Source organism: Euphorbia lathyris, chromosome 2 (assembly GCF_963576675.1).
Source record: "Euphorbia lathyris chromosome 2, ddEupLath1.1, whole genome shotgun sequence".
NCBI lineage: Eukaryota > Viridiplantae > Streptophyta > Magnoliopsida > Malpighiales > Euphorbiaceae > Euphorbia > Euphorbia lathyris.
Window position 1 is genome coordinate 123,772,018 of NC_088911.1, and position 70,014 is coordinate 123,842,031.

General features: G+C 33.5%; 7 protein-coding genes and 1 pseudogene across 11 annotated transcripts; 4 read left to right on the forward strand and 4 right to left on the reverse strand.

The window, feature by feature from the left end:
* Window positions 1-6,955: 6,955 nt before the first annotated feature.
* LOC136219780 (peroxisomal adenine nucleotide carrier 1-like) lies at window positions 6,956-9,526 on the forward strand. Its single transcript, XM_066007316.1, has 5 exons — window positions 6,956-7,261; window positions 7,329-7,560; window positions 8,473-8,619; window positions 8,845-9,011; window positions 9,105-9,526. The coding sequence occupies exons 1-5, from the start codon at window positions 7,119-7,121 to the stop codon at window positions 9,376-9,378; spliced, it is 963 nt and encodes a 320-aa protein (XP_065863388.1). The 5' UTR covers window positions 6,956-7,118; the 3' UTR covers window positions 9,379-9,526.
* A 302-nt stretch (window positions 9,527-9,828) lies between these two features.
* On the reverse strand, window positions 9,829-12,196 carry LOC136219781 (uncharacterized GPI-anchored protein At3g06035-like). Its single transcript, XM_066007317.1, has 2 exons — window positions 12,007-12,196; window positions 9,829-10,478 (listed from the first exon to the last, which is right to left on the reverse strand). The coding sequence occupies exons 1-2, from the start codon at window positions 12,086-12,088 to the stop codon at window positions 9,973-9,975; spliced, it is 588 nt and encodes a 195-aa protein (XP_065863389.1). The 5' UTR covers window positions 12,089-12,196; the 3' UTR covers window positions 9,829-9,972.
* Window positions 12,197-15,580: 3,384 nt separating this feature from the next.
* Window positions 15,581-21,073, forward strand: LOC136219782 (glucose-1-phosphate adenylyltransferase large subunit 3, chloroplastic/amyloplastic). The gene is made up of 15 exons (XM_066007318.1): window positions 15,581-15,915; window positions 16,772-16,885; window positions 16,983-17,156; window positions 17,248-17,340; window positions 18,680-18,763; window positions 18,854-18,909; window positions 19,197-19,290; window positions 19,359-19,471; window positions 19,679-19,751; window positions 19,829-19,909; window positions 20,014-20,100; window positions 20,200-20,304; window positions 20,426-20,532; window positions 20,614-20,674; window positions 20,779-21,073. Exons 1-15 carry the CDS (start codon window positions 15,685-15,687, stop codon window positions 20,878-20,880), a joined length of 1,575 nt encoding a protein of 524 aa, XP_065863390.1. The 5' UTR covers window positions 15,581-15,684; the 3' UTR covers window positions 20,881-21,073.
* Window positions 21,074-22,715: 1,642 nt separating this feature from the next.
* Window positions 22,716-25,950, reverse strand: LOC136219784 (DEAD-box ATP-dependent RNA helicase 58, chloroplastic). 2 transcript variants are annotated; one of them, XM_066007319.1, is made up of 10 exons: window positions 25,427-25,950; window positions 25,173-25,266; window positions 24,988-25,101; window positions 24,791-24,892; window positions 24,445-24,549; window positions 24,031-24,189; window positions 23,871-23,939; window positions 23,624-23,713; window positions 23,089-23,229; window positions 22,716-22,998 (listed from the first exon to the last, which is right to left on the reverse strand). In XM_066007319.1, the coding sequence occupies exons 1-10, from the start codon at window positions 25,702-25,704 to the stop codon at window positions 22,735-22,737; spliced, it is 1,416 nt and encodes a 471-aa protein (XP_065863391.1). In that variant the 5' UTR covers window positions 25,705-25,950; the 3' UTR covers window positions 22,716-22,734. The 2 variants fall into 2 exon arrangements, with proteins under 2 accessions (XP_065863391.1, XP_065863392.1); XM_066007320.1 differs by having other exon boundaries at window positions 24,988-25,097; window positions 25,427-25,465.
* Window positions 25,951-29,992: 4,042 nt separating this feature from the next.
* LOC136219785 (E3 ubiquitin-protein ligase RHF1A) lies at window positions 29,993-33,397 on the forward strand. 2 transcript variants are annotated; one of them, XM_066007322.1, is made up of 8 exons: window positions 29,993-30,343; window positions 30,838-30,884; window positions 30,981-31,043; window positions 31,206-31,317; window positions 31,465-31,745; window positions 32,092-32,181; window positions 32,268-32,628; window positions 32,918-33,397. In XM_066007322.1, the coding sequence occupies exons 1-8, from the start codon at window positions 30,176-30,178 to the stop codon at window positions 32,927-32,929; spliced, it is 1,134 nt and encodes a 377-aa protein (XP_065863394.1). In that variant the 5' UTR covers window positions 29,993-30,175; the 3' UTR covers window positions 32,930-33,397. The 2 variants fall into 2 exon arrangements, with proteins under 2 accessions (XP_065863394.1, XP_065863393.1); XM_066007321.1 differs by having other exon boundaries at window positions 29,994-30,343; window positions 31,420-31,745.
* A 4,187-nt stretch (window positions 33,398-37,584) lies between these two features.
* Window positions 37,585-40,112, reverse strand: LOC136216682 (NADPH-dependent aldehyde reductase 1, chloroplastic-like; annotated as a pseudogene).
* Window positions 40,113-42,291: 2,179 nt separating this feature from the next.
* LOC136219786 (phosphoribosylformylglycinamidine cyclo-ligase, chloroplastic/mitochondrial-like) lies at window positions 42,292-45,029 on the forward strand. Its single transcript, XM_066007324.1, has 8 exons — window positions 42,292-42,810; window positions 43,149-43,243; window positions 43,322-43,423; window positions 43,514-43,573; window positions 43,782-43,954; window positions 44,103-44,205; window positions 44,312-44,470; window positions 44,720-45,029. Exons 1-8 carry the CDS (start codon window positions 42,483-42,485, stop codon window positions 44,882-44,884), a joined length of 1,185 nt encoding a protein of 394 aa, XP_065863396.1. The 5' UTR covers window positions 42,292-42,482; the 3' UTR covers window positions 44,885-45,029.
* A 17,401-nt stretch (window positions 45,030-62,430) lies between these two features.
* LOC136219787 (uncharacterized) lies at window positions 62,431-66,571 on the reverse strand. Of its 3 annotated transcripts, none has more exons than XM_066007325.1 (7): window positions 66,443-66,571; window positions 66,134-66,295; window positions 64,154-64,217; window positions 63,561-63,811; window positions 63,019-63,164; window positions 62,805-62,923; window positions 62,431-62,728 (listed from the first exon to the last, which is right to left on the reverse strand). In XM_066007325.1, exons 4-7 carry the CDS (start codon window positions 63,773-63,775, stop codon window positions 62,627-62,629), a joined length of 582 nt encoding a protein of 193 aa, XP_065863397.1. In that variant the 5' UTR covers window positions 63,776-63,811; window positions 64,154-64,217; window positions 66,134-66,295; window positions 66,443-66,571; the 3' UTR covers window positions 62,431-62,626. The 3 variants fall into 3 exon arrangements, with proteins under 3 accessions (XP_065863397.1, XP_065863399.1, XP_065863398.1); XM_066007327.1 differs by lacking the exon at window positions 66,443-66,571 and adding an exon at window positions 64,313-64,366 and having other exon boundaries at window positions 66,134-66,404; XM_066007326.1 differs by lacking the exon at window positions 66,443-66,571 and having other exon boundaries at window positions 63,561-63,869; window positions 66,134-66,406.
* Between the last annotated feature and the right edge of the window lie 3,443 nt (window positions 66,572-70,014).

Sequence of the window (70,014 nt, forward strand, 5' to 3'; positions counted from 1 at the left end):
TCATCTTCCTGGTGAACATAGCCATCTCCTCATCATCTGTTGAGCTCCCATCAGTGGAGTCAGCTTTCATGACAAGAGATTTTTACTTCTTGTCTTCAGACTTTTCCTTCACCTCGAAATTCTTCATCGAGGTCTCATGGGTCAGCAGTGAGCCGATGAGTTCATCATATTTATAGGTGGATAAGTCTTGAGCTTCCTCAACAGCTGTCTTCTTTGCTTGCCAGTTTTTAGGAAGACTCCTAAGAATCTTCTTGACTTGTTCTTCCTCGGTGAAGATCTTACCAAGTCTCTTGAGCTCGTTGATGATGTTTGTAAACCTTGCATTCATGTCAGATATACCTTCATCATCGTTCATTTCGAACAGCTCGTATAATCTCATCTGCTGGTTCACCTTGGACTCCTTCACTTTGTTGGTTCCTTCGTAGGTGACTTCCAGCTTCTTCCAGATCTCTTGCGCCGACTCACAACCTGATATCTTATTATATTCTGCAGCATCAAGCGCACAGTGAAGCATATTTATAGCCGAAGCGTGATTTTGTAGCTTCTTGAGATCATCCTCTGTCCATTTGGCCTCAACTTTGACAACTGTTTGGCCAGCCACAACTTCAACAGGAACAAACGGGCCTTAGACTATTGAAAGCCATGCACTCATGTTTGTTGCCTGAATAAAGTTTTTCATCCAATTCTTCCAGAAGGTATAGTTAGACCCGAAGAATAGGGGAGGCCGAGTAATGGACAGCCCCTCAGGTAAGATCTGAGTTGTTTGGTTTCCTGAGAGAAACCGAGTGCTATTTTCAGCCATAGTGGGGATCAGCTCAAGGTAGTTAAACCTTTAACAGTGAGCTTTTAAGCTCTGATACCACTTGTTGGTCCCTTATAACGTAACAAGTTAGTTCCAAGGGGGGGGATAGGAACTATTTAAAATTTTAGTATGTTAAGGCTGACTTCTTTTTCTTTGAAAAAGGATTACACAGCGCGCTGAGTATATTAAGACACTAGCTTAGTCAACTTGTGACTAAGTCAGCTTCTTTGTTAAGTCAGGAGATAACACTTAAGTCTATTCCTGAACTTAGATACTCAATGTATACAACTCAGCGTGACCTCTTTACTTGGTCAGTTAAGCAATATATAAATAAAGGAGTTTAAGGTTAGAAAGATATTACTCAGCAGATTTATCCAGGTTCGGCCTCCAAGCCTACGTCCTGTCCCCGGAACACGTTCCGAGATTTCGAATTCTCTACTGAGCTCTTTAACGGTAGAGCATCAAACCTTTTACAATCTTAGAAACTGAGTATAACAAGAGTACCTTCCTCTATACCTCTACTCAATCCTAATCTCTCGCTGAGTACTATAACCGAATACTCAGCCTCTCCTTTCTAATTCTAGAAATGATAAGTGTTTGTCCTAAACAACGATTGCTAAGACACCTTAGATGATTGAATAATCACTCTAGACTTTTACACAAAAGATATGAAATTTAGTGTAAGATTGCTTTGCTTTTTCTTGCAGAACTTTGCGTAGAATTTTGGTCAGCGTAATGGCTTGATCAAGTTCTGTATCGAATGAAGCAACTGAAGGGCTCTATTTATAGAGACGTCTGAGGCATCGGTCATTTCGAATTTCGAAATAACCGTTGGAGGGAAACGGCTTCCTGTCGTTGTCACCCAGTCTTGCTCAGAGCTCTCGGCCAATCAGATTTGAGTATCTTCTGTCCTCGGTCAGCTTTTGGTCAGCTCGGCAGAATGTCTCTCCATTTATGGTAAGGTCAACTAGACAGCATTCTGTGTCTTCTGAACTTTACCCAAAGTGGAAACACTTTGTCTGGAAGTTGTTCTTGCTCAGCTGCTGTCTTGTACTCTTTCTCGAATCAACTCAGCAGATTCATCCCGAAGTTGTTCAACGAAGGTCTTCTAGATCCTTCTCCTGCTGAGCTGCGTTTTGTACATAACGACAGCGTTTTGACATACGCGGGCCGAGTTTCCTTAAACTGTTTGACTTGGGCTTTGACTTCCGTATTGGGCTTTGGGCCTTTTAATCTTTGTGTCTTATAAACAATTTAACTCAACATTGAACAAACACATTAGTAGAATAAATCAAAGCATTTAAACTTAGTGTGTTTAGAATATTTTTTAACTACACTTAAACAATTTTGTCAAATCAAAATTATGTGGAAAGGTGTTTCAACATTGAGCTTCTTCGACAGCGGTCTTCTTTGCTTGCCAACTCTTTGGAAGGCTTATGAGTATCTTCTTCACTTGTTCTTCTTCTGTGAAGGCCTTTTCGAGTCTTTTGAGCTCATTGATTATATTGGTGAATCGGGCATTCATCTCTAAGATGTCTTCCCCATCATTCATCTCAAACAGCTCGTACAGCCTCATATGCTGGTTCACCTTTGACTCTTTCACTTTGCTTGTGCCTTCATAGGTCACTTCCAGCTTCTTCCAGATTTCCTGTGCTGACTCACATCCTGAGATTTTGTTATATTCTGCAGCATCTAAAGCACAGTGAAGCATGTTTATACCCAAGGCATTATTTTGCAATTTTTTAAGGTCATCTTCTGACCATCAAACATTTCATATGGAATGAACGGACCTTTAACTATTGCTAGTCATGCACTCATATTTATAGCTTGGATGAAATTTTTCATTCTGTTCTTCTAGAAGGTACAATTTGATCCAAAGAATAAAGGTGGTCTGGTGATAGAAAGCCCTCAAGAAAGATCTGAGTTGTTTCATTTCCACGTAGGAAACAAGTGCAATTGACAGTCATTTTGGGATCACGCTCAAGATAGTGTTATCTTATGTGTTGAGCTTTTACGCTCTGATACAACTTGTTGGTCCCTTGTAATGTGAGAATTAGTTCCTAGGGGAGGTTAATGTAACTATTGAGAGTTTAAAAATTTAACTAACTAAAAGTGTTTCTCACAGTTCAATAACACGATCCAAATGATGTTGTTGAAACACCTTTCCACATGATTTTTATTTGACAAAATTATTTAAAGTATAGTTAATTTCCCATGATAAAATATTCTAACACATTAAATTTAAATGCTTTGATGTATTAATACTAATGTGTTTGTTCAATGTTGAGTTAATTGAATTATAAAAATCAAGACATTAAAAGTTCAAGGGCCAAAATCCCACAAGAGAAAGTCAAGCCCAAGTCAACAGTTGAAAGCCACATGGCTCAAGCAGAACAAAACGAGGCCCAGCAGAGAGAAGGATCAAGAAGCCTTCTTAATAGCTTCAAGACGAAGCTGCTGAGTCAAGCGACAAGGAAGTCAGGTCAGCAACTGGTCTGGACAACTTGGAGACAAAGTATTTCCACTCAAGGAAACGTTCAGATGAAGAAGAAAGCTGTCTGGAAGACTTTTCCCAAAATGTGGAGACAATCTGACCAGCCTACGCAAAAGCAACTAATCCTTGACGAAGATAGAAGATGCAACGTTCTTATTGGCCGAAGATGCTGAGCACTGACTGAGTGAAAGCGACAGGAAGCCGTTTCCCTCCAACGGTTATTTCAAAATTCGAAATAACCGGTGCCTCAGATGTCACTATAAATAGGCCTCTCAAATGCTTCATTCGATGCAGATTTTCATCAAGTCGAAACGCTGACCAAATACCAACTCAAAGTTCTGTCTTGAAAAGCAAAGCAAATTCTTACACCAATTCCCATTTTTGTGTAAAAGTCTAGAGTGATTCATTCATCTAAAGTGTTCTTAGCTTTTGTTAAAACAAACACTTTATCATTTCTAGAAGAATAGAAAGGAGAAGCTGAGTTGCTCGATTATAGCACTCAACAGTAGTTATAGTATTGAGTAGAAGAATAGAGGAATGTACTCTTATATACTCAGTAGCTATTTGTAAACGGTTTGTGCTCTACCTTTAAAGTTCTCAGTAGAGGATTCAAAAATCTCGGAAGGATTCCGGGGACTAGACGTAGGCAAGGAGGCCAAACCAGGATAAGTCTGATGAGTAACATATTTCTAACCCTTTACTCCTTAATATATTGCTTGATGTGTACTGCCTAGTAAAATGCTAAAAAGAACATACGCTTAGTTGAGTGATCTGAGAGTTGAGTTTAGGAATAGACTTAAGTGTTATCTCCTGACTCACTATAGAAACAGTTTTAGTCAGCAGTTGACTAAGCCTGCTTCTAACCTTACTCAGTATTACTGTGCTAGAAGACTTCATAAAAGTCTTAGTTTAAAATATAAGTCAGCCTTACGTGAAATTTTTTAAATAGTTCCTAACCCCCCCCCCTTGGAACTAACTTTGTCACGTTATACGTGACCAACAGATGTATATTAAAAGACCAGAAGCAACTTTAGTTGATCGACAACTAAGATTGATTCTGTCATTGGTTCGAAAAGTGACGCCTCAAAGGCGCTTCCCAGCTTATCACGGTTAAACACAACTCTGATTATTTTAGGTTTTATACTTCCGAAATAAAAGCAAGCAATAATAAAGAGTAAGAGTTAGAGAAAATGATACTCAACAGTTTTATCCTGGTTCGACCTCCTACCTACATCCAGTCCCCGGAATACCCTCTTCCGAGCTTTAATCCACTACTGGGCTCTTTAATGGTAGAGCACAGAACCTTACAGCAGATATTGAGATATTACAGAGTACATTCCTCTATAACCTACACTCAATTATCTATCTCTCTGTTTGCTTAATACCGAGCAAACAACAGAACTTCCGAAGTATTCTAAAAGATTGATAATTTTGTTCTAACTAAGAACACAATGAATGAACTTAGAAATTTGTTACACAGATGAATACAATGACTGTAAATGCTTTTGCTTTGCTTTGCTTGGGAACTTCAAGAATGATTCACTCATAATTTCAGCGTTGAAGATCAAGTTACAAAGTTGCAGATGATGGGGCTTTTATAGTGACACTTCAAGGCATGGACCATTTCGAATTTCCAAATATTCATTGGAGGGAAACAACTCTTCTATCGCTTTCACCCTCAAAGCCCAGCGTTAACAGCCAATAAGCTTCTTTCTATTTTCCGTTGATTTGTCTATCGCGCTGTGCTTCAGAGCTTGGTCAGAAGCAGACTGATTGTCTAACCAAATCAGGCAAAGTTCTCAGGTTGACTAGGGGACAGGCCGTCTGGAGCTTCTGAATCTTTCCTTATTTGGTGGGGCTTTGTCAGTTGCACAAAGTCAACTCTTGATCTTGTCTAACGTGCTTTGATCCCTGTCGTCCAAGTTTGTCTTATCTTTGAGACAGTTATGCTTGTGCTTCTGAATCCTTCTGGCTGTTGGGCTGAAGTTGATCCAAGAGCCTTTGACTCATGGGCTTTTGATTTAAGGCTTAAGGCCTTTTCTCATTTCTTTGAACTTATATTTAATTCATCAACACACTTCAACAAATACATTAGTATAAATAAATCAACATTTAAATTTAATGTGTTATTAATTATGGAGATATTAATTTTATTTAATATTTTTATCATAATCCAAATTAATGTGAAAATTGTGTTTCAACAGAATGGATGTAAACCATCTTGCTACAAAGTAAGTTCCACAATCACCACACTAAATGTTACCATATTTCTGAGTGACAGGTCTCTGACCAGGATTCCAATCACTTGAAATTACAATAACCGTCAGAAAAGGGGTCGGAGTCCGACGAACCCTCTCCGATGCTAAAGTTAGTGATATTATAAAGAATATCAAAAACTAAATGGAATATATGCAAAGTGATTAAGAAATCAGATACCTGGAATCTTGGGATACTTATACTATTTATAGATAATTAGGATTTTATCTTTGGACACGTGTCAGCTTATGGTAGGTCATTGGACCCTATCTTTACGTGTTAACGAAATTATGAAAGTGAGGAGCGTGTATTTGGAGTCTAGTGTGTTAATTGGTCCACGTGTCTCTAAAATGCTCCTCTGAAGACTTCCTTTGGCAATATTAAAATAGTCAAAGTTTCGGTCGAGACTAACCTTCTTCTTTTATCCTGAATGGGTCAGGCCCCATCTAAGATTCTTAAGTCATATCGGGCCTTCTTGAATCAGTTTTACCTGAGTGGTGGAAAGAAATCGGACATCCTGCAATAGTCTAGATGTGTAATGGGTGGTATAATGAGTATAAATATATAAATGAGTTTCTTAATTGAGTCAGTTTTATAATTTATTAAAAACACTCATACCAGAATGGTGAAAAGTTAAAGACCCGTTTAGTTTACCGGTTATGATATTTGCGGTTGAGAAATGATGTTTTTTTTCTAAAAAAAATATTTTTTTATAAAATTTATTTTTCAGTTATAAAAAAAAATCGAACATAGGTCTAAAACTCCACATTTTAAATTAGGGTAATTAATTTATTAGTCTCTATATTTTGACAAAACACACTGTTTAGTCTCTGTATTTTCAAAAACACATGGTAAGGTCCCTAACCTTTTTCTCAGTGAACTGTTTAGTCCTTCTGTCTATTTGTTAGAATTTTTACCGTTTATGACTTCGGAAATGACTAAATTATCCTTTACTATTTACCTTCAAACTTCAGAAAATGAAATCCAATTTAGAAGATGAAGCTATTTGTATGGAGAATAAGAAAAAGAACAGACTCAATGCTTACGAATTTGAACGATTAAGAAGAAAATCAAGAAAAATAACACTTAAAGTTGATTTCAGTTGCATTAGAGTTTAAAGGAAAGGGAAATAAAGGAAAAGAAGAACGCAAATCCAAATTGACTAATAGAATCTTTATGAGAGTCTAACGATAAAGACTAAACAATTCACCAAAAAAAATGTTAGGAACTAGACAATTCACCCAGAAAAATTTTAAATATTTTACCATGTATTTTTTAAAATACATGGACTAAACAAAACGTTGTGTTTTGTAAGAAAGCAATTAATAAATTAATTACCCTTTACATTAAAAAGTAAGTAAATTCAAGTGTGTAAAGAGTATTTAATCCAGATGAGGGAGAGGAGGGCATTCACGTTTCCACTTCCCAAGACGATACATACTCCATTTTACTTCCCAAACCAAGCATCATTTGTCACTTTCACAAACTTGTTCTCTTTAATTCTACTATCAAAAATCCCCAAAACTCTTTCAACTCTGTCTGCTTGTAAATTGTAACAGATAAAAGATGGGTTTTGATCTGGAGTCCTTGGCAGAGGCTTTATCAGGAGCAATTGGTGCTCTAGTTAGCACCACTATCTTATACCCTCTTGATACTTGCAAGACTAAATATCAAGCTGAACTTAAAGCACACCATCAACAAAAGTACAGGTATTAAATGTATAATTTCATGTTAATTTTGAGGAGAACAAGAATCATTTTTTTATAATTTGTGCAGGAACGTTTCTGATGTGTTTTGGGAGGCAATTTCTTCGCGGCGTGTTCTTTCATTGTACCAGGGACTTGGAACCAAGAATTTGCAGTCTTTTATTTCACAGTTTATATATTTCTATGGCTACAGCTTCTTTAAAAGGCTCTATTTAAAGGAAACTGGGAACAAAAGGATTGGAACAACCGCAAATTTGGTAGTTGCTGCTGCTGCCGGAGCTGTTACTGTTATAGTTACTCAGGTGACTCTCATCTCATCTCATCTCAAGTTTATTGTGCTTAAAAAAGAACATATAAAGTGTGTACAAAAATTATAATAGCTACACAAAGAAGCACTCATGAACTTGTTGCATTCCATTGGAGTGGCAATTTGGTGTTTTGTATCGAAACCATGTTATCTCGTATATATATTCCATATGGTTTTATATGTTATAAATGATAGAAAAATGATTTTCGCTGATATAAGTTTAACATAACTATTAACTTGTCATCCATATTGGTTGAAATTTCATCGATTTTCGTAGCTCATGTGGCAAATGTTGCAAAATAATAGGTTAGTGAGAGAAGATCAACATTTTTGGATAAGATATGGTCAAATGTTACCAAATAATAGACCTTAGGTCTATGAGTAAAGACTAACATTTTGGATAGATCATTGGACAAAGATCAACAATTTGGATACTTTAGTGGTTAATATTGTTTTAAGCCTTTTGAATACATTAAGCATCTATCTACCAATTACGTGGATTTAAACTTCATTTAACCTGTGCGGCACTATCAACATGTAACTGTTTCCCTAAAGTAACACAATTAACTAAATCAAACTAATTAAATGAGTTTGATTGTTTTATTTATACGGATTAGGATAAAGTGAATTTGGGGTTGATGTGGTAATGTTATTTTAGGGGATAACATTGACATGTTCTTAGGAAAAAATTCTATGAAGTGGCGGTCTGTGTTAAAAAAAGTAACATGATGGCAGTTGCATGTGCGCTAATTAGAGTTTGAATCATACCCGTAACTGGACTGTCCAAAAGTAATTTAATGTGTTCAATAAATAATTGAATTGATCAGGGGCTTAAATATGCATTTTTCAATTTTGAGAATTCTAATATGAAATTGAAGCCTCTTGGTTTATGTTGTGTTTTGTGCAGCCTCTGGATACAGCTTCGTCAAGGATGCAAACTAGTGCATTTGGGAAATCCAAAGGACTTTGGAAAACTCTTTCAGAGAGCAGTTGGAAAGAATCATTTGATGGTCTTGGCATATCTCTTCTTCTCACCTCAAATCCATCTATTCAGGTATCTTCTGCCTTTTTTTTAGTTTTATGGTAGTGGATAGGACGGAGTGCTGGGAGAGAATTTATGTCACTGACACGACTTGATTTCACGGTTTTGTATGATGGTTCATGTTAACCGACCCCAAATCATTTCGGGACTAAGGCTTTGTTGTTGTTGTTGTCGTCGTCGATCTTTGTAGCCTATATAGGGTTACATTTGGAGCTGATTGAGAATTCTTTTGTTCAGTACACAGTATTTGATCAGTTGAAACATAGACTATTGAAGCAGCAACAGCAACTTAGCAGAGCATCTGATAAAGATTCATCTCCAGAAGCACTTTCTGCATTTACTGCTTTTGTTTTGGGTGCAGTTTCCAAGTGTATTGCTACTTGTGTAACATATCCAGCTATCAGGTATCTTGTCTATAACTTCCTTTATCATTTCAAACTATTCTGTTACTTGTTCCCTATTCGTTAATTTTGGAACTCGGACACCCGTATTTGCAGATGTAAGGTGATGCTTCAGGCTGCAGATTCAGAGGAGAATGGGGTTGAAGATTCGGAAAAACCAAAGACGGTATCAGGAGCGATTTATGGGATTTGGAAAAGGGAAGGGTTATTTGGTTTCTTCAAAGGATTGCCAGCACAGAACTTGAAGACTATACTAAGCTCAGCTTTGCTTCTGATGATAAAAGAGAAGATTACAAAGACTACATGGATTCTAATCCTTGCTCTGAGAAGGTATTTATTCATCACACGCACAAGAATAAGAAGTGTGTGATTTGGTTTCGTTCAGAATCAAATATATTAGAGACTCTTGTAATTAAATAAAGTGCTACATACTTTTCGGACAAAATTCTGAAGATTCAGGACGACTGAGAAAATTCAATTTGTACAACTGACCTTGAGTAAGATAGTTCAATTCATTCTCCCTGTGGCCACAAATATTCTGCATTTTGAATTGGAATTTGTGATTGTATGAGACAAGACAAGTGAGAAAATGTTTGAAACAGGGTTATAATTCTCTCGCATTCATTCATGTGGTCGGCTGATTTTTACATTGGTCGACGTTGCTTGGATCTTTTATTTTTAGTGTATGTCAAAAAAAATTATGACAGGTTTTGAAGTTTAGGGACTATCAGTAACACCAAAGTTGAGGGGGATGAGGGGGATATTTTGCAAAATAATCGCATTACCAAGTCAAAACTAGAAATAAAGCAAAGCAAAACCATTTCGAAATCGAAGCAAGTGTAATTGATAATTCTATATCTTTTTCACTGAACTACATATATGAATAGATTGTGCACTCTGATTAATAATATTGGAAAAACTGACTAGTAGTCAGGTTGAAGCTAAGGTAACCACCAAGTCCAACTCAGTTTAGAGCAAGAAGAAACAGGGCCATCAGTGGAAACAGAATGTGAGAGACAAGACCAAGTTCAGTTCTCAGGCTGGCTGCATTATAAGTCACATAACTTCCCTCAGGTGTGTTAGTTGTGAGTACAACAACGACCCAGTTACCATCAGAACCGATCCCAACTCCTGTATATTTTGTGTCGTTGAGCGAACCCGAGTATAGGGTTTGGGTGAAGTTACCAAGCACAAGATTTTGCTCCAAGTTAGGAACACATGCTGGCAATAGATTTCCAGCTCTTGTGTTGGAGATATTCAAATGACATTTAGACAAAAGAGCCTCATAATTGTCAATTGGCTGCTCAGTGCCTGGTACAGTGAAGGAACCTGTGCTGTTGGTACAAGGCTGATTCTTGATTTGATCAGCTACTTCCTCAGCAAAGCATTCTGCATTATCATTCTTTGTGAGGACATTCAAATTCAGCGATTTCCTGTAGTTGTTAATGCCTTCAAAAAGAGTATCCTCCTCTGCAGGTGAATCATGGAAAGGAAGAGGTTAGGGTTCAGTTTGCAGGTATTGGTCTTAGTAAATTTCAGCAGCTGGAAATCAAAGTTCTACTTTTAGCAATTTCTAACACAATTTATAAAGACAACCAGTTATCACGACACTATTGATGCAATTATCATTCTTTTTGTATTTATAATCATATAGATAACGTATAACCTAAAACTGCAACCCCTTTTAAAGGAAAAGAAATCCAAGGAACCACAATATCTTCAATTTTGTTAGCATTTTAAACTCTTACCAACAAAACTAGCTGGACCTCTGAAACAAATATGAAGAAAAACAAACTTCTCCCGCAGCCCTTTATATTTGTCTACTTTAACAAATTTTAACTAGCTATCCATCCGTACACAAGAAAATACCAACACCAGACAGATACAAAAAGGATGGGTAAATTTACATCTATGGCTATTGAAATACAACGGTACTAACATTGTGGCCCTCTAAATTTCATTTTCTTGGCATAAAAGTCTTGGAACTTTACATTATTGTAATATTCAAGTCTAAATTAACAAAAATCTATTAAAGAATTAACAAATTGATGAGGATAAAATAGTTTTGACTATAATTTATTGTGACAATAAAAAAAAAAAGTCAATAATGTAATTGAACTTGTCTACCTTATCATTTCGTTAATTTCTTCTAAAGATTTTTTTTATTTTATTTGGGCTATAGTGTTACATTAATATAAAGCTAAATGGTTTGTAGGTAAAAAGAATAAAGTTAAGAGACCATAATACTAACACCGCTATAGTTCAGTGAGCACGTGCCCAAGTGTATTTTTCCCTACAAGTAGCAATGTTTGAACTTAGACCTAACTTCACCCAGGTAGGTAGCTTGATGGGGAAAGGTTCCCTCATACTTATAAAGTACACAATTCTTCTATTTCTGGGATACTTAACGAGCAACAATGGATACACAAAGTACCCCTTGAAGAACTTAAACAGGCAAGCAGAAAACCAGGAAACACATTCTTGATTATAATTCTCACTTGGTAAAAAGTGGTTAATAGAAATGGCCAAATGTCATCCCAAATTAGATTTTGAACTGCATCAAAGTATATAAGGCCGGATTAGGCTAGTATTTAAGGTGATATTTCAGCATCTGGTTCCTCTAATTCTGACTTATTACTGGCTCTAAAGAAGTATAGCACAAGATAGATCCAAGTCAATCAAATAAATACCTATTGATCTTTGGACGGACGCAGCCAAAATTAAATTACCATAGCTATATATATCTTTAGAACTATCTTAGTAACCGTATTGATACAGACAAACATTATTATACAGATTTCAAATTCAAAAAATGCATCTACTAGACCAAGACCGACAGCTAAATTAGAGCATTAATTATATTCAATAAACTCGGAAAGCACGAATTAACCATGAGCAACAATCAGATCTTATATCGCCCGAAAAAAGAAGATACAGCAACCTAAGGAAATCTATGGAGAAAGAATGTGCAGGTGAATAAAGTAAGAGTAATGGTTACCATCAGATTTGACATTGATTAGAAGGATTGAGAAGAGAAAGAATGCAAGAAGAAGATGAAGACGAAGAGTTGAAGATGCCATTATCGTGTGGTTGAAGAGAGAGTGGCGGTGGCGGGTCTTAAAGAGGAGAGGAAGTAGGAACAATGTTACTTTCTTTGATTCTAATGCTCAGACTTGGTTGGCGTTGGGTGTTAGTTACTCCTTACTGCAACATTTCCTTCCTTTATCTAGAAGCACTCTCCAACGGAACGACATCGTTCAGGCGCAGTGATCTGTGGACCAGTCAACCGTCAACGCCGTGACATTTTCCTTCAATTATCTTCTTCAAAACGATGCGTTCTTACATGGGGTAAATCTTTGTTGGCATAAATTACTGTTTTGATTCACTTACTCAAAATTTTGTGGCTCATTTGGCTTTCTATCTATTCCTGTTAGATGGAAATTTAACATAATTGTTTACATGACATATGACGATATTTTGACGTAGAACTGATATATAACATGTTTTAAAAAAATTTACCACATAAATTTTCTTACATGGAAATAATTAATTAGATTATAAAAATAAAAAAGTTAAAAATAAATTTTTAAACTAAAATATATTAAGTCTCGTGTTAAATGAGTAACGGTTATATCAAGTATTCATTTAAATTGTGTGAAATTTCACAAATTGAGATAAATCAATATGTAAATATGCTCAAATAATAGATTGGAGACAAATGATTTTTTTTAAATAAGTGAGAGGTTAAACAGTGCTTTAAATCATTTTTTTTTTCAAGACCTTTGGTCATTTTCATTTTAATGGATTAAATTTCTAATCTTTTATTTCAATGCATCAAACCTCTAATCTTTTATTTCATTTTAATGAAAAATTGCAGCAAGATGATGGAGCAAAAAAAACTAATGCTACAAAGTTCAAAAGTTTGGTAGGAGGCTTAATTTATATAACCCACACTAGACCTGGTATTGCCTTTTGTATTGGTATAATTTCTAGGTTTATGCAACATCCTTTTTCAATTCATTTTGGAGCTACAAAGAGGGTCATTCGCTACATTGTTGGTACCATGGATTATGGGATTTAGTACTCAAAAGCTTCAAAAAGAAAAAATTTGTATGGGTTCATAGACATCAAATTTGTAAGCTCTTTGGAAGATAAGTATTTCAACCAATGTTTTTACATTGGGATAAGGAGCAACCACTTGGAGCTCCAAGAAGCAAGCCACAACATCATTGTCATCCTTAAAAGCTGAATATGTTGTAGCAACCTCAGCAACTTGTCAAGTCATTTGGTTAAGAAGAATACTAGGTGAACTTCAACACGAACAAAATGGTAACAATATTTTATGACAACAAAACTACAATTGTCATGATAAAAAAAATTCAGCATTTCATAGCAGAACTATAAATAGTTGCATGCGTGATTTGGTTATGAAGGAAGAGATCTGCATTACTGTAGCACTCATGAGAATTTAGCTTACATATTGACAAAATCTTTATCTCCAGAAAACTTTTTCTGTTTTAAAGCTTTACTTAGAGTTACTAAGGGGAAATGTTGAAAGCTAATTCAAAATTGGCTTGGTAGTTGATTTTTAACTAATTTCTTTGATGTAGTTATATATTTTAAGTTGTTATTTTGTTACAGCAGTGGTGGCTGATAAATTTGAAATTAGTTTAAATTTTTATGATGTTTAGTTATTTTGTAAGTCTACAAAAAGCATTTTCTCTTTATAAATAAATTACCGCCATGAAGGGACGTTAGGCGTTACTACCCTTCCTGTTTCCCCTAGTTTCATCTCTCATCTTCTTTTAGAAGATAGGATTGGGGTTAGCTTCCCTAGGCTAATTCCTGGGTAGTTTGTTGTTTTTCGTTTTTCTTTTCCTTTTCTACCAAAAAAAAAAAATAAATTACCGCCAAATATCACTCTTTGTGGCTATCTTTTTTTTTTTATTCTTTTTCAATTTTGAGTCTCTAGTTTAGAAGATAATTTATTGTCCTCAATTTAGTGTCTCCTTCTATGTTCCTTTCACATGTAAAATCAATAATTTTATGTGTGGATCCTTCTAATCTACATAATATTTTCTTTTAAATAAATATTATTTGTTTATGTGAGAGAGGCACAAAAAAGAAATATCAAATTGAGGACAACATATTTTCTCCTCTAGTTTCCTATTCTTTTCAACATTAATTACATCAATCCAAGCTTGTATGGAAAAGTTACACCCATAATATGATGAAGTGTCAAATTTAAAAGCTAGTTATAGTACGATTTGCTCTTTTGTTATAACTCAGCGAGTCAAAACGTATTTTGTCTCTTTTGTTATAACTCAGCGAGTCAAAATGTATTTTGGCTCTTTCATCTTGTTTTCGATCCTCATGCTCCGTTTCACGTCTCTTAATTTGATAGTTCCACATGATCTGATTTGATAATTATCTATTTTACTCTTCTTCCTCAATTTTATGGCCTCATCACACACCACACGAGTCAAATTGGGCATTTCCCCTTAATTTACTTTTACTTCAATAATTGCCATTAATTAAGTCTTTGTTTGGGAGTTTGGAAGTTAATGAATGTGAGAGTTAAAGAAGGTAATGGAAAAGGAAGAGAAGTGATTGAATGGAAAGTTAAAAATTAACCTTGTTTGAGAGTTTATAGAATGTAAATGATGAAGGGGAAGGAATGTTAAATTTACTCTGCAGAGACAAAAAAAATTAAAAAACTTTACGTTACTACCATTAACCCCCAACTAGTTTTTGACCCGTGCGATGCACGGATTCATCTTAATATATAAATATTAACAAATAATGAAGTGACAACTCAGCTCCATCGTTAATGTTTTATATTATATATAGATATGCAGAGAATTAGAGAGATTTTAGGAATTAATTTAAATTATGTAGAACTTTTAGATATAGATATGCAGAGAATTAGAGAGATTTTAGGGATTAATTTAAATTCTGTAGAACTCTTAGATATAGTACGGATAAAATAATCTTTTTATAAATAAATATAATAATATAACTAAAGTTAATATATTATATTCTATATTATATTTTTTATCAGTAAAAAAAAGGAGGAAGTGACACCTCAGCTCCATCGTTACTGTTTTATATTATATATAGATTTGGAGATTAGAGGAGGTAAACATTTAATCCCATTAACCTTCATTTACTCTCAAAAAACAACTCCCAAACGAAGTTAATTTAATATTTAACCTTCCATTATTTCCATTAACTCTCTCCCAAATAAAGGCTAAAGTTCTTTTAGAATTAGTGTAGAGAAAAATTATTAATTTAAACATCGGACAAAATAAAGATCATAAGCATAAGTTATTCTTTTTCAATTTTGAAATCAATTAATTTACTTTGTTATGGAAAAGGAAATTCATTGTAAAAGACTTGCTTGATCTCGTGAATGAAAAATCTTGAAGTAGGAATATTCCTATATTCGTAATAAATTACCCAAAGTATGGACTTGATAGGAATTATACGATTTATTTCACAAATACAAACAAATAAAAAATTGGTGGATGAAATTAAATATGGATAACGTGGCATCACACCAGGTAACCAAACTCTCCCTCCCAGCTCCCTACCAAATTTAGAAGCTCATTTTTTCCACCTCCATTGCACTTGCAGATACTACATTTCCTACTGTCCGATTGACTTTTCAATAAAAATGTCTGTATCGGCGGATTGCCGGTTCTCCCTTACGGCGGTCGGCCAGCTACATGGCGGCGCTGCTGCTGCAGGACTTGCCGGAAGGAACTCAAGGCTAGTCAAGTATGCAAATGGGGAAATGATGGGCACTAAGCTCAATCTAACTCAGCTTGTTCATCAAAGAAGTAAGAAGAGTGCTAAGCAACATGTTTCCATGACTTTTACAACTAATGTAACAGGAGAAATCAAGGTTAGCATATGAACAAACCATGTCTGTTTCGTTTCTTGAAATGTTATCTTCTACATGGGTAAATTACATCAGTGATCCCTCAACTTTTATTGTTTTTTACGGCTTATGAACTTCAAAATCGGACATATGAATTTTGCTTCTACTAATATGGAACTCTTTTAATGATAGTAAGCAATCTCAAAATGATGGTTGATGATTTAGTTTAAGAATCAAAGTTGTTTAGTACTTTTGATCTTATGAATTTCAAAATCGGACATAAAAGGTCATGAATTTTGCTTTTTACTAATATGAATGTCTTTTAGTGAAAGTAAGCAATCACAAAATGGTCGTTGATGATTTTATAATGGAAAAGTTTAAGAATCAAAGTTGTTCATAATCAAATTTCCCATGAAATCATATTTTTATTTTCCAATTTACCACTCTTTTTAGAGCTAGACAACCACTTTTTTCCCCTAATCAAACGACATCTAAATGATTTCAAAATTAAAAAAGTAAAGTTGTTTGAATATCAATTCAATCAGTTCTATAATGAAAGTTTCCCTACTATTGAAGTGGTTCAACAACTTTTATGTTAGTAAAAGACAAAATTTAGCTAGAACTTTCAATTAGTAAAGAGGCAAAGTTCAGTTAGGGATTTTTATGTCCGGCTTTAAAGTTCAGGAGCAGTAAAGAGAAAATTGAGTGCTATGGATCTAATTTATGCTAGAATTTCTATTGAATTTGGTATTAGCGACGGATGGAAATAGCCGTCGCTGATGCTTGATAAAAAAAAAACATGCAATTTTCAACACATTTTCGTGCATTGATCTTAGAGTGTTTTGTTCTGTTTTGGCTCTGCCACTGGTAACATGTATAGTTGAGGGACTTAGAGATGGAAAAGAGGGATCCAAAAACAGTTGTGGCAATCATTCTAGGAGGAGGAGCTGGTACTCGCCTGTTCCCTCTAACCAAACGACGCGCTAAGCCTGCTGTAAGTTTGTTCCTTTCCTTCTGTCTTAACTTTTTCATCAGCATTGACATATTAGAACTGAGATTTTGTACTAGTTTTGTGCTGAATAATGCTGTAGGTTCCAATTGGTGGAGCATACAGGCTGATTGACGTTCCAATGAGCAATTGCATTAACAGTGGAGTCAACAAAGTCTACATTCTAACTCAATTCAACTCAGCATCACTTAACAGGCATCTTGCTCGCGCTTATAATTTTGGCAATGGAGTCAATTTCGGAGATGGGTTTGTTGAGGTATGTTTACCCTAAATCACCAACAGGACTTAAAAATGAGTGAATAGTGGTCCTCTGGATGCTGAAAAATGAATATTTTGCTCTGCATCAGGCTCTAGCAGCCACTCAAACTTCAGGACTAGAAGGTAAAAGGTGGTTTCAGGGCACTGCCGATGCTGTTAGACAGTTCCACTGGCTATTCGAGGTATCGGCATTGTTTGTTTATTTATACTTGTTAGAGTATAAGTCAATGTAATTAATGAATAACATGCCTAAGGCTGCTGAAAGGCTGTTGGGGCATGCTAAGGCTGCTAGTAGGGTCAGTATGTCTCCTTGACTGTAGGGGGTAATATCAGGAGCTACTATATATATTTGTGTATTGTTCCCAAGTAATATATATCAATGTAGTCTCTTAATCTACATGGTATCCCATGTATTTCTAGTGTATTACATGGTTTGTTACATGGTATCAGAGCCTAAGGTCTAAGGTTTCTGAATTCTTTTTTTCTGGGTAGTATTTCTAGAGTTGTGTTTCTACAAGGGTTCAATATTTACTGGGGAGTATCTCCCACGGTTCAATATTTTCTGGGTAGTATTTCCCAGGGTTCCATTTCTGTCAAGAGCTTGGGTCTCTTGAATACTCACTGTTGGGACGTCATTTTATCTCACCACCCCTCTGGTTCACCCTCTCCGCCTTCGATCGGCGTTTCCTCACATTCTCGTCGTAGCTGTAAGAAAAGTCATCCTTGCATGGGATCAAATCCTTGTTTCGGCTTCTGTCTTGGGTTTCTGGATTAAGATTCAAGAATTTGTTTTCCGCCTTGTGAGCAGAATTTCTGGGTTTGTAATTTTGGGCTGTTTCTTTCAGCATTTCTGTCTGCCTTGTGAGCAGAGTCTGAATACACCTCAACGGATTGTCGTTGTTCCTCTTCTGCTGCCGTCGCCTCTCTCTTTCCGACCTGCCTGTCCGGTTAGTTTGCCGGTGAATCTCCTTTTGTGCAATAATGTTGCTGGCAGCCTCTTGCGTGTTGCTTCAACTGAGTTTTTCTTGTGCTTTTCCAACGAAGCTTGATGTTCCACTGTCGTCTCTCCTGCCCGATTTGTTCTTCTGGGTTGCGTCTCCCGGATTATACTTTATATTCCAAAGTATCTTGAGTTTCTTGTTTTGAGTTGTATTGTCTTGAGATTATATTATAAGTATCTATAGCAAGCTGAGCATGATTAAATCCATGCTTCAGCTTGAGGAGGAGTGTTAGAGTATAAGTCAATGTAATTAATGAATAACATGTCTAAGGCTGCTGAAGGGCTGTTGGGGCATGCTAAGGCTGCTAGTAGGGTCAGTATGTCTCCTTGACTGTAGGGGTAATATCATGAGCTACTATATATATATATGTGTATTGTTCCCAAGTAATATATATCAATGTAGTCTCTTAATCTACATGGTATGGTATCCCATGTATTTCTAGTGTATTACATGGTTTGTTACAATACTTATATCTGTGGAATAAGAATATGTTTTTACAATGCATTTGTGTGTCATAAAGGGTGCAAGAAGTAAAGAGATTGAGGATGTTTTAATTCTATCTGGAGATCACTTGTATAGAATGGACTATATGGACTTTGTGCAAGTAAGAAACTAAGTGCACTTCAATTCAAACATTTTCTAGTTCAATGATTTGAGTTTATGCTGCTGAAATATGTTTCTTTTTTGCTGCCAGAATCATCGGCAGAGTGGTGCAGATATCACCATCTCTTCTGTGCCAATGGATGACAGGTAGGTCTAATCGTCCTGTCAATTTTTCGAGTAGCCTCAGCTTTGAGTTATTGATCACCATACTCTATAGTTCTGGTTTTCTTCTAGTCTCGAAGTTGCTGTTAATTTATGACACCATAAAAATGATTTACGGAGATAACCCGTCTGACACGACCCATTTGACACTATTATCAGTTCTGTAAGAGGATACAATACGATTATAACATGATGACCCGTTTTGAAACCCTCAGTTGATGTTCAATACATATGGATTGTGTTTTTGAGATATATCTTTGCTTTCTTCGTAGCCGTGCCTCAGATTTTGGACTGATGAAGATAGACAATAAGGGAAGAGTTCTTTCTTTCAGTGAAAAGCCAAAAGGAAAGGAGTTGAAGAAAATGGTGAGTTTCTTTTTTGTTTAAATTTTGAATAGATTTTGAATGGATGCTAAGTTCACTATATACTTTAGGCAGTTGATACAACAGTATTAGGGCTTTCAAAGGAAGAAGCAGGAAAGAAACCATACATTGCTTCCATGGGAGTTTATGTTTTCAAGAAAGAGATACTATTCAATATTTTAAGGTAACAATCATTTATAGTTTTGGACTATGTCGCATAGAAACTCTTATTTTAAAGCGTTTCATGTATCCGCATTTGTTTCGGAAACTTGTACGAAACGTTTCAGAGTCACGTTTTTGTAATTTAATGTAACATAGGTTTTGGATCATCCAACATGCATATAAACATGAATAATCCAACTGCTGGAAGCTATAAATTTTGTTGATTCAGATGGCGTTTTCCGACTGCAAATGACTTCGGATCGGAGATAATCCCAGCCTCAGCTAAAGAGTTTTACATTAAGGTGTGCTCTTTGTTGCTTTTGAACTTTTATTTTTTCTGTACAATTAGCATGATTTTGATGATGGGAACTCCGAACAGGCTTTTCTCTTCAATGATTATTGGGAAGACATAGGAACTATCAGATCCTTCTTTGAGGCAAACTTGGCTCTCACCGAACACGTGAGTAGTTGATAATCACACGTACAGGTTGTATTCATATGATTCGGAAGTAAAAGGTTTCAGTATTGTTGAAAGGCTCATCTTTACAATGTTTGAACTTATAGCCATCAAAGTTCAGTTTCTATGATGCATCAAAGCCAATGTATACATCAAGAAGAAATCTACCACCATCGAAAATCGATAATAGCAAGGTTACTAACCTCCTTCATATTCAGTTTGTTTGAATTTTGCTTCTGATTCTGAATCCTGTGTGGGTGTCTGTGTTGTTGAATATTGAACTACCCTTACAGATTGTTGATTCAATCATATCTCATGGAAGTTTCTTGACCAATGCCTTTATACAACACAGTGTTGTTGGTATTAGATCTCGAATTAACTGTAATGTTCACTTACAGGTTAGTTTGTTTAAAGTTTATCTCATTAAGATCATACTCATTTAACATTTTGTCTTCTTAGAGTTTCAATTTCTGTATTTTCGATCTGAGTATTGGTACCTTTATGATCAAACAAATGCAGGATACAGTGATGCTTGGTGCCGACTTCTACGAAACTGAAGAAGAAATTGCAGCACTACTAGCTGAAGGAAGAGTACCCATTGGAATAGGAGAAAATACAAGAATAAAGTACGGAGAAAATACAGAAAATTTTCCTTAGCTATCTTCTAATTACACTAAGATTAATGTCTTTCATGGTATGTTTGCCAGGGAATGCATAATTGACAAGAATGCCAGAATTGGGAAGAATGTTGTTATTGCTAACTCAGAGGTATTGTTTAAGTCGATTTCAGTTATTTTCTTCCTTCATGTGCTTATACCAGCTAGAATTAGAGAAAGGGCAAAGCTTTTAGATTAATGTATTGGGATTTGCAGGGAGTAAAAGAGGGTGACAGATCTTCAGAAGGCTTCTACATTCGATCTGGTGTTACGGTCGTATCAAAAAATGCAACTATTGAAGATGGAACTGTAATATAGTTGATTTAGTTATCCTTTCAATCATTTTTTGTCGAGCAGTCAGGAAAGCGAGTGATATATGTGAACCTATAATGATTACTAATTGACAAATTTATTAACTGAGAGCCAAAAATGAAAAAGGAAAAAAGGATCAGCTTTCTTAATCAAGCTGAAACTTGAATATGTTCAATTAAAGACACAACGCTACCTTTCATATGTACGTATATGGATGGAAGGCAAAGGAAAAACTTGAACTCCTAAACGGAAGTGTCATTATTAACTGATACTTCATCCATCCTCCAAAATGCTTCATGATGTTATTGAAGCACTGGAACATGACATGCCAAAAGTGGTCCCAACCCGAGCATAGCAGTCCATGGACTATTTCAAAACACTTCCTATTATAATTGTGTATACTTGAGGAAATAGTTTTTTCCAAAAAAAATTGTGAGAACAGTAGAAAACCAACTTTAACTGTCAAACCAGAAATTTTACAAACATGTGAATTAAAGGCAGTGTTGGGCAGTGAAACACTGTCACATTCATAAGATGTCGGTGGCGGAGATGCGTATGTTGAGATGGATGTGTGGTCATACGAGAAAGGATCGGGTGAGTAATGAAATAATTAGGACAAAAGTAGGGGTTACATCTATTCAGAATAAAATGAGGGAAAACCGACTAAGGTGGTTTGGCCATGTAAGACGAAGAGCGCTTGATGCGCCGGTTAGGAGGACTGAAGAGTGGCAAAGGGATGTAGTGGTGAGGGGTAGGGGAAGACCTAAGCAAACTTGGAGGAGGGTGATTGAGAGTGATATGAGTTTATTGGGGATTGAGGAAAATATGGTAGTGGATAGGACAGAGTGGAGGGAGAGAATTTGTGCCGCTGACACGACTTGATTTCACGGTTTTATATGATGGTTCATGTTAGCCGATCCCGAATCATTTCGGGACTAAGGCTTTGTTGTTGTTGTTGTTGTGGATGTGAATTAAAGGCACGCCTCAGGCTCCAGGCATGTTGCCTGAGAAGTCAAAAGGCGGGCTTTGCTCAAGAGACGCGCGCCTTTCTAAGCCTAGTGCCTTGCCGGAAGCGTGCCTAGAAGCAGATTTAGAAGCTACAGAGTGTTTTTTTAGGGTTCCAAGTTAAAAATAGGATGTTTTAATCTCTATCCTTTCTATATATATGCTTTGGATGGCAGAAATATTGCAAAGAGCAACACAAAAAAACAATATTCCATTTTTGAAGAGTTTAGAAATATCGCAAATGGAGACTTGAGTCTTGATGAAAAGTAGCTATTAGGCTATTAGTTAAGTAACTTAGGATTTAGTTGAACTTTAGTCTTCAGATTTACAATTTGTATTATGAATTATGATTAAAGAATAGTAGTTAATTTAGAATTTATGTCATTCATTTTATGATTAAGATTATGGATAATTGGATAAGCTTTAGTATTTGACCATTTGTTGCATTTTAGAAATGTCAATAGTTGTTGTTTATGATTTTACATATTATTTTTCTTGAGTGCGCCTTGTGTCGCTCAAGCACACGCCTGCACCTTGCGCCCCTTCGTTTTCTCCTTCTGATCACTTTCTTTCCTTTGTTTTTTTTTTTCCCTCTAGTTCTTGCTTTCCAAGTCCTAATTCTATTGATCTGGAAATTCATCAATCAAAGCTCTCCTTTCCTATTTCTGTTTAAGATTTCTACTTCATTGAATATTCTTTCTCATATATAAGTTGATGGTAACCTCTTTTTAACTGAATAAACTCATAAGCTCATGATTATTTCTGAAAAAACATACGGCACAGGAAAGGGACAAAAAACAAACAAACAAGTAGTCATTGAAGGTTAACTACTTAAATGAATAATGGAACTATTGATTATTGAATAAGCTCTTCACAGTTAAACATCAGCTCATTTTCATATCTTTTCATAACAAATCTCTCCTCTGGCATAATAATGTTTGTAACATAGCATTTTTCATCTGAAAAAGGTTTCCTACCTGTTCTTCCAGCGCGATGGAGATAATCAACCGCAGATTTTGGTAGATCAAAGTTGTAAATGTGAGTTGTTTCTGGAAGATCAACCCCTCGTGCAGCTATATCTGTTGCTACAAGAAGATAGCCTCCTCCCTGCTTCAAGTCCTGTGAAGCGAACATAAATAAATAAATAAAGAAACAAACAAACAAACATTTATTGACTTGAGAGAAGTTCCCAAAGCAGACAGAACTTACCGATAGTGAAGCAGCTCGTGAATTGAAATTCATTTTTTCCTCTAGAAGAACAATATATGAACTATTCCCATAAGAAGCTATCAAGTAATCAACCAAAAGGGTGGTTGGAGGAGCATGTCCAGCCTTTTTTGACTTCTCAGACTGCATAAATACAAAGAAATGAATTTATTTATTGCAGAAGCCTGTTCTTTAGCTTAAAGAATGAATTATTCCACCAAATAATTGGAGGAACATCAGAGCTCATATTGCCTGAGCAATGACAGTCCTCCATCCCAGTGAAGGAGATTATTCCAGTTCGATTTCGATAAATTCACATTCAATGATGTTTCTGCATACTACTACTTCACTTCGCATGCCATACAGTGAATTATGCGAATGACACATCATCACCTCTTGTGGTGCATGAGGAATCCCCCAATTAACAGATTATGGTTGGTGAATCAAGATTACAAAATTACTTACGTTCTCATGATAATACAAGATAACTACCCAAAAATTTCAAATTGACACATTAAGGCAAATATGCTAAACAAACCTGCCCGCCAACGAAAACTATAGCAGACTCCGGTGCGTCAGACTTTAATAAGGAGAGCAACATTTGATGCCTTGTATTTTTACTGCATACCTGTCAAGCAATTCAGTAAAATATATCTATCAGTGAGAGGATATTGCTCGAGAATATGTTAATATAAAGCCACGAGAATACAAACACTGTGAATATGTGCTTGTAGCGACCAAAAGAGAAACCATAATGTTATTAACCATTATCCAAGTTTTCTTACCAAAAACCTGTGTTGCAGGCAGGATGGCATGGGCTCAACTGCATTTACATGGACGTGAACTGCATCACGCTGAGAACAATGAAGAAATAAATGTGAATTTGATGGGAACGTTGAACTAAATCTTAGTAAGGGTACCATGAAACTAAAATCCCAAACAGACCTTTGTCCATTTTTGTTGTATACAGTCATGCAAGAATCGTCTATGCTGAGGAATAGATGCACTGGCAAAAACAGTCTGACGGTTATTACACGATGAATATGATGTCAGAAGCTTTCGAAGAGAACTGACTTGTTTTGAAGAGTTGAACATGAAATCCACCTAGCCACAAAACAACCATACAATTCCATAGATTACAAGCCTTTTGAGAATGCAATCATTTATAAATTTCGAAGAACCATCAAATCAAAGAAAACGATCATCCATTTACAAATTATAACTATTTCTGAAAACAAATCATTTGTAGGAAAATGCAATGTAGCTGAACCAAAGGAGGACTTCAATTTTAAAAAATATTCTAAAAGAAATTTCAGAATTCAGTCCAAAAGCACAAGCCAATTACGAGGTCTTCGTTACCTCATCAATAACCAGCACCTCCATTGCTTCAAGTTTAAATATATGCTTTTCAAGCATTTGGCACAAACTTGTTATGGTTGCCACCACTATAGTAGGGGGTTCTGCCTGAAACAAAAGCTCTCTCTTATCACAAACATTATCCGGGAAGAATGTAAAAATAAGTAAAACCATGAAAATCAACAAAAGCATCAAGAAAACAAATCAAAATTGCAATTCAATCGGGATGGTGAATATTGTTGAAAATGTTGTAAAACCAAATCAAAGCTGCAACTTGATCGGAATGGTGAGTATTGTCGAAAACTACTATAGAAAACAGATATGTAATAAGTAAACAAAAATGCTGCACCTTTAGCCAACTCTTTTGTCTTTTCAACAACCCTCCATCAAGAAGAGCCATGACAGTAACATCCACAGGCTTAGCAGCCAAAGTCCGTGCAACTTTCGCAACCTAATTGACAAAGAAATTTTCATAAAACCCTGGTTTCTGTTTTTTAACACAACATTATTGAATTAAAACTTCAAACTGATCACCAAAATCCTTACTTGCATTCCTAGTTCTCGGGTAGGCACCACAATAAGGGCTTGAACAGCAGATCTTTCAGGGTTTACAATAGAGAATATCAACAGTAGGTAAGCAAGTGTCTTACCAGAACCTGTCTAGGGAACCAAAGACAATGCCACATTAGCCATGGCAAATACTTAATATTACCAAAGAAGCAGAAATTAACCTGGGCATGAAGAATACAGTCCTGCCGGCTAAATAGAACCGGTAAAGCTTCCCTCTGTACATCTGTAGCCACTACGTACCCAACCTCTTCCATCCTAAATCATGCAATCAACTTAATTAGATCAATAAATGCTGAATTTCATAATAAATTACAGAAAACACTGATTTTTTTTCCATTTTCGGAGAAGAGGGTTTTCGTAGAGCCGTAGATGTGCTAATTGAACTATACAACTGGCATGAAAAATGAAACTTTACCTGCATAATACTTCCTCCGGCACTTGATCTTGGCAAATTTCGCGGAGATTTGAAGCATTATTATGGTTAGCGACGGATTTTTCTTTGCTAATTATATGAGGAGAAGAATCCAGAGCAGCCCTCAAAGTCGTGAATTTGGGTGTACCGAACGGAATTGGGTAAGTGAAGTTGAAAGGGAACCAGCGACAAGGACGCGTGCTTTGCAATTTCCAATGTTTCGAGAAGGAAATACCCTTTGAGAAAGAGAGAACCTGTGAGGTTGAGGTGGAAAAAGCCATGGTTAACCCTCAGCTCCTCACACTCTTAACAGAGAGGTGATAAATCCAGTATTGTATATGGAAATGGTTTAATATACAAACTGCCCTGTGTCTTACTTCATAAAGCAATTTTACCCCACATCAAAGAAAACTTCCAATTTTATCCTTGTAATTGGGAAGCACAATATAAAAAACTTTGTTCGGAGGCCTCGTAAATGGGAGGCTTTAGGAGGAACCGAGACCCCCTAAATGAGAGGTCTTAGGTAGGTGTTTAGGTCGGTTCTCCCAGAAGCCGCCCCAGTAACGGGATGATAAATAAGGTTGGGGAAGATTATACGAGATTAGACAAGTCAAAGAAACGTCTCGAGTGTATTTATAATTTATAAATCAATATATGACCGAATTAAGTATTTAATTATATTTTATTTGGGATAAGTGTCAAATTTAATCCCAACGTTTCAAAATGCAGATTTAACTCTAGTACATGAAATAATGTAAATTTGACCTCAACGTTTTCAAGTGAGATCAATTTTAGCTGCGAGCTATCGAAAATTTGAAAATATTGGTTTTGACTATTTTAACTGCACATCAGACATTCTAAACAAGTTTGTCGATAAATTGAAACAATTTCGTACATTTGTTATTGTTTTTTTAATTATATTAATAACACATTTCTCTTTGCCATCGTTATGGATGAACTAACAAGTTCACTTCAAGATGGTATACCATGGTGCATGCTGTTTGCAGATGATATTGTGTTGGTTGATGAGACGAAAGAAGGAGTTGAGAGGAAGTTGGAACTATGGAGACAAACTCTAGAATCTAGAGGCTTTAGGTTGAGTCGAAGTAAGACAGAATATTTGGAGTGTAAGTTTAGCGGCCATAGGAGTAGGGAGGCAGGGACAATCACCCTAGATGGGAGAGTTGTTCAGGCCTCGGATTGCTTCCGGTATTTAGGATCTATTATCCAAACGGATGGAGAAGTAGATGGAGATGTTGCTCATAGGATTAAAGCTGGTTGGTCGAAGTGGAAGAGTGCTACGGGTTTCCTTTGTGATCCCGGCATGCCTAATAGATTGAAGGGAAAATTCTACCGGACGGCAATTAGACCAGCATTGTTATATGGTACGGAGTGTTGGGCAATGAAACACTGCCACATCCATAAGATGTCGGTGGCGGAGATGCGTATGTTGAGATGGATGTGTGGTCATACGAGAAAGGACTGGGTGCGTAATGAAATAATTAGGACAAAAGTAGGGGTCACATCTATTGAGAATAAAATGAGAGAAAACCGACTAAGGTGGTTTGGCCATGTGAGACGTAGAGCGCTTGATGCGCCGGTTAGGAGAACCGAAGAGTGGCAAAGGGATGTAGTGGTGAGGGGTAGGGGAAGACCTAAGCAAACTTGGAGGAGGGTGATAGAGAGTGATATGAGTTTACTGGGAATTGAGGAAAATATGGTAGTGGATAGGACGGAGTGGAGGGAGCGAATTTGTGTCGCTGACACGACTTGATTTCACGGTTTTATATGATGGTTCATGTTAGCCGACCCCGAATCATTTCGGGACTAAGGCTATATTGTTGTTGTTGTTGTTGTATTTTAGCAGAATTTTTGTAATTTTGTTAGTAATATACTAAGTATCTTAGACATAACTAATATTTGGAAGGTCTGAAGTGACAGCTAAATACCAGTTGATATCATATGAAATTAAGGCTTGAACACGTGGACAATCATGGAACTAGATTCCAAATATACACTCCTAATCCCTAAGTCAGACCATGATTTACGGTAAAGGGAAAGGTGCACAGAATGAAAGCCAATCAAATGTCAACACATGGGGAAATACTCAATAGTAGATATATTTCAGTTATCTATAAATCGTCATTCTTGAAAGAACATAAGGTACGTAATTACATTCATCTAACCTCTGCTTTCAAGTGTATTTACTCTCTTCAAGTAACATACTGATTTAACTATCAGAGAAGACATATCAGACTTCGACCCCTCTATGACAGTTTGTTCATTCCGTCCAAGTGACTTCAGTTCAGCCTAGTCATCATATTCTGTAGATAAACGGATATCACCAGTCAAACCATTTTTTTTAATTTTTAATGACGTACGGCTAAAATTGACCATGTTCGGCTACGTTAGCATGTAAAAAGCGTGACTAATAATACAAATTTGTGGTTCTAAAAGATTCTTCTACTGCCCACTCTAGATTAGTTTTGGTGTTAGGGATAATTTGGTGTCAGAGGAATAATAGTGTGTGGAATGCGGCTTTGGTCGAAGCGAGAGTGGCCCTGGGCATCTCGTTTCAATTTTTGACGGACTAGAGGAATGTACGAAGCACAGGGGAGGGATTGGCTATTCCAGTTCAGAATGCTACTAAAGTTTTGGGTGCCCATGTTCATGGTATTGGAGTTGGAATGTAAGTGTTAAACATCCCACATCGCTAAATGAGGAAGCTATATGGCTCCTTAAATATGTGAGGCAATCCTCACCCTTTGAGGTACATATGGAGATCGGTAACAGGCATAAATGGCAACAATCAGCAAGGGGGAGGCTAAAATGTAACATTGACACCTCGATATGGGAAAATGATGGTATATGTGGAGTTAGAGCTGTTATTAGGAAGGAAGATGACTCTTTTTATGCGTTATTCAGTGCACAAAACACATTTAGAGTTGAGGCAAGGACAGCGAAAGCAATCGCATTACGGGAAAGCATGAGATGGGTTAGAACTATAGGGCTGCGGAATATCAGCTTTGAAGTTGACGCGAAAATTGTGGTGGACGACTTATATTCCAAGGCGAGAAGTATAGCTAAGTATGGAGATTTAATCCATGAATGTCAAAACTTGTTAAACATCCAAGTGGAGTACAAGATTGAATTTATTCTCAGATTAGCTAACGGGTTACGCACGCTATTGCTTGTTAACGGGGTTACGCGCACTATTGCTTGCAATGCCAGGTGCATGCTAACAAATATTTTTCATTTTTCTTTTATTGAGCCGTATTGGCTTACCAATTTGTTATGTATGGAATGAAGTTTAATAAAGTTTTTATTTTTTATTTTTTAAAAAAGACTATTATTTGAAATTTTTGTTATGATGTACTATTTCTTTATTTGTTCTAAGAATCGCCAAGTAAAATTTAGGGAAAAGTACGAAAAAAATATATGTGGTTTGCTCAATTTACAAACAAATGCATATGGTTTAAAAGTTTACAAATAAAAGTATATGGTATGTTTTATTTACAAAACAAAGTATTACAATTACACAATTAAGTTCTGATTACAACTAAAGACATTTTTATCTTCAAAAAAATTATTCTTACGTATCGGCAAAACACAACCTCCGAAAAAAATAACTTCCTAAATCGAAACAATAAATAATATGGTGGAATATTACGTTTTTACTAATATGACAGTTTATGAACTGGATTGATATTTAAATTCATTTAATATAGCTGCAATTTAATTTTGGGATACGTGTTTTGTCAATATATAAATATAATTAAAAAAAAGTTAAAAATATTTTTATTATCATCAATTGTTTAAAAATTTAATTTTAAATGTTTTGTTTTATAAAAAAAACATATCATATATCATATACTCTATTTAAAAACTTTTAAACCACAAACTTCTATTTACAAATAAAATAAACCACGAACATTTCTTTTATATTTGCTCTAAAATTTAATTGACATAAATAAATACATCTATAATGTTAGTGAGTTCCAGAATAATATCATGATATTATAAATTTTTTGTACATAGAAAATTATAGATACTATTTTTAATTTTATCACTAAAATATCGTCGAGTATAAAGACACCAAACTATACAATTTTTTTCTTAACTTATCCGTAATAATAATACATTTCGTGTACATAGTACACGTGTACTAATACACGTATCACTAAAATAGTAAAATACAATTATTTGTCGGTACATCGTATCAATTATTATTCTAACAGTGCAAAGCAGTTTACTCCTCCTGCTCCTCTTTGAGATTGATCCAAAATCAAATACTTTAATTTAGTATTTCCCTCGAAAACCAAAACTACATTTTCAATGACTTTTAATAAAAAAAATCAATAAAATACAACAAACGGTGTACCGTAATGAATAAAACGGCAATATTATAATGAATCAGACGATGATTACTAGCACGCCGGTGGGGATCAATTCACAAATATAATAAAATAAAAGGAGCAATATGATATGATAAACAAAAATCCAAAACTAAGTTTAATTAGGAATTAATTAATTAAGATTAAGATATTAAAATATTGATCCCATCAAATCAAACCTTCTGAATCGGATTCATTCCTTACTTTTCTCCTTTCTCTCTGTATTTCTTTTCTTTGACCGATTACTTCTTCTCCCCCATCCTTCACTCTACACTTTACGGTGCCTTTCTTCTTCATCCTCCTTTGCTCTCTTCTCTACAAACTTCTTTTCTCCTTTTTCGCCTTTCGAATCTGCACTATGGCTCATATCACTTCTTCTTTCTCTTCATCACCTCTGAATCCGATTCTTTCTGCTGCCGGCGGCGGCGGCGGTGGTGGTTCTTCTTCAGCACCTGCTTTTGACGATGCTTTCGAGGACGCTTGCAGTATCTGCCTTGAGCCTTTTAATTCTCAGGATCCTTCCACTGTACGATACTCTAATTTTATTGCCACTCTCTGATTTTGTTTTTTGATGTTTTTAACTTTAGAGAAAGAGCTGTATGTATTGGGGATGATTTCGCAATAGAGTTTAAAGTCAGATAATCATTGAAAACACTGCAGTAATATTGTGCAGTTTTTGATTAATTAATTGGAATCGAGTATGATATCAATTTTTACTCTTATGTCGGTTTCTGTTAATTACTATTTCAGGTATCTTAGTTTTTACATGGGTAAATACAGTATCTGTTTGCGTGTTGTGTTTAATTTGACATCCATGGAATCGTGAGTGTTCAATTGAACTTACATATTATGGCGGTTTCTTTTGAGTCTAAAGTTCTGGCTTTCTAGGGTTTTCTGTATATATTATTGTATTGTTCATGTTCTGTATTTTTCCTTGAATTGTTGAAGATATTCTGTATTCTTTGTCCATGTGATTTCAGTGATGGAGTGCTAACGTTTTGCACTTGTTTCCTGTTTCAGGCCACCAGCTGCAAACATGAATATCATCTTCAATGTATTCTTGAATGGTAAGCTCACTTCCTTGTGCCAGTCAACTCTTATTAATATGTTGTATCAAGTGATCATGCTCATGACCAGTTTAAATGAACTTTTTCCTTAATTAGGTCGCAAAGAAGCAAAGAATGCCCAATCTGTTGGCGAATACTTGTACTGAAGGACCCTGCCTGGTATATATCTTGAATTTGATGTTTTTGACTGTTTTTTTTTTTTTTTGTGCACTTGCATTTACGTCCATTCTCAGACTGCTGCTCAAATACCTATATAATGCTGATGAAATTGAAAGGATTGCCTGATGCTTTGTTTCCTGTGCTTTTACTTATACTTTATAGCCAAGAACTTCTAGCTGCTGTTGAGACTGAGAGGCTTTTAAGATCAAGGACAGCATCTTCCTCTGCATCCGTGAATCTAACTCGATTTCATGAGGATTTTGATGTAGATCAGGTTTTATATATTTCCTCTAAAAGACATCTAACAAGTTTTTTGCTGCATAGTTGGCTCTTAAAATTCTTCGTTGCTTACCGGACATGTTGTGGGACATTTCAGGATTCCTATTCGGATGACTCTGATTTTGACGAACGTATTATGCAGCATCTAGCCTCTGTTGCAAGCAGAGCTCACTATATCTGCAGAAGGGAGAGGCAAAGATCTTCTGTGCAGGGTCCCTCAGAGGCTTTCATTTTTCCATCATCAGCAAATGTACAAAGTAATCAGCAAATGCACACTTATACAGAAGAAAGGCGAGATATGTTGTTTGGGGGTAGCTCACCAACTCCTTCTGTAGAACCACAATCTGCCCCATCTGTGGTCCCTCCTGTTGTGAATGTGGTTTCTGGTACTGCTGTTAGCAGAGATGTTCCTTGCAAACCCAGGTATTAGTTATAATTTGTTATATCCCGACTTGTTTTGGAGGTGTTACACTAGATATATCCATAAATCTCACCTTTTATTCATATATAATCCATAGTGCGCTCATTAAAGAGTAAATGGGTCCTACAGTCATGAAATAACTGGAATTCAGAGCACAACTTTGATTGTATAAAAGCAGTTCCGAATTTTTTTTTTCCCAGTCTTCTCTTTTAGCTTCATGTTGCAGTACCATAAATAATTGGATTCACCCATGGAATGTCTTGTACTTGATATTGGTCACTTATTCCAAATATTCTCTTGCTTTTACACATAGTTTGCCATCTTAATTGGTTATTGGGTGTTTCTCAGACAGCTGCCAAGTGATACTTCTCCAACACAAAACGACATATCTTCTTTCTCAGAGTCTATCAAAACAAAATGGTTTGCTGCTTCATCCAGGTTAATATACACAATTTGTTTTATTCATTTTCAATTATTGTTTCTCTTCATCACCGATACTGAATTTTCCCAATGTACCACAACAGGTACAAGGAATCTATTTCTAAAAGTACTCGAGGTATAAAGGAAAAGCTGCTTGCACGCAATACCTCAGTCAAAGAGCTCAGCAAAGGAGTTCAGAGAGAGATGAGTGCAGGAATTGCTGGCGTTGCAAGGATGATTGAGCGCCTAGATCTTACCTCAAAACGGACTGGAACCTCTAGTCCCGACTCTGGTTGCCGGGCTGGAACATCAGATGACTCCTTGACAGTAAAGGGCATGGAAGAGCATGTTATTGCTCAGGCATTAGATAGAACAAATGAAGAAATCAAACGTCCTGCAAGTTCGGCTGCACCTTTGCATGTCTCCTGCTCTGCCTCAGGCCCAATGGAGGTTCCTCATATCCAGGTAAAGAAACCATAAGCCATGGCACCTATAAGAATACAACTCACTGTTAAATAGCATCCGGAAAAAGTTTTTTAATTTTTTCTTTAATCAAATTAATTTTATAAGCAATCTAATTAGTGAATGGTATCAGCATTAAGTTTTAGCTATTTGAATCAGAGTCGTTTCTTCAAAATGGGGAAGTGGGGATTTGGGCAAATATTTGAATCAGAGTCGTTTCTTCAAAATGGAAGAAGGCAACAGAAAAGAAAGAAAATGCTGACCTGTTTCTTTTTCTCTTCTGTTATTGCAGGGGCATCATTGATAGCTGAAACTGGGGGCGCTAACTGTGTTTTTATCTGTTCTTAAAGAGAGAGCAAATGATGCAAGCGACGTATACTTATCGTGAAGAAACCAATTCTCCTGTTGGTTCTGCGTCCTGCATTGCTTTTTTATGCACAGCAAAGATCTTAGTCGAAATTAGTAATTGCTGTCTGAGCAAACAAAAAATATAAGCTACCTTTTCTTTTGTCACAAACAACAGCGAAGTAATTCTTCTCTTTTGTTTTTTTCTTTTTATGGTTTGCTTTCTTCCCTGGAAGAGATGCCAAATGTCTTACCTTTGATATGTCCGCTTGAGCTGAGTTTGGTCTTGTCACTTGTTGGACTCCTTTGAGAGATTCCATATGCTTATTTATTTTATGTCCTCATGACCAGTTAATACAACAGAACAGTTGTCTTGCAGCTTCTCACAGAAATTTTTATTGCAAATATAGATTTCAATACGGACTGATGTGTGTGTGTTATTTTTAGATGTGCAAAACAACTGGAAATATACTGATAAATGCTTCTTAATGCTTCTTAATTAATGTAAATCGTTTGATCTCTGCGCGTTTAATGCGAATAATTTTGAGTGAAACAGAGCATTCTTGTATGTATGTTTGCTTTTATTCTTATTTTTGTGAAAGGCTTAGCATTCTGTTGATCCTACTTTTGTTTAGATGTTTAGATGGGATGCCCAGCCTTTTTGGCAAGATAAGTTGTGAAAGGATAATTTTAGGTTATGATAGTATGATTGTGGCATGAATGGTGGTATGAGGTGGTATGAATGGCTGCCGGCGTATGATAGTCAAATATTTTATATATCTATAAAAAAATTATTAAATTATTAAATTTTGTGTTTTTCTCACAGTTTTGCCAAAACTGAATATTCGTTTACTAAATAAAAATAAAATTTAGGAGTAATGTTAAAGTACTTCTAGTGTAATACTCTCTATCAATTAATGCATGTCACAAGTGTATATATTTTTTCTTCCATTAATCATGCTCATGTAGGGATTAAAAACAATTTTGATTGGTCGGTAATATTACTTTCGGAGTACTGTAAAGTTTCTTCAAAATTTAGTTTCTGCTGAAATTTATTTACATGAATTAAAATATAATTTGAATATCTAATATTCTTCTAATAAACAAAAATAAATAGTTTTTATTTATACAATTAAACTATGGATTATTTTTTTATTTCTTTATTTAAATTCTATTTTTTTATTTTATTATTTAAATTCTATTTTTGATTGGTTTATCATTTCCAGTTGTTGCCGTCTCTTTATTCATTTCATTCATTCTTTAGTCTATAGTCCATCAAACATAATGTACGAACATTTTACTTTCCGCTGTTAATTTCTCCAACTCGCTATTGACCCGCTATTCCACTCAAAAGAAAAATTAGAATTCTTTTATTATTTTTATTTTTATTTTTATTTATTAATGATTAGCCATTGAAATAAAAAGTTTTTCGATCATAATAATTGGTTGACCACTTAATAGTTAACTGAATTTAATGGATTAGTATATAGTTAATATTTTAAAAAACGATCGAATGGTTAATTGATCAAATTAAATTTAATGGACTGGTTAACTGATTATGTACGCGATTTATTTTTACAATAAATAAAAATAAAAATTGTAGAATAGTCCTCACCGCGAGATTAGACAGAATCCACAAGAAAAGTTGTATTGAAAAATTATAGTACTACATAATAAAAATCTATTGTGAAAAAGTAACACATGTGCTCTAATATTGAGACTACTCAACTTTAAAATATGAACTTTCCTCTGATATTGGGACTAGTCAACTTTAAAATATGGTTACTCAGCTTTGCTCTAATATTGAAGACTAGTCAACTTTAAAATATAAACTTTGCTCTAATAATAAGACTGGTCGGTCCACTTTAAAATATGACATGAAAATCATTCAAACTTTGGTTTTCTTATTATCTTTGTCTTTTATAAACATTAATCTAGAAGTTATTCAATTTTGACCACTGTACTGTAATATTAACAGCAGACATGAAAGTTATTTAATTTTATCTTTTTTTTTTTTTGTATAGAATTTTATCTTTTATTAACATAAAGCTATTAACATAAAGCTATTAAGTTATTTACCCACTTTTCATTGTAAGGTTAAAAAAAAAAATCTAAACAACCCCGGCATTGTAGAATTAATAAATTAATATTTTAAACAATTTTAATTCTCGATGAATTAATATTTTTTTTATGACGAGGGCATCAATACGAAGAAACCAAAAAAGCTTAATCATAGCGCATACTATGTGTGGAGACAGTAACAAGCAATCAAACGATCTTGATAACAAAGAAATAAAAGTTACACGATGTGTAACCTTACACACACGTCGTGTGAGAGTTTGAGAAATTTCTGCTTTTTTAGATGTAATTTAGACGACGTGTCCCTATTCCAACACGCTGTGTAACCTGTTCTTGACCAATTTCAACTCGAAGGAGATTTCAGCTCATACGACGTGTCACATAGGCCACACGATGTGTGGCATAACTTCCTCACCAAATCCTGTAGTTGCTGCCACAGCTCTCACAAGGGATATTACTATTTTGTCATTTTGTAATTATTGTTTTGTCACTTGAGTTTATTTTCTTATTTACCATTGTTTTATTTTCACCCATTTTACCCCTATTACTTAGATGGTGTAAGTATTATATAGGGTATTAAGTCTTTTCCCATCTAGGACTAGAGAGGTATATAAGCCTAATGTTTGTAAGCATCATTGCCGAAAAACCAATGATGCTTCGGTCATAGCAAAACTTTTCTTTCAGAAGGTAGTGAGGCTACACAGGATCTCGAAGAGTACTCTGTCCAATCAGGATAATAAATTTCTAAGTCACTTTTGGATAACCTTATGGGCTTTATTTCACACGACTTTAAAGTTTAGCACCATCGCTCACGCTTAAACCAATGGACAAATCGAAGTGGTCAATCGGAATTTGGAAAATCGATTGAGGAGTAAATGCAAAGATAATCCAAGAATGTGAGATTTAGTGTTGGCTCAAGCCGAATTTGCATACAACGGGACCGTCCACTCGGGTATGGAAAAATCACCCTTTGAGATAGTCTATCCGAAGACTCCCAACCATACCCTTGGTATTGTGAACATCCCAAAGGGAGATAAGGTTAGCATACCCGCTAAAAAGCTTGCTCTTAATTAGCAACAAATGCATGATGAAGATTCTTGAAGAGCAGAACAAAAGGTTGAAGGCTAAGATTGATTTGCATCGAAGGGACGTTCAGTTTGAGGTGGGGAACGCAGTCATGGTATACTTGAGTAAAGAGTGCTTAACAAGTACACTTAAGGTCACTAAGAGAGTCAATGCAAATGCCTACCACATTGCACTCACGAATTGGTTAAGTAAGACGTCACCTTCTTTCAATGTATGTGACTTAAGCCCTTATAAGCTGGACGCGTATCTTGAGTATACCATGAGAGATTTAGGGTCCAACTCCTCCCGAGAAGGAGAAGATGACGATGGCATCAACATGATGGTATAGGGGAAAGTTTGAAACATGACTCACACGATGTGTGGAGACAGCAACACGTCGTGTGAGCAATCAAACAATCTCGACAATGAGAAAATGAAGGCCACACGACGTGTGACCTTACTCGTGGGATTTTGAGAAGTTTCTACTTTTTTGGAGGTAATTCACATGGAGTGTCCCTATTCCAATATGTCTTGTGACCTGTTCTTGGCCGGCTCCAGCTCGAGGGAGATTTCAGCTCACACGGTGTGTTATACAAGTCGCAAGCCGCGTGGCATAACTTCCTCACCAAGTCCCACGGTTGCTGCCACAACTGTGCACATGGGATATTATTGTTTTGCCACTTGGCTTTATTTTCTTATTTGCCATTGTTTTATTTTCACTCATTTTACCCCTATTACTTAGATGATGTTAGTATTATATAGGGGGATATTAGATCTTTTCCCACCAAGCGCTACTGAGGTATATAAGCCTAACGTTTGTAAGGAAACACAATTTTTATCAATCAAACTTAAATTTCTCCGTTAGAGCTAAAATATACACTGTTGAATGAGATTATTTCCTTTTAATTAACTAGAAAAAAGTATTATCTTTGTTGGTTTACGATCAAAACCTCCACTATCGTCACAAATTCGTATCATTTTATTAGTAGCTTTAATTTCTTGAATTTTAGAAAATATATAATTATGTAATTTATATAATTTTGAACATTAGATTTATGTAATTTTCTTGAAGAATAGGTTTATATAATTCTGAACATTGCATCTCTAAACATTTGATGCCTAACGTTTACTTTTTTATTTACAGTAAACATTGGGTCTAAATATTGAATTATTGTTACTTACTGTTAACGGTTGCCGATTGATTGAATTATTGTTATTTACTGTTAACGGTTGCCGATTGATCGATAAAGTTAATTGATTTTTCCGTTGAAAATAAAATAGACTCATGATAATAAACATTTAAATTCTAAAAACCAAGCCGAACTGAATTACTGAACTTCTTTTAGACCAAACCGATTCGGTCCGAATCGAATGAAATATCAAATCAAAATATTTCAGTCCAAATTGAATCAAAATATTTCGGTTCGATTCAATCCGATTTAGTTCATATTAGGACTGACCTGTAATCAATTTTGTTAAAAAAAATTCATTTTATTTTATTTTTTAACACTTCATGCTAGAGACAATTTAGTATTTATGAATTATTACCAAATAACAAACTATTATGACCAAATAACAAACTACAAAACTTCATATTGAGAGAATTAGGATGTAACTTGCCATCCATCCATCCAATGAAAATTCGGACATCCATCGAATTCGCATTGCATTTCGCTGAAAATTCAGATGTAACTTGCGTTGAAAGACTCGATAGTTCGCAGGATCCTACAGTTATGTAGGTATAGAAGCATCTTTCTTCTTACCCTTCCAATATCATTAGTCAAATAAACTCAAATATTTCTTAAAAGAAAAACCTCAAATATAAAAATTCTAGAATTTGAAATCAACTTTTATACTTGAATAGAGAGGTTTCCAATGTACTCGGTTCTTGCAGGGCCGGTCCTGATAATTTAGAGGTCATAGGCAAAATAAACAGTAAGAGTCCCTTTAATATAAAATTTACTAATTAAAATATAAAAGTTGGACAGACCTTTTAATTTTTTTTATCAATCAGAAAAAATTAAACTATCTTGTATGATTTTATGACTATCTATATTAAAAAAAAAAATCAACTTTCATACACTATAAGAAAAATACGAAAATCTATTATGAAAAGTATATATATGTAGGAAATATAGGAAACAACTAAGCTTTCTCCTACAAACATATTCTGCTAAAATATTGTAGGAGATTTTTGGAGGGAAGATTCCTTCCATAGGTTTTCTAAAATAATTGTTTCTCCCACACATTTATTTATAGGAGTTAAATAATAATAATATATACTTTATGTATTTATTTTTTCTCCTTATTTTAGAAAATCTATTCTCTTTTAATTTGAAATAAAAATTAGTGATGATAAAATTACACACAATAATTATTTACAGTAGTATTATTATTTTTTTTAGAATTATTGTTATTATTGATAATGTTTTTGTTGCTTTTTTATTACTAAATTTTTAAATTAATTTTTATTCATATCATTGCATAAATTAATTTTCAAATTTAATCAAATGAAGGTAATAAAATGAAACTAAGGTAATAAAATGAAACTTCTTTTAATTTTTAAATTTAATCAAATTAAAAATAGTTATTCATTTTAGTTATTCTAAAATGAGATAATAAAATGAAACTTTCTTTCTTATCTTTAACTACTAATGTCATTTATATATCAAAAACTACAAATATCATTTATATAAAATGAAACTACTAATGCCATTTATATATCAAAAAGTACCCATATCATTTATATAAAATGAAACTTCTTTTAATTTTTAAATTTAATCAAATTAAAAATAGTTATTCTAAAATAAAGTAATAAAATGAACTTGCCTTCTTATCCTTAAATACTCATGTCATTTATATATCAAAAACTACCCATATCATTTATATATCAAAAACACATATTATTTAAAAAAGTGGGAATTGAACACATGCCCTCTTTAATCAAAGGACAAGGCACTACCATTCTACTACTTTGAATTTTTTAATTATACTTAAAACATAAGCAATTATTTATAAGTCTAAATTTTTTTGGGCCCCTCCAGACCCTGGGCCCTAGGCCGACGCACCCAGGGCCGGCCCTGAGTTTTTGTACTTGATCTACGTTCATAAGATATATACCATACACAATAAAACCAAAGAGTAGTAATTAAGATATATACCATACCATTAGGATGCAGAACTTGCCCAGTGAAATATGAAGTACAAGCATTACAAGCAAGAAAAACATAAGAAGGTGCAATCTCATGAGGCTGTGCTGCTCTCCCCATTGGCACCTCAGATCCCAAGCTTTCTATCATTTCACCAGGCATGGAAGCCGGTTGCAACGGCGTCCACACCGGCCCCGGAGCCACCGCATTCAGCCAAGAACCCCGAGCCACCACTATAAGCATTAACAGATGTGGAGTTAATGATGCTACTCCCTTCTTTCATGTGCTTCAAAGCATGCCTGGTCAAGTAGAATTGAGAAAATATATTGGTTCTAAACACTCTTTCAAGTCTAGGCTCGGTGATATCCTCAATGGTGTGAGTAAGGTGCTGTTCAGCTGCATTATTAACCAAGATATCTATCTTTCCAAATTGTTGAACAACATGGTCTATAACATTCTTGCAATTCTCGTCAAATCCGAGATCAGATGGGATTGCAATAGGCTCTTTTGAATTGGGTGCTTTGGCACTTTGTAGCATGTGTAGTGTATCGTCCTTGTCTTTGTCTTCTACTCCTTTTACATAAGTGAAGGCTACTGTTGCACCTTCTAGTGCAAAATGGAAGCATACGGCTCTTCCTATACCTGAGTCACCTCCTGTCACTAAAGCTACCTTTCCGTGGAGCTTGTGAGAAGGTTTGTAGTCAGGGTTTGTGGGTTGGGGATGTGGGTGCATTACATGTTCTTTGCCTGGTTGCTGTTCTTGACTTTGGGGTGGAAACTGCTGCTCTTCGCTGCTAGCCATTTTTAATTTTTCAGGTACCTTTGTTTGGGATGATGATATTTGTGTCTAGTTTTATAGGCAAGAAGATCCAGTTGTGTGTTAAGATAGATGTAAATACATTTGGTGCTATGTTGATTGACACGTTGCTTGTATTGCATGTCATTGAGGATTTTTCATGTGGCATTTGACACGTAAGATGTCATTTATTTGGTCTGTTGAATTTGTCCTCTTCAAATTGTGTATAAAATTATCTATAATAAGAATAAGAAAAATTTGGATTGATAACTCACAGTGACGTATGAGGAACAAAAGATTAGAAGCCACCGAGTTAAATGCTTATCTCCATGGAAGAAAATTTGGAGCGCTATCCCTTTGTTCTTTATTCAATGAAAATTTGGAGTAACCATTTTGCTATCCCTTTGTTCTTTATTCAATTTTTGATACATGTTCTATATAAAGTAAGTCTTATTTTGTTCCTTTTACCATTAGATGATGGAGTGTAAAATTCGTCTAATGATAAAAACATACAAAGTATTAGATATTATTATTGTTATTTGGATAACCCATCAGGTTTATGGATAACTCAAGTCCATTCACACACACAATCGGATCAGATCAATGAGAGATATTAAGGAGGTGTTTAATAGCTCCTTTTCATAAAAAAGAAGTTTTAGATATTTGGTTAATGATCTCTTTATTTGCTTTTTACATCTAAAAAGTAGCATTTCCTTTACAAAAGCAGAGAAATTCTGCTTTTTAGAAAAAAAACAAACGGATTCTAAAAAATTTCCACCCTCACTCTAAGTCTACATATACTACCATTTGACATCTATCTAGAAGATCGATCTCTTTTTCTCTCTCTTTATATTCATACTAATTTGATTAGCTAAGTGTATTAAGAGGACCACTCCCAATGCATGTTAGAATATTCTGAAAAGTAAATTTATAGTTCAAGCAAAATGATTAACAACTCATTTCATATGGTTACTTTGTTTTTAACAAAGTAAAATTTACTTTGTTTTTTTTACCATTGGATGAGTTTACTTTGTCAAAGTTCATCACCATCCAATGGTGGAAAAACAAAGTAAGGTTTACTTTGTCAAAAATAAAGTAAGCATAATCTAACCCTAGAATATATAGCTAAAAACAGGAAAGAGCTTTGTGGAGCCCTCCAGCCAATGACTCCACCTTTAAGAGTCTAGTTAGATGAGGGTTTCACAAGTTTTATTAAAGAGAAGAGAGGGAAGGGAAAGTTAATTAGAGAATTTTCATCCTACCATTTTAAACTCATTTTCAAATAAAGTTAGGAAAATAATTTCCTTTTAGTGAACCTGCTCTAACCCAGGACAAAACAAAACAAGCAGACCTGCGGATTAGACCTGTTCATGGGTTGGATCGGGCTGGGCTCGAACCGAGCTTAGTCGGGTTGAATAATAATATCTTTTGTCCAGACCCAACATAACCCGCAACTTTTGAAGTATGGACTCGGACCGGACTGGACTCAAACAAAAATACAAATTCCAAGCTCAACCCAACCCACCCACACTATTTCAAAAATATAAAATTTTTAAGAAAATAAAATGAATAAAGCTAAAATTTATTTCCTATTCTGCATATTTATAACAATTTTATAAAATCATAAGTTTTTTTTTAGTTTATTGATAAAAACAAAAAACCGCTACAAGGAAAAAAAACAAAAAATCAACAATAGTCAACTAAACAAACTAGTTTCAAAAAAAAAAAAAAGTTAACTAAACAAACTTATTAACAAATCGTAATTAATATGTTTTGGATATTTTAGGATTAAGAAATTTAGTAATTAATTAACAACAAATATTAATGTTTTTCTTTTAAAATAACAACAAATATTAATGTTAGATCGTGGATTATATAGTGAGTTTATAAATTCCTTTGTATTTGAAAGGTTTAATAAGATTTGGATATTTTTGTGTTTAAAAAATTTATGTTTGGAATATATAATTTATTAAATTAAAATTATTTATTAAAATTTCTTTAGGTTGGGTTTAAGTTTTGAAATAAATTTCAGATCTAATTCATTCCATATTAGGATTTAAACGGATTTGAACTTAGCCGAACCTATTACAAAATATATATGTTTAAGCTCAGTTTTTGAATAGCGAATTTGGACGGAGTGGACGGAGGAATGGGCTTTCGGATATAATTAAAGTAAGGATTGACCTATGAATGAAAAACTTATTTGACAAAGAAGGCACACAGACCCAAATAAATAAGGCAATAGAATTATTCAAATAACATTATATGCCACGCCGCTGGCCGCTCAGAGTATCAAATCAAAATTTCCCCTGCTTTAGCTTTTACTCATATTGCCACCGTGTTTTCCTCTCCTCTCTACTTCGCGCCTCCATTTACTTCCGGCGACCCGCTTTTCCTACAGTTAGCTTCTCTCCTTGACTGTCATGACCATGGGCGTCGCTTTAAAAGTTGAGTTATCGCGTAGTTTCGCGGCGTCCACCACGCCTTCTTTTAAACCCACACTCACTCAACCTCATGTACCGGATTTTGCATTTAGCCGCTTATCTCATAGGTTTCCTCTTCTATCTTCTGCTATAAATAAGAGCAGTGTATTTTCAAAGTTGAAGGAAAGTGACCATGAAAGCGCAGATGGGGTCGGAGGGCTTACTTATAAAGATGCCGGTGTGGATATTGATGCTGGGTCCGAGCTTGTTAGGAGAATTGCAAAGATGTCGCCTGGAATTGGAGGATTTGGGGGTCTTTTCCCTCTCGGTAATTGTTTTCTGATGTTTTTCGTGTTATCTTTTACTTCAATTTTGTTAGTTTTGGTTCATTGAATTATTATGGTTTATGTGCCTTATGCCAAATTCAGAAAAAAAAACCTTTCAATATTGTTCCATTACATGTGCCAGACTGTTCTACTTGTGTTCATATATTCTATAGTGTGCCCTGTTTTAACACTCTTGGCAAGTTCGCAAGTCTCTGAATTGACAAATTGAAAATTTTGTCTAACAGTTTGGGAATTTAGGTTTCTCTCAATTGAAACATACAAACATACTTTAGCTGTCTGCATTATGGGGTTTTTATGAGATGATTTTTCTTATGAACAGGTGATTCCTACCTTGTGGCGGGCACTGATGGTGTAGGAACTAAACTGAAACTTGCATTTGAAACAGGGATCCATGACACTATTGGGATTGATCTGGTAACATAACATTAGGAAAGCTATTTGTTTTACTAATTGCTTCCAGTGATTTTGTTTCTTAATACATTTCCTTCACAGGTTGCAATGAGTGTTAATGATATTGTTACATCTGGTGCAAAGCCGCTATTTTTTCTCGATTATTTTGCTACAAGTCACCTTGATGTTGATCTTGCTGAAAAGGTAGTTACAATGCTTTTGTGACTTGTTTTTTTAATGCATGTGTGGAGGAGCTGCTATGGATAATTCAATTCTTCTTTTCTTTCTATGTAGGTTATAAAGGGCATTGTTGATGGTTGCAAACAATCCGATTGCACCCTTTTAGGAGGCGAGGTAGTCCAGAACTCTTGTTTATGTAGACGCACTCGCTTTATTCAAATACACTTTGAATTTCTCTGAATCTGGATTAAATCATCTTGTTTCATTGATAGTGTATCTTTTCAATGTTCTTCCAATCTGTATGACAAACTAATACAATGTAGGAATTGCAGTAAGATTTCATGCGTATCAGAACTTGATGTGATAATTTCTTCACTTTCAGACTGCGGAGATGCCGGATTTCTACTCAGATGGTGAATATGATCTAAGCGGTTTCGCAGTTGGCATTGTTAAAAAGGACTCTGTAATTGATGGGAAAAATATCACGGCTGGGGATGTTATCATTGGTTTGCCATCTAGTGGAGTACATTCAAATGGCTTCTCTCTTGTAAGAAGGTGGATGTTGGTTTAATAATTCTTGAATTGTACTTTCATAATATTGAGTCCATCAATCATATCACTAGGTTGAAACTCCTCAACAACTTCGGTTTTTTTGTCTTTCCCCGTAAAATAATTTCTAAATAATATATGGCTGGATGTATAGGGTTCTAGCTCGAAGTGGCCTTTCGTTGGAAAACCAACTCCCTGGTGAAGGCATTACATTAGGGGAAGCTCTTATAGCTCCAACGGTGATATATGTCAAACAGGTTAGGCATCAACCATATTTCTTTTGCTCATTATTAAAGCAAGTTTAAGCTTTTTTTGTTTCAGATTATAGGTTATATCGAAATTGTTAATTTCTTCTCTGAATAGGTCCTCGACATAATTGGCAAGGGAGGTGTAAAGGGCATAGCCCACATTACCGGAGGTGGTTTTACAGATAACATACCTCGAGTTTTTCCGAAAGGCCTTGGAGCTGTTATCTATGAAAACTCATGGGAAGTCCCAGCCGTCTTCAAATGGATCCAAGAGGTAAACTTTATCTTAGTTGGCATATATTAGGTTGTCATGATTCATTTGCCATTCTATCTATGCACCATATGAACTTCGAAAGAGTTTGAAATTTTATGTTTTCCGTCTATAATTTTTTCTGGCTGTACATGGATAGATATTGTTGCGAATGTGAACTATAAGGCCTTGTAGTTTAATTGTTTTGGAATGCTATTGACAAGGTTTGTAGAACAATATATGTATAATTAGTGCTCCAATCTACTTGATCAGGCTGGAAAAATAGAAGATGCTGAAATGAGGCGGACTTTTAACATGGGTATCGGCATGGTTCTGATTGTAAGCGAGGAGGCAGCACGTAGAATAGTAGAAGATGGGGATCATAAAGCATATCGTATCGGAGAGGTAGTAACCAGTGAAGGAGTGAGCTATTGTTAAACTTGCCGAGAGAATATGAGAAGGATGATTAGTTGAGGTATTTTTGTCATCATAACTTAAATTGTTGTACCATGAGATTTCTTACTGTTTTTCATAATTTTGTAACATTGATTTGATAAAATAAACTACATGGTTTTTCAGCCTAGTTAATATTTTATTGCTGTTTTCCTTTATTTTTTTCTTCAACTGAATTTGTTATTTCAGTACTTGTACTGTGTTTCTTTGTCTGAGCTGAGTTGCCTATGGGAAATCTTGTGCTAAGCTGCAAAAACACAAGGGAAAACCAGATAACAACCATTTCAATCGTTGGAACAGATAAATTTATTGGAAAAAAGCATTATGATGCAACTGATCTTTCCGATTTTTTTGTTGATTAAACCTCTAGTGTTTCAATTTGACATATTCAATTTGACATATTGAGTCTTGGTTAATTATAGGCTTAATATATCATTTGCAACCTGAACTTGTCCTAAAAGATTGATTGGCCCTTGAACTTTCAAAATGTCCTAATAGTCCCTCAACTTGCATAAAATGTTCAGTTAGCTTCCTGAACTTGCATAAAATATAATTAATTGATCATTCAGTTGTAAAAAAAAAGGTTAAATGCAGAAGATGTATTGTACGCATATTAAAAAAAAAAAAAGTAAAACGATCAAGATTGGGGTATGCGGTTATAATATTAGAGAAGACAGGTTTTATAGTTGGGCAAGTAATAACTATCTTTTTAATCTGTTTTTGAATTATGTAATAACATTCTAAGATGCGTGGAATACATATTCCGCATTTAACTTACTTTATTGCAACCGAGTGATCAAATTACATTTTATGCAAGTTTAGGGGGCTAACTGAAGCTATAGGAACACTTTGAAAGTTTAGGAGGTCAATCAAGCTTTTTGGACAAGTTCAGAGCCCGTATTAAGCCTTAATTATAACTGCATATATCAAGCCCCCCTTGTCATAAGGAAGAGGTAAAAAAAAACTCCGTTGACATAGTATTATTTATTTTTCAGTATTTTTAACAGTTTTTTATATGTATGTTGTCAGGGAGCTGTTAAAATCTCATTTTAAAAGAGTAAGTTGTATTTGATGTTTATAAATAATTAATTGGGCAAATATGAATTTAATGTGTTTAATTGTAATTGGTTAGAAGCTTAAAATATGTTTTTTCCCCAAATTTATTTAGGTAATTAATCTAACCCTCTAATTTCAAAGATGTTCATAAAAATTCTTTTTAGGGTTATCAATTTTCATCCATCCTTAACACTTTAAGAAAAAAATAAAATAAATAACTTAAATTCGAGTGAGCATTAGAGCATGTCTAATGGGTGTGATTTGGTTGTTATCAAACTAAGAGAGTGTTTGTTTACCTACTTTTCACCTCTTGTTTGTCTTTTCATTTTGAAAGGTAGCATTTTAGGTGTTTGGTTAGACTCCTCTTGTTTGCCTTTTACCGCTGAAAAGCAGCTTTTTACAAAAGTAGAGAATATCTGTTTTTATGAAAAGTAGCCTTTTCCAAAGGCAACAGGAACAGCAACCAACAAACAGGAAACAACAAACATCAAGTAGCTAAAAGGACCCTAAAATTGGTAACAACTAATCATTAGACCATATGTAATTTAATTTAGTTTGTTACTTTTTTTTTTTTTTTTTTTGGGTACAATCAATTCATCAACCAGAATTTACATTTAATGACACAAAGAGACAAAGTTTGGGTATCACACATTTTTTTTTACCTTATAAAATTATGAAATAACAATAACTCTTGTAACTTTTGGTTATAATTTATTATACGGCGCTTCAAATTGTTAAAGATATTCTTACAAATGAGGAATTCTTCGTTATGGTAAGTGTATTGTGACAGTTGATTTAAACAGAATTTTTTAAACCAAAAATTATTGGTAGGACAAAAAAATAGAAAATTAATGAATCCTTATTTCATATTTGGTGAATGTCCTCTGTTTGTTAACATATTTTATATATTGGGATAAGGTACATTTGGCTTAAGGTTTTAAGAAAATATCAATTTAGACTTCATGTACAAAATAACATAAATATAGGTCTAACGTTTACAAAAGAGTACCAATTTAGGTCTTGATAATGAAACGTGACATGATATTCATATTACTCTGCTAAGTTCCAATTTCTCTCTCCATGTACAGTTGGCAGAACTTAATGGAGTAAAATGAATGATGTGTCACATTCCATTATCAAGGCCTAAATTGGTACATTTTGTAAACGTTAAGCCCATATTAGTGCTATTTTGTACGTGGAGTTTAAATTGATACTTCTCCAAAAATCTTAGGTCTATTTTAGTATCTTATCCTTTATATATTTGTAAACATTTTATATTTATTTTAATATATTATTATATAAAAACAATTTTTTTTATAAAAAGAGAAAGTTGTACTAATAATCTCACAAAAGCGCATTACAAGCAAAGGAGGGGGGATTAGTGATAAGGACGTTTTATCCTTATCTTTTAGGGTGAATTACGATTTATTTTTGAGCTAATAATGACGGAACGAAAGCCATGGCAAGCAGCATACCCCTTTAAGCACAGTCCCTCGTCTAAGTTTCGGGACAGGAGTGCTCATTGCCAATTTCGGGTGAGGATAATGGGAAAAATTGGATTCAATTGTCAACTGCTCCTATCAGAAATAGGATTGACTACGGATTCGAGCCATAGCACTACCTAAAATAGCATACATAAATATGTTAATTTCATGTGAAAAAATATGTTAATTATAATATTTTGGAAAGATTTTACGTATCCAAATAGGAGATAAAATGGAGCAAAAATGAGTAAGAAATCAAGTTTTTAGTGAAAGACGCGTACGAGATTCAGAGACCGCGCCAGAGATTCAGCAAACAAAACTAAGGAAAGAAAAGCAACTCTCTGTCACAACTGAGATTCTGTAAATTTTGATCGCGACACGCGTCTGGTAGCACCAGAAACGCGTAGTTCGTCCACTCCTCCTTACTCCCTAAGCCGCGACAGAGATTTCAAGAATCTCTACAGAAACAACAACTCAATTCAGCATATTTTACATGTTTTAAATTCCAAGTGATGCATCCTTCATCCGGATAGAGGCGACTCTTCACCAACGGATACGTCCCTTCAACTCACCTTTTGAACAATTATAAATAGAGGAGATTTTCAGAATTAAATGTTGGATATTTTAGTTTTATAATTTTGTGAGAAACATACTTGTTATACAAGTTGTGCAATAGTTAGATACAAGATACAGATTTTATAGTTTACGTTAGAGTTTTCTTCAAAGACGAGTCTATGCTCTGTAGTGACCTATCCGGTGCTATTTCGAGGATTCAGCGAGAGGAGCCAGTGTAGGAGGCGCCCCAGGGTCTGACAAGCCTACGAAGTTGAGGAAATGATTGACAACCCGAAACTCAATTAGTTAAAATGCTATCCAAGCTTCTTCTTCTCTGTTAACTTGTGACGTTTCAATTCAAAATAATAAAATATCTTTTCAATACAATTCCATTTATACTGTTGTTTATTTAAAGTTTGATCTAACAGATATTCTTTAAAGTAATCTAATTGGTGTTGTCGTGCAAAACATTTATAAACAAATTTGGTATTTTCCATGCAAACTTTGTTGAACATTTAAGCAAATTCGGATTTATATTTGGTCATCGTGTTACCCCGAGTAATCAAATTTAGATTCCGAATTTGATTAAGGTTTTCAGTCTTAGGCCGACAGGAAAAATTGATAACAGTTCAAAGCCTATTAAATTGAATTAATTGATAATTTGTTACATCTTTCTAAACAAATCAAAGTTATAAGTTGTGTTTTCGCTTAGTATAAATAAGCTTTGGTTTTTCTATTAACCTCGAGAAAACGAATTTAATCATAATTATAAGTTTTTTATTATCAAAACGTTCCATGTGGGATCGATATCTTTTTATTACTACAAGCGAAACTGTGCACTTGCGGAAATCGCTCAACATTAATGTTTAGTTTTTCGTATCTTTCAATAACTCAAGGAGATGTAATTAAATGTGTATTTTTAGTTAATTTTAATCATTTTGAATCTCGTTTCGTTGTAAATAAAGTAAATAAACAAATAAAGTAATCTTGAGTTCAATGGTTGTATTTTACAGATTTAAGGAATGCACGCAAGATGCAAGACACAGACGAAAAGCACAAAAGCGACACATTACACGCCATGTGAAAGGAAGAAAATACTCTTCCAGAGTCCCATACCGTGTGTGGGAAGTCAACACGGCGTGTGGGTGTGAATAGGACAAGACGACAGTCAACGGAGACATTTTTGAATAAGTTCCCTAGATGGCGCACACGGCGTGTGGGGAGCTTGGAGCAGCTTTTTAATCGTCGAATTTCGCCCAGTTTGGGCTAGAAGCAAGCTCACACACTGTGTGGGACCAAAATTCAGCATTTTGTGTGTGAAATGACCGAAAAGAAATGTATTACGATCATGCCAAACTTGATTTATGTATAAATAGGAGCGGTTGGCACTCAATTAGATATTCGGTTTTTGGGACCAAAGTTACGTTCCATCCACATTCCCCTAGCTTGAGAGTTCCACCTCCGAATTCTAAGCGATGGTCTTGAGTCTGGTTAGCTAGTTCTAAAGGTTGATTCTTCTTCCCCTTTTTCTTGTTAACTAGTTTGTATTCTTCCTACGTGCTAGATTCGATTGTATTCCATATTTATGCTTTTCACAGTAATAACATATGATTATGGTTTTTCAGTTTCACTATAATGTTTATTCCTTACTTTGATTCTCATAATTGATTGTTGTGTAGGTTGATTTCAAACACTGAACTCCATTAGGATTCACGTAGGTGTTGCTTTACCGAAATTGACAACCCGAAAACCGTAGGAATTAACGAGCAACAGAGAAAATTAATAATTGTACAAATGAACTCATAAAATAACTAAAATCGAGTGACCCAAAATTAGGGGTGTTCATCGGTCGGTTCGGTCTGAAAACCGAACCGAACCAAAATAACCAAAAACCCAATAGCTTTAAAAATAAAAATTGAATCTAACCAAATAATAATAAATAACCGAACCGAACCGACTGAATTATTTCGGTTGGTTCGGTTATTCGGTTTCCTTATATTAAAAAATTTCATTAACAATTATTTTTATGTAAGGTTAATATTACACCGTTAATAACGTTGTTGGGTATTTACTTATATATATACAACAGTTTTTATTTTTATTTTTCTTTTTGGATTGAAAGAAAAAAAAAGAGAATAGAAAGAAAAAAATATAGAAATTTTATATAGAAACGAAATGAATCTTAATTCCAAATATGAATTAGTGTACAATTGTACTAAATTGGTAGACAAACATTAAATAGACCAATAATATAATCAGTTACAGACAATATGAATTAGTGTATAATTGTACTAAATTGGTAGATAAACATTAAATAGACCAATAATATAATTAGTTACAGGCAATCCAAAAACTATCATGCTTAACAAAGATTCTAATAATATAATTCTAAATCAAATATAACTTCGAACAATAAATGACATATACTAATTAGGCTTATGCTTCTCCAGTCTCCTTAACTTGTCTTAACTCCATAAAAATGGTATTTCTCACCTCCTTAACTTGTCCAAATTTGTCATTTTACCCCTTCTCAACTCATCGAATATCCTATTTACCCACTTAACTCCATAAAAGTGGTATTTCTCACCACTTATGATCCTATTTACCCTCTTAACTCCATAAAAATGATATTTATTAGGGTTAATTACAAAAAACTACCCTGTGGTTTGGCCGATTTGCGATGTGGTACCTGTGGTATTTTTTGTTACAAACAGGTACATGTGGTTGTCGCCGTTACCAAAATCAAGGAAACGGCTGTTTGACTGTTAAATCATAGGGGTATTTTCGGAAATAAATTTTCTTAACTTTTTTTTTTGACTTTTTTGTTGACTTCTCTTCTTCGTTTTTCTTTCTTCTTCTTCCTCCATTTCATCTTCTTCTTCCTCCATTTCATCTTCTTCCATTTTCTCCTCTTCCTTTCTTTTCTTCTTCTTCCTTATTTCTTCTCTTCATCTTCCTCTTTTTTTTTTTTTAATTCTGGAATTTCCAGAAATCTGGAAATTCCATACGTGAAGAAGACGTTCTTCACGTCTGGAATTTCCAGATTTCTGGAAATTCCAGGCGTGAAGAATCTTCACGCTTGGAATTTCCAGAAATCTGGTTTCCAGATTTCTGGAAATTCCAGGCGTGAACTTCACCCCTGGAATTTCTAGAAATCTGGAAATTCCAAAAATCTGGAATTTCCAGATTTCTGGAAATTCCAGAATTAAAAGAAATTAGAAAAAAAAAGAAAAAAATAGGAGAAGAAGAGAAGATAGGAGGAAGAAGAAGAAAAGAGAGGAGGAGGAGGAGGAGGAAGAAGAGGAAGAAGAAAAAGAAGAAGAAGAAAACGCAGAAGAATAAGAGAAGCAGAAGAAGAGAAGAAGAAAACGCAGAAGAAGAAAACGCAGAAGATGAAGGAGAGAGGAGGAGAGAGAAAAAAAAAATTAAAAAAAAATTAAAAAATTGAATTTCCTAAATTACCCCTGTGCCACGTCAGATTTTTAACATATTTTCTACCGTTTCCTTGATTTCGGTAACGGCGACAACCACAGGTACCTGTTTGTAACAAAAAATACCACAGGTACCACATCGCAAATCGGCCAAACCACATGGTAGTTTTTTTGTAATTAACCCTATTTATTATCCCTTTATAGTAGTCAAAAAAGTTGAAAAGAGAAATAACGAATAAAAAATACAAATAACAAGAACATTAATATAAACAAGTTAAATACATTATATATAGGGATAATGTACCAAAATTGGCCTATGATTTTTGGGGAAGTATCAATTTAGGTTCCACTTACAAAATAGCATAAATATAGGTTTAACGTTTAAAAAAAGTTATCAATTTAGGTTTCGATAACGGATTGTAAGGGGTGAAAAATACCACTTTTATGGAGTTAAGGGGGTAAATAGAATATTCTATGAGTTGGGGGGGATAAATGGACAAGTTGAGGGGGTGAAAAATACCACTTTTATGGAGTTAAGGGGGGTAAATAGGACATTCGATGAGTTGAGGGGGTAAAATGACCAATTTGGACAAGTTAAGGGGACTGGGGAAGCATTAGGCCTACTAATTATATAATAAATCTAATTTCTAATTATATTTAATTTATTTCGGTCTGTTTGGTTAATTCGGTAATTTTGATTTAAAAACCGAACCGATCGAAATTACCGAAATATTATAAAAAATAAAACCGAAACTGAACCTAATAGACCGAAAACTAAACCGAAAAAACCGAAATTCATCGTTTCGGTCGGTTATTCGGTTCAGTTCGGTTCGGTTTTTGCACACTCCTGCCCAAAATCGTACAAAATTAATAAGTGTCCAAATGAACTCATAAAATATAAAGGGAAAATTTAAAAATTCAAAAAATTTGAGAGAAAAACATATCACCTTCTAATCTATATATAATATAAAACAGTAACGATGGAGCTGATGTGTCACTTCCTCATTTTTACTGAAAAAAATATGATATAATATATAATATATTAATTTTAATTATATTATTAAATTTATCTATAAAAAAGATTATTTAAATTAAATGTGAAAATAAAATAATAATATTTAATTTATATACTATATCTAAGAGTTCTACAGAATTTAAATTAATCCCTAAAATCTCTCTAATTCTCTGCATATCTATATCTAAAAGTTCTACAAAATCTAAATTAATCCCCGAAATCTCTCTAATTCTCTGCATATCTATATATCTATATAGAATATAAAACAGTAACGATGGAGCTGAGGTGTCACTTCCTCCTTTTTATTGATAAAAAATATAATATAAAATATAATATATTAACTTTAGTTATATTATTATATTTATTTATAAAAATATTATTTTATCCGTATTATATCTAAGAGTTCTATAAAATTTAAATTAATCCATAAAATCTCTCTAATTCTCTGCATATCTATCTATATATAATATAAAACAGTAACGATGGAGCTGAGGTGTCACTTCCTCCTTTTTTACTGATAAAATATAAAATATAATATATAATATATTAATTTTAATTATATTATTATATTTATCTATAAAAATATTATTTTATCCGTACTATATCTAAGAGTTTTACAGAATTTAAATTAATCTCTAAAATCTCTCTAATTCTCTGCATATCTATATCTGAGGTGTCACTTCCTCCTTTTTTACTGATAAAAAATATAATATATTAACTTTAGTTATATTATTATATTTATTTATAAAAAGATTATTTTATCCGTACTATATCTAAGAGTTCTACAGAATTTAAATTAATCCCTAAAATCTCTCTAATTCTATGCATATCTATATCTAAAAGTTCTACATAATATAAATTAATCCCAAAAATCTCTCTAATTCTCTGCATATCTATATATAATATAAAACAGTAACGATGGAGCTGAGGTGTCATTTCCTCCTTTTTTACTGATAAAAAATATAATATAAAATATAATATATTAACTTTAGTTATATTATTATATTTATTTATAAAAAGATTATTTTATCCGTACCATATCTAAGAGTTCTACAGAATTTAAATTAATCCCTAAAATCTCTCTAATTCTCTGCATATCTATATCTAAAAGTTCTACATAATTTAAATTAATCCTTAAATTCTCTCTAATTCTCTGCATATATATATATAATATAAAACAGTAACGATGGAGCTGAGGTGTCACTTCCTCCTTTTTACTGAAAAAAATATAATATAATATATAATATATTAATTTTAATTATATTATTATATTTATCTATAAAAAGATTATTTAAATTAAATATGAAAATAAAATAATAATATTTAATTTATATACTATATCTAAGAGTTCTACAGAATTTAAATTAATCCCTAAAATCTCTCTAATTCTCTGCATATCTATATCTAAAAGTTCTACAAAATCTAAATTAATCCCTGAAATCTTTTTAATTCTCTGCATATCTATATATCTATATATAATATAAAACAGTAACGATGGAGCTGATCTGTCACTTCCTCCTTTTTACTGATAAAAAATATAATAAAAAATATAATATATTAACTTTAGTTATATTATTATATTTATTTATAAAAAGATTATTTTATCCGTATTATGTCTAAGAGTTCTATAAAATTTAAATTAATCCATAAAATCTCTCTAATTCTCTGCATATCTATATCTAAAAGTTCTACATAATTTAAATTAATCCCTACAATCTCTCTAAGTCTCTGCATATCTATCTATATATAATATAAAACAGTAACGATGGAGCTGAGGTGTCACTTCCTCCTTTTTTACGGATAAAATATAAAATATAATATATAATATATTAATTTTAATTATATTATTATATTTATCTATAAAAATATTATTTTATCCGTACTATATCTAAGAGTTTTACAGAATTTAAATTAATCCCTAAAATCTCTCTAATTTTCTGTATATCTATATCTAAAAGTTTTACAGAATCTAAATTAATCCCTGAAATCTCTCTAATTCCCTGCATATCTATATATAATATAAAACAGTAACGATAGAGCTGAGATGTCACTTCCTCCTTTTTTACTGATATAAAATATAATATATTAACTTTAGTTATATTATTATATTTATTTATAAAAAGATTATTTTATCCGTACTATATCTAAGAGTTCTACAAAATTTAAATTAATCCATAAAATCACTCTAATTCTCTACATATCTATATCTATATATAATATAAAACAGCAACGATGGAGCTGAGGTGTCACTTCTTCCTTTTTTACTGATAAAAAAATATAATATATTAACTTTAGTTATATTATTATATTTATTTATAATAAGATTATTTTATCCGTATTATATCTAAGAGTTCTATAAAATTTAAATTAATCCATAAAATCTCTCTAATTCTCTGCATATCTATATCTAAAAGTTCTACATAATTTAAATTAATCCCTAAAATCTCTCTAATTCTCTGCATATCTATATATAATATAAAATAGTAACGATGGAGCTGAGGTGCCACTTCATTATTTTTTACTGATAAAAAATATAATATAATATATAATATATTAATTTTAATTATATTATTATATTTATCTATAAAAAGATTATTTAAATTAAATGTGAAAATAAAATAAAAATATTTAATTTATATAGTATATCTAAGAGTTCTACATAATTTAAATTAATCCCTAAAATCTCTCCAATTCTCTGCATATCTATATCTAAAAGTTCTACAGAATCTAAATTTATCCCCGAAATCTCTCTAATTCTCTGCATATCTATATCTATATATAATATAAAACAGTAACGATGGAGCTGATATGTCACTTCCTCTTTTTTTACTGATAAAAAATATAATATAAAATATAATATATTAACTTTAGTTATATTATTATATTTATTTATAAAAAGATTATTTTATCGGTACTATATCTAAGAGTTCTACAGAATTTAAATTAATCCCTAAAATCTCTATAATTCTCTGCATATCTATATCTAAAAGTTCTAAATAATTTAAATTAATCCCTAAAATCTCTCTAATTCTCTGCATATCTATCTATATATAATCTAAAACAGTAACGATAGAGCTGAGGTGTCACTTCATTATTTTTTACTGATAAAAAATATAATATAATATAATATATAATATATTAATTTTAGGATAAATAATTATAAAGTCCCTGTGTTTTTACTTAACTAACTAGTAGATCCATCATATTATTATACGGTCCTTAGGTTTTACCTTAATCAATTCTTTAATCCTTTTGTTTATTTTTATACATGAAAGTACAAAATTACCCCTAATTATACAAATAAAATAACTTATTTTCTAGTTTTCAAATTTAATCAAAATAGTTTTAATGAAGTTTGTTTAATTAGTATATATACACCGAAATTCTTATACTTGTGTATATTAATTATTAAAAAACTATATTTCTTATTCTCTTAAAAAAACCACTTTATAATTTTATATAATTCTATTCCTATTTTCATAATTTTTACTATATTTATCATTCATTTTTTTAATGAATAAATTATATACTACTAAATTAAAATTTATAATCATATGAAAATTAATAAAGCAATCAACTAATATTGGAGAGATTATTATTATTATGAAGGAAAAGAAAAATCAACTAATATTGGAGAGATTATTATTATTATGAAGGAAAAGAAACATAAAATAAGAAAAATTGATATTTTATTATTAAAACATATAGTGAAGGGTAATTTTGGTATTTTAAATTTTATTTAGTCTAATTTTACCATTCACTCAAATATAAGGACTAAGCTGCCGAAAGCCAAATGATGGTGAAAGACACATCTATGTGGGAGATGGCAAGGCAGTAGAAGTAGAGGCAATAGGCATATTTAGATTACTTTTGAAAACTAGTGCTTATTTAGATTTGAATGAGACTTTTATTGTGTCGTCTTTTAGACGGAATTTGGTTTCTATTTCTACTTTGGACAAGTTTGGTTATTGTTCATTTGGAAATAGGAAATTGAGTCTTTTTCAAAATTCAGTTACCATTGGCACTGGTTCTTTATCTATTTATGATTATCTTTATATGCTTGATGTTGTTTCTTCTTATTATGAAACCTTGCAAACTAGTACACGTGGTGTGGTATGAAGAGAAAATTAAATTATGAGAATTCTGCTATTGTAGTATAAAAGATTAGGACACATTTCTCAAGAGAGAATTGAAAGGCTTTGTCTTATGGAATTCTCAATTCCCTTGATTTCTCAAAATTTTAATATATGTGTCAGTTGCAAGAAGAGGATATACTTCAGTAAGAGAGATATGAATGTGTTTATAAGGCATCCACTTCAAATGATAAAGTTAAGAAAAGTATTAAAGATGCATGTATTGTGTCATTAAAGTGCAAAAGAGACAAAATTCAGAAACTACTTGTTTCTTATGCAATAAAGTTGGACATAATAAAAAGAATCATGTCAAAAACTGTGCTTGGCGTATATTGAAAGGTACACTTTTTTTTTTGTTCTAAGGTTAATTTTTATGCTTGAACACACTTGATGAATTATATTTTTGGTATTATTATTCATATTGATGTGTTTGTACGAGGTTGTCTAACCTAACATTCATTTGATGGTGAAAGATACATCTATATGGGAATGTTAAGGTAGAAAGTATTGACAATATACATATTAATATTACATTTGAGGACCGGTGTATATTCATATTTGAAGAAGACTTATTGCACCACCCTGTTAGGTGGATTTTGGTTTCTATTTTAAACAAATTCAAATATGTTTGTTTAAGAATAGGAAATTGTCTTTATCAAAATTTAGTTATGATGAACACTATACATTTATTTATATTTGGTAATCTTTATATGTTTGATATTATTTTCTAAAATAATGAAACCTTGTAAACTAGTGCACATTTTGAGAATATTAATGAAAAAGAATTTTCAATATAAGTTCCATTTCTCCAAAGAGAATTGAAAATCTTATATCAGATGAAGTTCTCAAGTTCCCAGATTTTTCAGATTTTAAAATCTGTGTCAGTTTTTAATAAAGGAGAACAAACAACTGTAAAAAGAAAAGCTACCAACAGACTTGTGGCCATTTTTAAAAAAACATGTAGTTGATATTAATATTGCAGGTTATATTCTAATTAAAGTACCAATAAAAGAAACAATTTAGACCCAAGCATTAAGAATGTTTAAAAGCCTAGCTTAAACACTTATGTGTTGGGTTGTCAACCTATGGTTATGTATATAGACAAATCGAAAACAAATTGGTTTTAAAGAATGATTGTTTGTTATTTTGGGTACTGTGAATATAGGGGTTTCTAAATTCTATGTTCCCACTACTGAGAATTTAGAAGACAAGTAATTCAAGATTCTTTGAGGATGTTGAGCTTGCAGGGGGAAATATGGTTAAATGATTCCTCATCCAGAAGAACAATCTCAACAACCTCAAGAATAAATGTCAGTAAAGTGAAATTCACTAGAGAAATGAGAAATACAATGTTTGATCATTATTTTGTATATCTCTAAGAACATAAAGATGGTATTGAGTTATCAATGCCTTAAGGAGTTCCAATTCTCGATTGTGGGTTGATGCCATTAATTTAGAGTTTTCAAATCTTGTCAATTTTCTCAAAGACAATTATGAAAAGATATAAGGTATTTATTGTTGTCAAAGACTTCAGATGAAAAGAAGACATTATTTGTGAAAAACTTTCTTTCTAGCTTCATTAAAAGATTCTTTAAAGTTATAATGACATTGCTAACTGGTTATGATCACAAATTTCATTAAGTTATTGTGTCATTGATTTTGAGATGAATTTGTTTGATAATTATGTATATTTTGGATTCAGTGGGAGGAAATTTATTTTTCTATTTGAGAACTCCAAATCAGGTGATACCCTTATAATTAAAGGAGACGATTTTAGTCTCAAATAGTGCCCAAACAGTTATACATTATTTTTGTGTGCTCAAGTACGTATGCATTCTGATATGTATTCATATTTAAGGTAATGAGCAGATATGCAAATATTTTAGTTTTGAAGTTTTAGAAAAGCAGCTAATAAAGTCATGCGCTATTTACATAGAATAAAGCTCGCATATAATATGTCAGAGTCAAATCAAGTAGAGATCATTATGTATACTGATTCTGATTATATCAGATGCTCATTTTGTTTAAAGTTCATTTCAGTTTATTAGATGGGTGAATCATTTCTTCCATCATGGCAGCTATATCTGTAGCGCATTATGAGGCATCTAGTTTTTTGGTTGACTGTTAAATTGTCATTAGGCTGCAATTCAGATATAGAAAGATAATATATTATAACAATAAGTCAACACTTATGTTCTACTAGTAATTAAATATCTAGTAGAGATTTCAGAATGGACCGGTGTCTAATGAGCATATTAGGACAAACTCTATGGATCCGCTCAGTTAATGATTATTGCTCATTATCTTTCATGAGCATATTGCTCATTTGGGTCTTGAATTGCTTAAGAAAATTTGAGTTTAGTGGGAGTTTGTATTTTGGATGCTCTTCAGTTTTAGACATGTTTGTTTATTCGGTACCGATTCCAGTTAATAAAGTTTTAAGTTTATTCCATTCTGGAAGTGTTATAGTCTTGATCTCACTAAAGTAGGACCAGTTGGAAATAGGCATGTTAAGGTCACATTACATGTAATTTCCATGCTACACATCCATACTTAATTCATGTCATTTGGTTATGCTAACATATGTGATCATTGTTGGTAAGGTTACACTAAAGGTGATTGATTCTGCTTTGGTTCTATGTTAGTATGATTAATGGACGGAATTGTTGGTATATGCCTATAGTAAATATGATAGCATATTTTGACGTCATAAATGATTCATAATTTACAGGAATATACATGTTTCGCCCAGTGGGAGATTGTTGGATTAAAATCCAACGTTATGGGCTTTACATGTATAATTGTAATTATGGGCTATCATATGTATGAGCCCGATTAAGTGATCTAAATTAGTTTATGGGCCTGTGGCATATATAATGGGTATGGGCTTAAATATGTGTAGATACCCAGTTGTAATTTACTAATACTATGATGGGCAGATTAGTAATTGCGACAATTAGGTTTTTAGTATAAATATAGGGTTATGGTCCCTAGGGCATAAGCATTCTAAATCTACAACCTCCCCCATCAAGTGTAGATGTGCTAGTTGCTTTTAGCCCTAGAAGACCAATCAACCTAAGGTGTCTCTGATTCTCTTCAATCTCTGCGCTATGGATTCAGGTACGCTTCCGCTTTAGATCTTAATGGGTTAACATGAGTTTATGATCTTGTGGTTTGTGGATCTAATTCCAATAAGTATTTCCAACAAGAGTTGGTCTGGAATTTCTGTCGTAGAAATTGAATTAGGGGATTGATGAAGAAGGTTAAGACGTGCATTTCATTTTTTAGGAACTTCCTTCATCCAAAACTACGTGGAATTTGAATAATAAAAATGGAAAAATTATATAGAAGTTGATTTTTTAAAAACTATCTACAACTATGTTAAGTTATAATTTTGAATTATATCAAATTATTAAAATCACTAATATTAAGAATTAGAGTTTATAAATTAGGGGTCTAAAATATATTTTTTAAAGTTTAGAATTTATGAATTGGAATTTAAAATTTTTAAATTAGGATGTAAAAACATATTTTATTTGTTATATATAAAAAATAATGATATAATTAGAATTAAATTTGATAATCTCATGTTGTAATTTTATAGTTAATTATGGAATTCATGTAGGAAGCTAAAAAAAAAAAATCATATATACCTTTCCAAATGGCATTAGATGTCTAGTAATCCTTAATTAGAATTGACAGACGTAATTGTTGGTCTAACATTACATATGTCTTAAGAATGTTAAGACAGATATAAGTTTGTACATATTAGTGAGACAAATTGAAGGTTGTACACCAAAATGTGAAATGGAACAAAGGTTGTACACCATTGATGAAATTTACCCTGACATGTTAGCACCACTATTGATATGACATGATCTGAATGGTCTCAGACCAATTTGATTTTAGACCACTATAAAAAGTCTCATCGGTAGAGCATCCATTATTAACAAATCCTAGGATCTGTCATTAAGTATTTCAGCTTTATGATGGCAAAAAAACATCAAGAGGCTTTGAACTTTTTTAGTTCATTAAAGCCACTGATATTTTATATAGGTGCAATGAGTTCTCGATTTTTTATTTTTTTTTATCACACTAAGTGAATGATGAATAAAAAAGTCATTTTTTAACATAAAACTAAGTCAACAGAGTATTTGTTTCACTGATGGTTAAAAGTTATAGTTTTTGATATATGTACAACTATAGAAAAATAATAATACAAAAACCTTATTTTGAAGTGATGAATTGAATAACGTATTTTTTATTGAATTAAATATTCATAACTAACTAATTTGGTAAGTAAATATTTAACATGATAAAAAATAGATAATAAAAAACTTAACGTATTCAAATAAAAAATTAAATAGTTAGCGGAAAAAAAAAACTAAAGATCAAAAAGATGCTTTTTGTCATTTAAGATTGGTGAGATATGTTTTAAATTGATTACTTTCTAATCAAATTTTTTTGATATATGATATTTGCTGTTACGATTTCCTATTTGTCGTTGGAAAACCATGAATTACATGTTTTTTTTTATAAAAAGAACTGTTTTTTTTAATGAATAAAATATCTAAAACTCTTATTTTTAATATAAACATGTAAACAATAGTAGAAAATGAAGTAAACAAATATACACATGTTCATGGGCTGGACCCAACTGACTTTTATCTAAAAATGCTTAGTCTAAGTCCAGCCCAATCCGCTCTTAATTTAGACGGGTTCGAGTTTAAAAATCAAATCCCAACTCAGCCCATATAAACACACCTATATACATTATATATATGAATATAGCAACTTTGTTGATACGTGAAATTAAACTTTAATAATTTTATTGGACACAAAAATGACAATTCATGACTGCCATCAGATGCATACCAATTAATTGATCTTAGTGGTTAAAAATCTCAAATCGCTTAAATTAGAGATTTCGAATTTGAATTCAAATATATACAAAAGACTTTAATTGGGAGAGAATCCATCAAATAAGTGCATGTCAAACCTCGAATTTGAATTCAAATATATACAAAAGACTTTAATTGGGAGAGAATCCATCAAATAGGTGCATGGCAAACCTCAAACGGAATAATTTGATAAATTATGATGAGGGCATCAACAAAAACAATAAGGGGAGAACTTGAAAGAGGGCTCGTCGTGTGGGAAATGAGGAAACTTTGTGTTTCTTTTTTGGCAAATTCACACGGCGTGTCACTCAGACAAGACGTCGTGTGAGCTAGGATAGCAACCCAACCTAGTTCAAGACACACCCACACATTGAGCCAGCTGCAACCTTCATCATGTAGAACCAACAAATTACAACCATTGACATATCAGTTAGGCCACATACCGTGTGACGTGACTTCATGATCAAATAGCTGCTGCCTACCACCAGCTCTGCCACATCTTATTTACTCTTTTGCCCTCTCTTAGTGGTTGTTTTTCCTTTAGACTTATTTACTGATTCGCCATTAATTTAGTTTCTCTCATCTTTACCCCTAATATCTAAATCAAGCTTGTAACACCTAGTAAGGTTATTTGATCTTTTCCTAGCTAGATTTGGAGAGGTATTTAAGGTTTTGTTTTGTAAGGATACACAACATTTATTCATACATTTCATATTTTCTCCTTTGGAGTGAGGTCTCTACCTTGTTGGGATTCATTCCATCTAATTGAGCTAGAAAAGATATTCATTCTTTGTTGATTAGGATTAAAATCAATGTGTATTGTCACAGAATTATAAAAAAAATAAAACATAAATGTAATACTTCAGTGACCGTTGAAACATTTTGACCTATCTGTTGGCAGTCAGTAGAAGGAAAAATATGAAATCTAACCATCTGTTAGTATACAAAATGTATCAAAACAAAAAATATGTAACTGGGATTCCATTTAAACCATTAAATTTGGTAGGAATAGTGACAACCTTCCTTACTCTATCAAAAATTAGAGACCGTAATGTCCATTAAATTACGATGAAAACATGAACAACCGCCAAACACTTAAATAAAAATAGAAAAGCTCATTGATTACAGAGCTTACCAAACATCAACAAAGTGTTAATAATAGGAGATAGTGTAGTAAAGCTTCCGTCTATGCTTTGTTTCGAATGCAACTATGATCTCATCAACGGAATCCTCCCATGATTCAGCTGCTTCAATCTACAATCCAAAATTACATCATATATCAAACAGACATACAAATTGTTTGAAGCAGACAAGATAATCCTAATCCTACCTCTTGACACAAATCTAAAGTAAGTCGAGCTCCTATCGCTGCCTCCTCATGGTTATCTTTTACTTCCAAGTTGATCACCAGCACACATTTCATATGAACATGATCCCGGTTATGGACATCTGAACAATTCACAATCAATAATGCACTAACCATAATCTGAACATTTCACAAAAATCAATCACGGACAACAGAATGGAAAGAGAAGGTGCATTACCCTCTACGACCATATCAAAAACCTTTTCTTCAAATGTGAACACCACGTCGAATAAACCATCAGCAGCGTTCTCTTGCCAACGTTGAGGTGCCAATTTGACTGACAAATTCCTTTTGAGCATAGGCAATATTCCGTTGCGCTTGTAACTGCAATTTTTGGAATAAGAAATTATGTATATCAATATCATCATTATCTGAATTCTTCAGGTTTGATTAACATAAAAAGTGTATGTTCTCAATCTCCGCAAATCAAACAGAGCTAAGGGAACCAAAAAAAATTAAAATTAAAGAAAAAAACATTTGATTTTTTTTACCACATAAATTAGTTCTTAGGGTTACATAATGTTTAAGATTCCATGAAAGATTGACGCGATAATATGAAATTTGAAAAGAAAAAAAATGATGACAGTGACATTTTCACAAAAAGGCACAAACATGAGAAAAGTTAAGCTTCTTAACTTTCCATGTTTGCTTTTCCCAAATAATTTTAGTGACCACACAGAAAGAAGAACAGAGAAAGTGAAGAGAAAATAAGGAGATTACAGATCAGGGTCTTTGCGCCGGAGATCATCAAACATTTGCTTGTAAGGAGTTCCAAAATCATAAACGTTGGGTTCTCTCAGGGAGGGTCCAGGGAGTTTAACGTGAGCTCCAGTTCCATAAGAAGAAACATCAAAACCATGTCTCTTGAGCAGACAGTGAGCCTCCATGCTTCGGTTTTGATTGGACGAACACACCATGGCATAACGATATTTCATATTGATACAGGAATATCCAGAACTTGCAGTGCACAGCTATTGCAACAGGCAACAAGAAAAGTAATTAAGACAAGTCAATCCTTGCTAATGAAGCCTGTGAATTGATAAGGTGAATTAAAATGAAATAATTAGGCACTCCTCAAATAATGATCAAGCAATCCAGTGAACAATTAATAATAAAGCATTCCCCAAATGAGCGTAGGGATCAGATTGAAAAAGTCAATAAGGTACCTTTGCGTATAACAACAAGCTACAAGTCCTTTTCTTTTAGCACAGTACAAATAAGATTTATTTATCAATATATAGTCATTTTCAAAGTTGTAGAGTTTCCAACAGGAAAATAAAACAAACTTGTGAGAAGAGAAGGGATTGAGCTACCTTTTTACGGAAATTTGCAAGCTGAACTATATCTCGCTTCGAGTGTTCAATGAATGCTCAGTGACTGCAGATAAACATAACCAGAAAACCACATGCTTAGAAGGAATCAGACATCTCAAACAAAGGACATTACAAGCAAAAGGCCATAGTATCATTCACCCTAAATCGAGCAGAAGTACCATAGAGTTGCATTTGAAGCAGCAACCATGGGATCTAATGATCAAAAATCATAAGCAAATGCAAAATCACAACATGCAAACAAGAATAAGATTATAATGTTGTATCTATGCATTAGAAAAGAGATAAGATTGCTACTACTTTATCTTTAACTGCTCAATTGATTATTCTAACTTCATTCACAATGAGAAGCTGAGAACTTTTGTTTAAAGGATAGCAATTTTGCCCCTAGATTTCAGTCTAATCTTCCCTCATATAAAAACTTGATAGTTTGCATTTGATACAATTTATCCTAAATTAACAGATCCTCTATGCTGGCACTAACGCAGTTAGAGTAGAAAAGTTAACAAATCCTATATTCCATGTAAGATGCTAACTATAAATATGGCCTTTAAATTCTTTGCAATTGCAGACTGTAAAACACTCAGTTATCTAATTGAAAGGGTATTTCTGTTTTTTTGCTGAACAAATCATGGTTCAGATACATTTCAGGCTCAAAGCATTAGAAACAAAATGTATACTACCCAAAAAAAAAAACCCTAAACAAATCAGAAAGAACAATTTATCGTGTTGAGTCATAGAAACAAAAATCAGCAAAATCAAAAACAAATTTCCCAAATTCGGAAGCTAAGAAAGTCACAAAACAAGTACAAGCAGTAATGCAGTATAATTAAAGAAGAATTCCAAGAATAAAGTGCGGCCCGGTGCACTATGCGTCCCCGCTAAGCGAGGGTCCAGGGAGGGGTCCCACCACAACGGTGTACTGGGGGCAAGCCTTCCATTGCCAATTTTTTTGGTAAGAGGCCGCTCCTAAGACTCGAACCCGTGACCTTCGGTCACACGACAACAACGTTTTACCGTTGCGCCAAGAATAAACCACTTAAATTAATCTTTTATGGGTTAGCATCATTGCACTGTGGCTCGATAGATATCAACAGTTATAGCATTGTAGGTGAATTCTAATTTATATCCCTCAAATTATTGCTGAATCTTTAAAATCCTTGAGGAAATAGTATCCAAAGGGATAAAGATTCAGTTCAGGTATGGGACAACAAGTGATCAATTTGAAAGGTAAAGATAGGTTAGTTTTACATAAGAAGGAGAAAATTTGGAAATTCAGCAATATTGTGAATTTGGTTTCGATAGGAGTTTAATAGGGTCACTAGAATGGGAAATTTGGTAGGTGCAAACGAGGGAGTGCAGAGCTCCAATTAATGGTTGAAAGTAGTCAGGAGGAGGTGCTGAAGCGGTCGATGGCAGAGGGGTGGCGAAGGAGACAGTACAATTTAAAGTAGGATAACATGGGCTTAAACCCTAGAGAGCAGTGGCGGAACTAGGAGCCCGGTTGACCTGGGGCTCAAGTTTTTAACAACAAAAAATTTATAACACTAATAAATATAAGAATAATATATCCAAAAATATCCAAAAACTCATAGCCGCCTGAAATTCAATGGAATGGACTTAAGAACCTTTATTGAAACTTATTCCACAACTTCTTCCACCTGAAATTTTTATACTTTCCATTTCAACAACAATGAAAATAACATATAATAATCCTTTTGACAATTTAACAGCATGCTAATCCTTTCAATTCTGAGCATATTTTTTTTCTACTTTCCATAATTCAACAACTAAAACGAAAACAACAAAGTACTAATCCTTTCCTATTCACACCTAATCAGCAGTTAATCAATCAAGTGAAATTGAAAGAAAAACCTATTGAAACACAAATTAAAAGATACATCATATATATACAAACCTAGGGCTAGGGATTCAAAATACAAATCAACTAAACTAACCTACCTGAAGATCAATTCCAGAGATGAACACAGATTGTGGGAGCAGCGGCGGTGGCGAATAGCTTAGTCCTGGTGGACGACGACGACGTCGGGGTTGAGTCCAGGTCACAGTCGGGGTTGAGTCCAGGTCACCGTCGATGTTGAGGAAGGAGATCAGACTCAGGAGCTGGAGAAGAAATCGAGCAGTTGCAGAGCTTCCTAATTTTGAGTTCTATTTCATTAAATGAAACGGCGTCATTTCACACTTAAGTGAAACGACGTCGTTTCATTCGTTTAAAAATACAAAAACCAAAAAATAAAACACAGACTTCACCTTTCTCCTTTTGTCGAACAAAGGGGCTGAGGATTTAGGTTTCCGACACGACTACACCAGAGGGCTCAAAAAATTATTTTTCACAATTTTCCGCACTGATTTTTATGAATTTGGTATACTTTCGCTTATAATTATTTGGCAAAAACCATCCTGAGGTCCCTGATCTTTCATTGTTTGGTGCATTAAGCCCTCGATCTTTTATTTAGACACATTGAGCCCCTGATCTTTCACCATTTGGTGCATTAAGCCCTCAATCTTTCATTTAGACACATTGAACCCTTGATCTTTCATATATGGGTGTATTAGATCCTTCTATAAATCAATTAATATATAAGTTTATTAAGGGCATGTTTGGTGTGAAAACAAATGATGTTCTAAAAATAACAAATTTTAAAATAAAAAATATATTATACAAATTAATTAAAATAATTAAAATAAAAAATAAAAAATTTATTGAACTCAATAAAACCTTGTTTTATGATAATTATGTTCTAAAAATAAAAATAATGTTAAAATTGAAGCACATTTTGTGGAAATAAGAAGGGTAATTTTATCAATAACAAGTAACTACAAACAACTGTTCATGAAAAGAGCTTTTCGTGAAAAGCTCCAAAATGTTGCAGTGTCCAGAGAAAATGCGAAACGCTGCAGTTATATAAACCTAACCAAACATGCCCTTAATAAACTTATATATTAATTGATTTATGGAAGGACCTAATACACCTATATATGAAAGATCAAGAGCTCAATGTGTCTAAATGAAAGATCGAGGGCTTAATGCACCAAATGGTGAAAGATCAGGGGCTCAATGTGTCTAAATAAAAGATCGAGGGCTTAATGCACCAAATAATGAAAGATCAAGGGCCTCAGAATGCTTTTTGCCTAATTATTTTAACCAGTGGTGGAACCAGGACTCCGGATGATTCAGGGCTCAAACATATTAGTAAAAAAAATTCAAAACGTAAAAAAAAATCAAAATTAACTGTGTGGTTAACGGGTTGGGTAAAATTTTTTTAGCCTCCAACGTATTAAAACTGTAAAAATGTTATCATTTTTTTAGAAACTAAAATTGAACTAATACAAAATTAAGGTTAGGCTATGCTTACTTTTTTTTTAAATGGTAGAAACATAATAAAAATGAATATTAAATATATTTATTTTTTTAATGGTAAAAATATATTAAAAATGAATTAAAAAATGTTATCAAAATAAAAATAAATAGTACATTTAAATTAATTAATAATGGTAACATGTTTTTATAATTATTGGAAAATAAAATTAAAATAAATAAAAACTTTTTAAAAGATAATAAGGTTGAAAGGAGTTGAACACAGAACCTCTTAAATAGAAATAAGCATCCTTAGCTATCTCATCTACCTTTAAACATTGAAATAATAATACATAGAGTCAATATAATTCTCTCCAAAATATCCAAAATATTACCCGACACCATTACTAAAAAAAAATTTCAATTCTCCAACCGCCTGCCGGGGTTCGAGACCCCAACCCCTGGTTCCGCCACTGCTAGAGAGAGAGTGAAGTGGATATGACTTTAATCCATGGAATTCCAGTTTAATCAGGTGTTAAGAGAAGGAAAGAGTAGTACTAAATTTGCAAAGGATGCAGGTTTTACCTGTGTTGTTGCTTCCTTCGGATTATTAGCTGTAGTACCAGAAGCTGGTTAGATGTTGCGGTGGAATATAGAATCACTTTGAGCAAATTTTATTTATCCCATTGGATATACTATTTCGTCAACCCCCTTAAAATTTAAATGGGAAAATTACAAAACTGGGTCAAATGGGAGATTCATTTACATATTTAACTCATTTACTCAACTTACTACATATCTAGACTATTTTTGTGTGATTTTTCCAAAATACCCTTACCCTTTCATCTTCCCCATTCGCCTTTCCGGTTACGCGAACCCGCTGCTCTTCCCCAAATGATTCCCAAACCTTTGATCTTCCTCTCTTCCTTTAACTTGCGCGAAATCTGCACAATTTCTCCACATCACAATGTATTTCTCTTCTTCCTCTCTTCATCTCTTGATTCTTTATCTTCCTAATCCTAGAAAATGAAGCCATGGTTCTTCATCTTCCTGTTCCTGCTTGTTCATTGGTTTTTCTTCTTGTGACAATCGAAGAAATGGTTATTTTACGTTATTTTCATCATTTTTTCCAGTTTATCATATTGTTATTGTCGATTTTAAAGGTGAAAGGCGCGAAAAATGTAAGTATCTACTGTTTTCTCTACGTTTTTCCAAAAAATCACTTCGCGTAGTTGATGATTTCGCGAAGATCTGCTATGAGAAAGAGCTTGAAACGGAACGATCTTCTTAGCGAATCGATTATTTCGCAAAGTCTGCGAGTAGAAAAGTTCATGGTTTCACTCGCAGACTTCGCGAACGCATTGATATGCAACGTAGATCGTCACATTTCAGACCTCGCAGACTGATGGAAAGCATCGATTCGCTAAGTAAAATCATCTTCTTCCCTGCAGATTTACATTCGCATGCTTCGCTAATCCTCATTTCGCGAAGCCAAATCGTCCTTTTTTCTGCCTAACACGATTAATTTTTTTTTTTTTTGAAGATGGTTGAATACATAACATCCATTTCTGGAAGGCGGCGTACTGGGCTGCAGGGGAGATGACTTTCCTTCCTGTATAGGGAGACATTTCCCTCAAGATTGGCACATTCACTTTAAAATGATTCGTTAGGAGAGATTGTGTCAATCTTGGTATACACCATGGGAAACGTCCATCCCAAAAAGTATGGACTTCCATTTATCATCCCAAAAAGTCCGGACTTGCTGTCCAGAGAGAAATTTCCGTCCAGATTCGTCAAGTTCGCTTTGAAGTGATTTGTTGGGAGTTTATTGTGGCAATTTTGTTGTAAATTTTGACAATGTTATGATTTTAATGTTGTTATTGTGGCAATCTTGTTGTAAATTTTGATAATGTTATGATTTTAATAATCCCTTGTTGTTTGGCCTTTTTTTTTTTGTTATATATCACTCCGCGAATACTCTTAAAAACATGTCCAAATTTCGCATATACGGATTAAAATCATCAACTAAACCAAACATTAACTTCGCATACATCGCGAAAACATCGTTTTGCGAAGTCAGACGGGAGGGAGACGGCCGTGCCGTAAAATTACAAACATATTGTGAGTATTTTGAGAAACTCACACAAAAATAGTCTAGATATGTAGTAGGTTGAGTAAATTGGTTAAATATGTAAATGGGTCTCCCATTTGACCCAATTTTATAATTTTCCCAATTTAAAAAGATATCAGATAACTTAATGAATATTTTTTCCGATCCCAATGATATGCATTTATCGGGTTTTACTCTATAAGGTTTTCATCAACATTTCTATCATGTGTCTTCCATGCGATGGTACAAAAACAAAAATTACTTTAATGACCAGTGGTACACAAACGCTTTACTTTTGTGAGTGTCGATGAATTTTACTTTTACTTTTACTTTTTCTTTTTCATTTTCCATGGTGAAATGTCGACGAAGAAGTTTAACAAAAGGCTATTTTTCTTTCTCTTTTTTCATTTTTCA

Bases quoted from the DNA above. Each gene is read 5' to 3' on its own strand.
- LOC136219781 (XM_066007317.1), bottom strand. From the start codon at position 12,088: ATGGCATCTTCAACTCTTCGTCTTCATCTTCTTCTTGCATTCTTTCTC. The intron at 10,479-12,006 runs GTAACCATTACT...ATTCACCTGCAG, and splicing joins AATCAATGTCAAATCTGATG to AGGAGGATACTCTTTTTGAA.
- LOC136219782 (XM_066007318.1), top strand. From the start codon at position 15,685: ATGTCTGTATCGGCGGATTGCCGGTTCTCCCTTACGGCGGTCGGCCAG. The intron at 16,886-16,982 runs GTAAGTTTGTTC...ATAATGCTGTAG, and splicing joins AACGACGCGCTAAGCCTGCT to GTTCCAATTGGTGGAGCATA. The intron at 20,305-20,425 runs GTTAGTTTGTTT...AAACAAATGCAG, and splicing joins ACTGTAATGTTCACTTACAG to GATACAGTGATGCTTGGTGC.
- LOC136219787 (XM_066007325.1), bottom strand. From the start codon at position 63,775: ATGAAATATCGTTATGCCATGGTGTGTTCGTCCAATCAAAACCGAAGC. The intron at 62,924-63,018 runs GTAATGCACCTT...TGAATTGTTCAG, and splicing joins TTTTGATATGGTCGTAGAGG to ATGTCCATAACCGGGATCAT. The intron at 62,729-62,804 runs GTAGGATTAGGA...TTTGGATTGTAG, and splicing joins CTTTAGATTTGTGTCAAGAG to ATTGAAGCAGCTGAATCATG.
- LOC136219786 (XM_066007324.1), top strand. From the start codon at position 42,483: ATGACCATGGGCGTCGCTTTAAAAGTTGAGTTATCGCGTAGTTTCGCG. The intron at 43,955-44,102 runs GTGGATGTTGGT...CTGGATGTATAG, and splicing joins GGCTTCTCTCTTGTAAGAAG to GGTTCTAGCTCGAAGTGGCC. The intron at 44,471-44,719 runs GTAAACTTTATC...CTACTTGATCAG, and splicing joins TCTTCAAATGGATCCAAGAG to GCTGGAAAAATAGAAGATGC.
- LOC136219780 (XM_066007316.1), top strand. From the start codon at position 7,119: ATGGGTTTTGATCTGGAGTCCTTGGCAGAGGCTTTATCAGGAGCAATT. The intron at 7,561-8,472 runs GTGACTCTCATC...TGTTTTGTGCAG, and splicing joins TTACTGTTATAGTTACTCAG to CCTCTGGATACAGCTTCGTC. The intron at 9,012-9,104 runs GTATCTTGTCTA...CCGTATTTGCAG, and splicing joins GTAACATATCCAGCTATCAG to ATGTAAGGTGATGCTTCAGG.
- LOC136219785 (XM_066007321.1), top strand. From the start codon at position 30,176: ATGGCTCATATCACTTCTTCTTTCTCTTCATCACCTCTGAATCCGATT. The intron at 31,318-31,419 runs GTTTTATATATT...GGGACATTTCAG, and splicing joins AGGATTTTGATGTAGATCAG to GATTCCTATTCGGATGACTC. The intron at 32,182-32,267 runs GTTAATATACAC...GTACCACAACAG, and splicing joins TGGTTTGCTGCTTCATCCAG to GTACAAGGAATCTATTTCTA.
- LOC136219784 (XM_066007319.1), bottom strand. From the start codon at position 25,704: ATGGCTTTTTCCACCTCAACCTCACAGGTTCTCTCTTTCTCAAAGGGT. The intron at 24,190-24,444 runs GTAACGAAGACC...TTTTGTGGCTAG, and splicing joins AGGTGCTGGTTATTGATGAG to GTGGATTTCATGTTCAACTC. The intron at 23,714-23,870 runs GTAAGAAAACTT...ATTGCTTGACAG, and splicing joins GCCTGCAACACAGGTTTTTG to GTATGCAGTAAAAATACAAG.